The sequence below is a fragment of the Diadema setosum genome, chromosome 9, assembly GCF_964275005.1.
Source record: "Diadema setosum chromosome 9, eeDiaSeto1, whole genome shotgun sequence".
NCBI classification, from domain to species: domain Eukaryota; kingdom Metazoa; phylum Echinodermata; class Echinoidea; order Diadematoida; family Diadematidae; genus Diadema; species Diadema setosum.
In genome coordinates, this window is record NC_092693.1 from 8,214,615 (window position 1) to 8,270,022 (window position 55,408).

A 55,408-nucleotide genomic window follows, 5' to 3' on the forward strand; every position below is an offset into this window, starting at 1 on the left:
TCTTACGAGCTTCTCAGGGTATTGTGTGACTGCCCCTTGGTCATCAACAGCAGCGCTTTTGCTTTGAGAGGGCAACGAGATGTACGACGACCCTGATTCCACCTCAACATTGATCAAACTGGAATAAATTCGTTAGAAATCAATATCATTGCACTGTCAAACCTGTACTACAGAAAACATGCTTATAATAGCACATGTGTAACCATTTCCAATAGCTGATTATAGTTGAAGTGGGCAAAGACAACTTTTCAGTTGATGACGGCTTAAATCCTACAGAAAGAGCTTCTTAGTTGGCACATTTAAGCCATGAAAAACTTCTTTTCAAACAACTTCGTCAATAACTGTCATTGTGACTGGTCGGTGCAGGTGTAAGTAAGAGGAAAAGGCTATCGTCATTCATCATTACCACAGGGCTGCCAACCTTGAGTGAAAGTTTGGCGTGAGACACTGCGCGGGGAGCGGAGCGACCTCCTGGCTAGCGCCTGGCGGCCTGCTGTACGGCCGTACTACGTACACAGTCAGTGTATGTAAAGCGATGTAAAGCACACGTCATAGCCATACATGTACACGTGTACTGTAATTTGCCAAAAGTACAAGCTACGCTCACGTGGTATAGGTAGAAACCAATCGTAATCCAATAGCTCGTCTTTGCGCGCGAACCGAAAACGATTATTATTGGTTAAGCTTTACACCCGCGCGGAAAAATCTCGAAATTTTGGGCATGGGCATATCGATATTCGGAATATCAGAGAATTTAGAGACATATTTCTTTTTGTAGTCATGTACATTCCATTTTGGGGGTTTAGCGTGAGATTTCGTTTATCAGTGTGAGACAGTCAAAATTGGTTGAATTGCGTGAGTCTCACGCTCAATGCGTGAGAGTTGGCAGCCCTGTTACCAATAATTACGATGCTGTTTGTCACACCTCATTGTGCTACACCAGATAAGACAGTTCATCATAATATGATCAATCTTTATGAAAGTTTTAAAAATCATCTAAGTCAACATGTCTAGTCATTATGAAGTTTGAATACGTACAAGTATCTTGATTAAAAGGCGTAAGTTTTATAGGCACTCTTTAACAAACTACAATTGACTACTTTTTACGTATACTATATTCTATGATCTGTATATATATACATGAGTATACATATCATTATATTATTTGTTTTTGTCCAATGTATGATTAATGTGGAAATTTGTTTGTGACGTTATATTTACTCAGCGAAAATGCAGAAATAAAATCGAATCAAATCAACAGTTAAACTTTTGGTTGTAGCCGAATCCTCACTGCATGCTCCCGCATTAAAATTCAATAAATGAAAATTAAGCTTAACTACTAGTAATACATAAATAACCAAGTCCTTAAACATACTCGTAACCAAAAAGTACTACATGAGAGACTTACAGACTGTTTAATAATAATTTTCCTGGCAATCGACCATACTAACCTCGGTAAGCAGAATGAAACATGATTTTTCTAAAGCCTGGCCACGTTTTTTTTTCTTCTTAATCATTATTTGCATTCACAGTACATTATGTGCATTCAAATGATTGATGAGGGTTTGTGAAACAAGTGATGCTACTCATAACAGAAAACAGACGCATGAATAAAAAAGCATAATAATGTCACAGCCGTATTCTGAATTCTGGCGCGGCCGTTGTCAGAATAATCGAATTGAAATTTTGTTTCTGTTCATATATTTTTGAGGAAGAAGATAAAGAAAAAAGTTTTAACTTTGACATTCATGTGCAACTCGGTACGCGAAATTCATCCCTTACACATGTATTGTCTGAAAAGATTGGTTTACATTATCCTGCACAAAATTCATAGCACCGGTTAATATCACTTCTGTGTATAATATAAGTCATGAACCACTCTAGTAAATAAAACGTAGGTTTATTGTATGTTAGAAAGCTATTCTTATGCATATGAAGTATGTAACGTATGATAATGTCCCTGCTGGTTCTTGTTGTCCAGGAAACATTTAGAGAGAGTGTAACATTTACATTTGATATAACGTATGAGTAGCAAATAATACTGATTGACAGGCTGTATTAATCTGCTTTTGAATGTTTGCCTGGTTACTTTTACAGTTGACGTCAGTCTATATACATAAATACATACAAAAACTCACACTGCATTGAAAGCAGTTGTAAGACTAATTACACCATTCGCTCTCGGACTGAGCGCGGTAACAATGCTACTACGAGAAATCATATAGGTACAATTGTAGTTCATTTGCACTTTATGAGTAACCACTTTGTTCTTGCGTAGGCTTTAACTTGATTTGAAATGAAGTCTTGTTTGTTAGAAAATAACGGAAACATTACAAACAATACTTCATTGATATTAGGAAGAGTGAACTTACATAGTTTAATGATAAACTTATTTTCAATGTAAGTTGAATGAAGGGGGTGTTTCATTCTATAAAAACAAATTCGTTCAAGTCGTTGTTAAGAGATCACGTATAACGCAGATGTATACTGTGATGTGAAACTGGTAACAGAAGTATAGAGAATGCGATATAAAAACATAACTACAGGTCTTATCATGTCGATATATCTGAATATGAAATAAATCTAACATTTTATTACAATGCCTCTGAGTTTGTTCAACCAGTGATCTTACCTGAAATACTCATAGGCTAACGTTTATATACAAGTATTTATGCATATTCTTATATACAGTGTATAAATGAAATACACAACTTATACATGTCTTCTTTACAAAGCATGTAGAGATAACTGATAATCGTATTCTGAGAGCTTCAAAATTCATAGTGAGTGGACATTTCAGCGCCTGACAAAGGTTGCATATTCCCCCTATAGGAGTCGATGTGCCATGTCTCATGATCCACAAATTCACTTTCATCAAAATAATGATTCACTACACCTTTTAGCATAAACTCTGGCGCTTACATCAAATTAAATCAACTGGCAAACTTAAATTATTCATATGCGACTCGTATATCACTTAGAATTAAACAGAAATAATTCGGTAACTGTGATAGTATGGGACTGATTTCAAGACAGAGTAAAGCACGGTGTACTTGCCTCACATACATTCCTAGAATCATCTACAACACAACATGCTTCTACTCAATCTGTATTTTGAGGGCATATTCCATAAGATAGGATCTGTTAACGCGATCGAACTTTAGAATCTTGTAGAACTACGGTGAAATTACAGTGGCACCTGCCATACTGTGGACAGACATCAAACTCCACTCTCTTCTATAGGTTAATTTAGCGACCATTAATTTCTTTCTTTTTTATATTCTTTGACGATGCACTTTCCAACTTTAAAACTTGTTATCCTTTACAACTGTAAATTTCATATAAGAATTCACCTCAAGTCAACTTTTTGGATTATACGCCCTAATGCTTCTATGAAGACTCCTCATATTTCACGTTGAAATTCTGATATTTGCTTAGTTGACAATTCACTCATTCAAGTTTTTGTTATGTTTAAATGCCCTATTTGTTAAAACGTGGAATATGTAACAATATGAAACAAACAAATCAATTTGCTTTGTTACGCAGATTTCAGGCTCTGCTTCTTTAGTTCGACTTCAAGACAAAAATACAGCAGCTACCAACCAGCAAAATAACAAAACCCATAAAATCATACAGATATAAATAACTACTATAATACATTAATTCATATATACTATAACTAGAGTACCTGCAATCGTCTTCGTTTCGCTCTTTTTTTCTGAGTAGTTATGGCCGATCAAAACTTAAACATTTTACCGCACTCTTCGCCATGTATTGTATTAATGAACAATAACAATTCTGATCGACATGAAACGAAAAGCGAAAATCGTATCTGTCTCAAATCATCTCAGAAATTTGATATCGGCAGGCTTCAGTTACCCTGAAATGTGACTTTTAAAAGCCATACAGAGATAACATCTCCTGATCACAATGTAATTACAATACACATTACCAAGTACACAAATAAACAACTAATCAAAATTAGGAATATAGACTTTGGTATTACTTAGTGGCTTTCGCTATATTAGTCGTAAATATGACAATTATCTCACTCTGAATTCGTTGCATCGCATACCCGAACAAGTGCTAACCTACAGACTTTTTGAACGACACTGTAATAAGACAATACGATTTCCATAACAACAAAAGGTTTGACACCGGTTCACCTACCGTGTCTACAGATAACTTTAACATTAAATTTTATTACATTCCCTTCAGATATCTATAGAAATGGTGGTACTTGGACAAGTGAGTAATCTCAACTTTGTTTTGTAAATTTCATTACAGGCAGTGACAGGCATAAATCGTCTACAAGGATGCATGAAAAAACTATTATACTCAATCAAATGAATTCACTTCCGACAGGGAAACAATTTCGTATTGGCACATAATAACCTATTCGACTCGCCCTGTATGTGTATACTTATCTGCGCTGCACTCAGAGTGTCCTTAAAGAAGTGTCTGCCATGTATCTCATTGCTGTGGACCATTGCGATTTAATGACACACTTCGGAATACATCCTCACTTCACCAGGAATATGATAAATGTTACATACTGAAATTATTATAATTGACACACGTGATTATTGAACGTAAATTCAGATGTGGAGTTGTGTACACGGATATAAACAATAGAACAGACAACATTGTTGGTGGCCACAGCAAACAATGATATTGGTAAGTAGTTTTCACATTAATCTCACTACGCTTATTTGCCTCACAAATATGTATAATGTTCGGTACATTTCCTGACTACTCGATTTACATGCACTGTCACTCAGGAATACTGATAACGTTCCGTTAATTTCTGTAAGATGGTATGGACGTGAAGTGTCAATAAAAATTCAAAAGACCCTCTGTTTTTTCCTGTCTTGACCATGGAGCCAATCCTGACGTCTCTTCGTTCTGCGACCATGACCGTCAGCTGGACCTTCATTCGTTTGGAAAGGAGGAAAACCCTCTCTCCATCGCTCTCCGTCCCTGAAACCTCTACCCCTATGATCCTCATCAATATTTCTGCGGGTCCTTTTTGGCTCCCGCTGCCTCCTTGGATGGTGCCTTACCTCTCTGTCAAGTGACTCTGGAGCTCTGCTCCACACATCCGGGTGACTTGAAGCCACTTCTGGCGGGTTAAACAGAGGCGGCTCTTCTGGGCTGGTGAAGCCGCGGTTCCTCGGGTCTTCGTCTCTAAAAGTGATAACCCTACGATCCTCATTATTATATCTGCGAGTCTCAAATGCGAGTCTCGGATGGTGCCTTTCTTCACTTTCACACTCCTGGCAACCAAGTGACTCTTGCACGCTGCCTCTAAGGACATGCCCTTGCGGACACTGTCTCCACACATCTAGGTGACTCGAAACCACTTCTGGGGGGTTGAACAGAGGCAGGTCTCGTGGGCGGGTGCAGCCGTAGCTCCTGTACAGACTGCCCAAGGACCGCTGAGCCGAGCGGAGCTGATTTTCGGTCAGTTGCTGGTCAAGAATTAATACTGCTTTAACTTCATCCAGCTGCGAGACGAGGTTGGGTTCTCTGGCACAGATCTCTAATAGTTCAATGAGCATGGTCTGTCGCCTCAGTTCATTCTGAACGTCAAGGATCTGCTGTTCCGTCACTAGATTGATGAAATTTTTGACCACAGTGTCTTTACTGTCATTTATACTAGTATCGAGCGCGTCCATAACGCCGTCAACAAACCCCTTGTAGCTAGCTTCACTTTTCGTCTTCAGATATTTGAACTTATCCATAAATGATTTCGTCAGTGTTAAATAATCTAGCAGAGGTGTCCGGGTACATAAGGCTCTGGCGTAATCCAAGGTGACTCTCCTACCCACCCGTCTCTTGACACTTCGCTTGGTTGACTTCTCAGTGTCTTCGGAATCAGCTCTGGGGGAAAGGTCTTGTAATATTTGATGTGCTCTTTGCATCACATTCGATATGTCCGCCTGCAATATCTTGAAAACGCTTTGCTGGCTCTGACGGAATGCGAAGAGTACGGAACCATAGCGACGAGTGATCCTTATAGGTTCTCCACATGTCGGACATGATGGTACCTAGAAGTAATTGATTGAGATAAGAATCAAGAGGAATAGATACGAAATTCCGTGGTTGACGTTTCTCTCGTGTATCACAAGGATACCGACTACTCTGAGCAGGGAAGCAAGGAACAGCAAGAACATTTACCCCCCCCCCATCCATTCGCTGGCCTTTGATATGGCAATCAATTCATACACTTCAAAACTTCTTCGACAATCTGAACACATACTTTAAGCACATAAATGTATAATTACTAGTGTATACGGTCATTGGGTTTACCTTACCCTTTCCCTTTCAGACAATTCTCTGCTAACGGTCTTGCCATTTTGAGGATCTAACAGGTTTGTCGATACGGAAACCAAGGCCCATCTACAGCCTACAGTCTCCGCAAGGATCTGTGGCCATTGCGCAGGTCTTAATTATTTTTTTTTCTTGGGGAGTGGATGCATATAACGGCAGGTGGCATCCACTAAGATGCAGTTTGACTTGCTGCAATAAAAGCAAAACAGAAACTATCGTTTCATGACAGAGACAATCAGATGATGTCCAAAACACGTCATCAGATCGTGCTGATATATCAGTCTTCGGATTGCCATGCTAGCTGTGACGTCACTGTGGGATCTCATACTGAACCAACAAGCAAACAAAACAGGAAACTATAGCCTTATTGAAAACAGCCTGTTTAAACGAACATACCACTCAATTGTCATAAAGATATAGCCATGCACACAATTTCACTACTTCATCTTATCCCTATCATAAATATGTTGAAAGTCTCTCGTAAAAGTGTCAAATCTTCTTTCGTGACAACAGCTATATACTACCACCTTGCTTTGTTTGAATGTAACCAAACAAATTATGTGATTTATTATGTACATTTGAAAGAAAATACATGGATAAATACACACATAGTTTTATCACGGTTTTTTTTTTTATTTTGCCCTTAAAAATAATCAAACTAGGCTCAAGACGTCAAATGTCACAACCTAAAGATATCGAATCTGATCAGATTTCGGCGTTGAAGTTTCACTAAATTAAGATAATCTTACCACAATCTTGACAAGTTCTCTCGGTGAAGAAAGTGGTTCTTGATTCTTGGTATATCCGAGGTGGCTGTCTAGCTGTGTCACATTAAACACATGTCCACAGTCTTGAAGTTGTATGTACCTTAAGCAGGAAAGGCGCAAACAAGAATATGAATGATGAAGGTAGCGTTTACTCGCTTCGAAGCATCGGCACCTACACGATGAGCTGCAAATGACAGTTCTTTACCATTTTTGCAAGTGACCATTCTTTACCATTTTTTCATACAATATAAAAAAGCATAAAGACAATAGAAATTATGACCTACATAAAGAATATGAAATCAATCTTTCTTCTTCTTTGTTTCAAAAGCAAGTCGCGATATGAGCTTCAATCGACATTCGAAGAAAAAAAAAACAATATTCCTTGACTCCAGTTACTGAGAGTTGTTACCGTTAATGCACTCTATGTTGTTTTTTTTTTTCTAGTCTCATTGCAGTGAATCAATGATTATTTTGAAAAAGCCTTGAGCATAATAAGTTCACGCCACCCTCGATTAATTCTGGATTGTCCTTTCCCCACTCCCTGGAAAGAAAAAAAAACACAAACACACATACTTACAGTAATGTAGATAAAACGACGGGAAAATACTGCATTCTGAAGTCCAGTACATTGAGTTTACTGATAGTTCTCCTTTCACTTAGATAAACTGTACTTCCTAACGAAGATGTGAAACATTTCCATGATATTTTCTGTTTTTTCACCCGCATTGCAGGTCTGTTCCATAGTTGGCCATATGTTTACCATTTTACAAAATGACATGTAATCATCATAAAGTTTAAACGTGTATTGTTGTTTAGATGTTTCAACACTTTATTTCAAGCTTACCGTGATGTATTGCAGCGTTCGTATCCAAGTGAGATTTGCTCCAAGTCAGCCTTGTCGCAGACGCGACACATCTTTGGGCAAACCTCTCCACACAGACCAATACATGGATGTCCACATTTGTTGTTCCTCTTGGGACATGGTTCATTGCACGGGGATATGTCACACCGTTCGAAGCACAGTTTAGGGCAACGGTCGTGTGGACATTTCCAGTCACAAAGTTTTATGCATGGATCACACTTTGTACTACAAGGATGGCCGCATTTGTCATGACGACATTTTTGTTGACACCTCTGCTGACATGGAAAGCATGGTCGCCCACACTTTTGTGAACATTTGTGCCCACAAATTAGCCTCCTCTCACAAGTTTCTGTGCACGGTAAGTGGAAACGTCCTCGTTTGCATTCCCCACATGTACCCTTGCAAGAGTGCCCACATAATAGTGTTGCGTCACACTTTACGTAACATGCGCTGGGCTTGTCACAGCATTTGACGGTCACTGTGTGCTGACATGGCCAGTCATCACGGGTAATCATGTCTTCACACTTCTCAGTGCAAGGCATCCAGCATTTATCTCGGCATTTATGGCCACATGGAAGCACTTTCAGGCATTCTGAGGTGCACGGTATCTCTTCTGGATCCTTCCAACATTTAACTTTCTTCGAGTGACCACACGGAAGTTTCTTCGGTACAACTTGCTGACATTTACCAGCAGCGCAACATTCCTCTTCTAACTCGTGCCCACATGAGAGAAGCTTCCTTGTGACGAAGTAGCACTTCACATCCTGTATGTCAACATGGCATTCCAGATTGCATGTATGTCCGCAAGGGAAAGTTCTCTTCATTTTTTTCTTGCACACGATATTTACTGGATCTTTGTAGCACATCTCTTTACATATGTGCCCACACTTCAAAGTCTTCTGGACAAGTTTTGTGCATCTTCCGCGCTCACAGCATTTCTCTCTTCTGCTATGACCACATTCAAGTTGCCTCGTAACGATAACCTTACATTCCAAATGTAAATTGTCTGGATTTTGATGACAAGGGAGTATTCGTTTATGAGAACATTGAAGAGTTTTCTCAACATCCTCCTTACACACGATGTCAGAGCTGTCGCCGCAAGGTACTTTGCCGATGTGTGAACATGGCAATGTTTTTGACACAATGACAGGGCACTTAGAAGGACAGTTCTTGGAGCAAATTTTAGGGCAAGTGTGGTTATTGGAGCAGATGATCTTCGAGCAGGGCTCTCTGCAAACGTATGACTTATGTCGATCGTCAGTTGGGTGACATCTCTGTCTACAAACATGACCACAATCCAGTCGAGTGTCACATGGCTGCAGGCATCCTCCCCCTGGAACACTGTCGAAGTCCTCGGATGACTTGACGTCTGTCTGGATGTCAGGATGATTCTTACACTGCAACTTTAGTGAATTTCCGATACTGTCTGTTGATTGCAGATCCTGAAAGATATTTTTCCACAAGTCACTGTGTTTAGCAAGCATGGTGAAGTTACCAATGCAGAACATGCCTTTCTTCGCCCTTGATAAGGAGACACACAGCCGATTTGAGATTCCCAGAAAGCCAATCCTACCAACATCGTTACTCCTAACAAATGAAAGAAGTATGATTTCATTCTCTTCTCCTTGGTAATTGTCAATAGAAGTCACCTTCACCCCGAGAAACTTATCGCGCCCCATCAGTTGCTTGAACTGGAGAAGCTGACCTGTGTATGCTGTCAGAATGGTGATCTGATGTGTCTCATATCCCTGCTGAATGAGATAGTAGCAAAGAGCAACCAGGAACTTCGCTTCATGCAAATTGAAATGACTTTGAATGTCCTCAATACATTCCTCTGGCTGTGCGTGATCAATGAAGAACATATTTTTGGTTACACCTTGGATGTTCCCAAATTCCTTCACAGAGTCATGGTCATCAAGAACATCGTAGAAGTGTTTCCTCATGATGTCCGCAATCTGAGGGCGCATTCGATGTTGAAGTTGTAGCTGAGTGTACGGGAATCCGTTATTGATCAATCGTTCAAACAGGGAGATATCCAAATGATATTTCTTCGCCAGCATGTAGACGTTTGGCTTTGGTCTGAGTTGTTGATGGTCACCGATAAGAATGAGCTGTTGGCAAGAAGAATGAAGGGCAGTTATGATGTGAGCTTCAAGCACTTCAGCAGCTTCCTCAACAACCACAATCTTTGGTCTCACTCTTTGAAGCACTTGCTGATTGCTGGCAGCCGCAGTTGTGGTCATGCCAATGATAGTAGCGCCTCGGAGCACTTTTACCTTCTCTATGTCCTTGGCTTCCTCAAGTTCAAAACATAGTTGCCTGTATCGACTTTCACACCTCGGAAGGCGCATTTCAAGATCTGCTATATACCTGTTCAACCAAGTATGATACAGACCCCATCTCTGATTTGGGGACATTCGCCACACATCCCGTTTTGATAGTATGTACCTCAAATCGATCTTGTCTTTTCCTAGCATCTTTCTCTTGATGAAACGTTTCAATTTTGCATGTTTGTCATCTTCCAGCATATCGAGATGTAGAGCCAGAAAATGGGAGCCTTTAGCTGATCTAGTCTCTTTAAACTCGACACCTTCATGAATCAATCGACGTTCTTCAATCTGGTCCCTTTCACATTCAATGTCTATGGAGACACTGCTGCCACTGTATTCTCCTACCCTCTGGGTCTCACTACCATACTCTTCTGTGCCTTTTCTCTTTCGTCTATCCGTTGTACGGTCTCTTCCCTTGTTCCAATCACTGTCTTTGTAGCAGTCGCCGAGGAGCCACTCTACCATCCAGGAGGCGACTTGTTTGCGATGCTTTAGTCGTAAAAGACTTCTGTAATGCTCGCGGGATATGACATCACGTAGTTCAAACTCTGCAACGATTCCCTTTCTGGCTCGTGTGAGTCTAAGTTCGGTTTCATCAAGCTTGGTTTTGGCAGCTCGAACGTGTTTTTCAAGCGACCTCCGTGGTTCCCCACATCCGCTCCTGCCAAGGAGTTTTTTTAGGTTGAATCGCTTGAGATGTTCACTCTTGCTTCGACTGCCAACTCTTACGAGACCCTCCGAATGGAACTTTACAATACCTTCAAGAAATTGATCCAGGGCATGGTTTGTGTAACATACCAAAAGAATGGGACCAGGGTTGTCATTTGGGGACCACATACGTCTGTTTATCAGCAGGATATGCACAATCTTCAGACCAACGTAAGTCTTACCAGTTCCAGGTGGACCCTGAATAACAGAAAGTTCTGTAGTGAGAGCTTTCTTCACTGCTTCCAGCTGTGACGGGTCTAGGTTGACGTCAGTCACACGAGGCCAGGCATCATATTTCATTACTGCAATACTACGCCCGAACACAATTGATCGATTACGAGACATGCCATGAAATACTAGTAGTGGTGCTATGTCCATTTGAACAGGTATAAGCAATTCCTTGGAATCTTCCTTACTTCTTTCCTGAAGGTACATTGGGGCTTGTACCACATTGTTGAGACGAATGATGTATCTTGATAACGGCAAGGAGGAGGCTTCCATTCTCTGTAGTCCCAGGAGTACTGGACGATAAGCTTCGAAGAAGACGGTAGACTCTGCCATGACGAATGTATTGCCCTGTAAGCAGGAGATATCTTCTTGATCAACCAAGTGAATAGCTACACGCCCAGCCTCAAGTCCTTCTACATTTCTGTTAGCAACCGTTCCAAATAGAAAAGTCGCAAAGTTATCGTTGGAAATAATGACTAGTGAACCATACATGAGACGCTTGGACGTTTGCCATCTAACTCGAAGCTTTTTGAAGGACAAGAAATGAAAAACTCCAGTGGAGTCATGACTCGACGAAATGTAACGCACTCCCTCATAGATTCGGACATCTTGGAGTCTGATCCTCTTCCCGGGGTGAGCTCGTTTGAAGGCTACATATTCTGATATTCCATTGCGCAAAGGGTATACAAAATCTTCCTTAAGAAGACGAAATTGCACGTCCAAATAGTGTTCTCCATCCGCATAAACACCTCTCGTGATATGTGGCCGAAGGAATGGTCGATACCCTGCCTGAAGTTCTCTCGTTGTAGGGAGAATGGCTTGCTGGCGAAAATCATCCGGTGGAGGGTTTTTGTGAACTAACTCCATTTGACGTTTACGGTCCTTCTCCTTTTCTAGGGCTTCAATTTGTTCAGATACGGTTTTTATCATTGGTTCCAGATTCTCGGAAATGTAAACAGTCGAAGACTCCTTTTTCAGTGCTTCTACGGCATCTCTGAGAAGGGTGAAGGAAACTTGAACGTCTGTTGCTCGACTCGGTAAGCACTGTAACATTGTTTTGAACACGATGAGTACGTCCGTAAGTAGAGTTTCAACTTCACTCTTGACTTCGTTAGTCGGGTTTCTCAGTTTGATGAGATAGTGCCCGAGATGGAATGTGAGCAGTTTAGAGTCAGATACCATTGTTAGCAGTGTGGTGACCGAGTGATCAGCACTTACAACGTCACAGACTGATGCCAAACTCCTCCACAGCAGCCTCTGTCTTTCGTCATCAATCCTAGGTTCGTTGATACTGACTTGGATTTCCTCTCTGCGTGCACAAAGGTCTGCCAAAGCCAATGATGGCTCTTTCTGAAGAATATCCATTAACGATGAGGAACTGAGTGCGCGAAAAGGTCCGGTGCGCTGACATTGGGTTCTGATTGAATATCACAAAAGTCATATTTTTCCTGTAACATTTGTACAGCTCATATGCAATACGTTTGAACGTACAGTATATTAAATCTTGTCTCATCGTATGAGACAGCTGTTTACACAGGTATAAGCTGTTAAATTACGACACATATTTCTCATATTTTAAACAGTGTCCTGGACACTCTCCTGTGGCCGAAATGTTCTTATGTTGAGTGTACTGCATGGTTTTGTCTAGTTAGTTTGATTTTCCCCATAATTATAATTATTGTTTGTCGGTAGGCGGGATACGAGATATTACCATGCATGTGGATTGCATATGTAAAGGTAATAAGGAAGATGGTTGGATTTTCAATTGAAAATTCACATCATTATCACCCCAAATACTGTGGTAAATATATGCATAAAATGTACATATCAAGGCTAAAAACAAAGCTTGATAATTTTGTCTATTGTGTATAGTTTATTAAAGGGGACTTCCGGATGATTTTCAGACTTTGGCAGTTAAACATCTGTACTTTGCTTTAATATACTGGGTACAAAGTTTCGGAATATTTTGTGATAGCCATGAGGATTAAAAACGTTTTTGAAATCCCATGAACCAGGATGATGACATAGCAGCTTCACATAAAAATGCATGATTTGATGCTCAAGGCAGCAGAACAAAAGAAGAAATCACACAAAATCTAACACATGTGAAGTTGTTAAGAGAATGGTATTTATGGAATTACGTTGTTACAGTCGTACTGGAGTATGTGAGCCCCCTACAGTTGCCCTGCGTCATATCCTTGTTCAATGTACACTTAATTGTTTTGGGTTTTTCAGAGTATTGGTTTATCTACCGAAGGACCACAATGAATTTTTCAAATCTATAGGCCTACATGGTACTATGGATTTACGTATCACATGATGTAAGATTATGAAAATCAGCCTGAATTTCCCTTCGAAGTCGAACGAAAATCAAGGCATTTTTACCCAGCGTTGCCAACGACATGAACGAGATGAAATTGTGGTGTACCAAGGAGATACCTCCTTTGGGTGTACGAATGGAGAGAATATTGCATTGGCTATAATGCAAGGCAGCAACAGCTAGGATATTTCTTAGACATTATACTTCATGTGCACGAATATTTAACCCCTCCCCCACAAGAAACAACAAAACTCTTTCTCAAAAGAAAATAATGAAAAATCTTAATCTGGAATATTGATGACACTTTCATTCTTCTGATATGAGTATCACAATGTTAGACGATTAAAACAATTTTCAGACTTTTTAGAATTTAGCATATGAAAGTTTGTGGAGAGTTTATTTCAGGAAGAGTTAATTCCAAACTTGATATTTACCTGACTGATGCTGTCTCATCGCTAGTCTGATTACCAGCCGTAAGAGGGCTATGATCACTTGGGATAAACACAGATTGAACGCCCTCATCCTCCCGACAGCTGTCATCTCCAGAGTCTGTGGGAATGTATCGCCTTCCTCTCTGTACCCCTTCTTCATCCTATCCACTCTCATCACCCCAACACATTGTCCTCGTTGCGCGAACTTCATCTTCAGCGCTGGCCATAGTTGCTAGTTGGAAAATGTGGAAAATAATGATAAGAATAGGGGTGGGGAGGGCGATGGAAGGATCGTTCTAGCCCAACAACCATTAGAGGGATCCCTAAACCATTTGATAATACAAGTAATGGTACTCACTGTTGTGTATGCATTTTGGCAGCTTGAACTAATGTAGCAGCTTTTCCCATACGCCTTGTGCTCAAGGGAATATCCTCTTCATAGCTTCATTGCACATGAAACGACTAGCTAAAAGGTGACGGCTTGATATGTAAAGAGAAATAATACTGCCAACTATAAACATGGAACATTCGTACCTTGCCTATCCTATACAACATACCAAGTAAAAGACCAAGTGAAATCTGTTTTGAATTATTTTCCCATATTTTTTCTTTTGTAATCATCAAATTGTTTTGTATCCGTATGAACCACTATTTGATATCATTACAATTCACTTTTATACTTATTTACAAAGTCAATTTCACGTCATGAAGCAAAACATGAAAGACTTAACAAAAACCTATAGAACCTATAGAAGGAAATGACATTCCTCTTTAAAAAAAAAAAATCCCACATACAGACATAACTATTATTACAAAAGTTGTTGCATTCATAGGGATCCATTAACATCAATTCTGTGCATTCTTTTACTTTAACATTTTGATGAATCTTTTTATACTAATACACTCAAATAATAATGACACATATTATTATCAGAATTATATTGCCCAGCCAAAGTTCGCTTCGCAGATGAAATTGTACCGATAATTGGTTTCCCCCATGGTCATGCTGGTTTTATTTCTGTTTTTTTTTTTAAAGGAGGAAGCTTTATTCGGAGTAACGGCATACAACCGTAGTCAAAGAAATTGAAGGCCAATTCCAGACTGCCCGAAGTGTAATTAGCCGTGTTTTGTTTTGTTTCTACGGCGCGTTTTTTTTTTTTATTTTTTAGTTTGATTATTGAACTCTGTGTCGAAGAATTATTTGCATGAATGCATAAAACATTTGGTCTCAAGCTCTTTTTTAGTCGCTTCATCATCTCGAGTGACAGCTAAATAAATGACTTATAAGTCATATAGATATGACTTATAAGTCATATTTATAAATATAAATATGACTTATAAGTCATATTTAAATGCAATATAAGTCATTGACTTATATTACATATAAATATGCAACATAATATATGAATGCATATGTACACATCGTTTATGTTAAGCAAAGCAAACATTGAGTCTTGAAAGCATAAAATGGGGAGTTAATTATCCGATTAAGGGATGCTTCATTATCATATGTATTGTATTTGATGTATAAACACCCTGGTGTACACACACTTAAATATAAAATGGAGCAAAATGCATTCATTCATAGCGGAGCTCGAAGTGTGTGACTTCAGACGCATCAGTTAAGTTTTTGTTCGCTCACTGATACTAGAGATTTCACATTAGAGACTTCATCGTATAATAACTTTTAGATTCTTTGTGACCATCAACATGGATTACTTACAGAACCATGTACAAAGCGTCATGTATACAACTTGTCGTGAGCTGCGTACACAAGGTTATCTGGACTATACTGGTATGGTTACAATCAACAACAAATAGTGGCCTATATCAATGTTTATTAGACATAGAGTGTAAAACGTATTGGTTTGTTTCAAATTAGCGTGAACTATAATTATATCAAATGTACTTGTAGTAAAATCTTAATGACATCAAAATCCGTCATCAAGGATCAAAATAAGGTCTAAAGAGATGATGAAGTGCATTAAAATGTGCCAACCAGACAGGATCAGAACAATAGACTATTGTGTTTAAATCAAAACAAACACGATGGAATACTATATGGCACAACATTGAAGTTGAGGAATGGGTCAAATTGAATCAAACGAACAGAGCATTAAAACCTGATTTAGAATAAGTAGCTACACAACATGATTTATATTCAATTCAATCCAATTTCGGTTTTATTTAAAAAAAACACCAAATAAAAGTCCGAAGACAGTACTAACCATATTTGGTTTACATCAAAATTTACATCTTTACAACTTTACAGGGAGACATAAAGAAAAGAAATAAAACAAGCTGACACTTTACACAACTGCTGATTCATATTGACAACCCCCCCCCCCGAAAAAGCCAAAAATGCCACACTATAATTACATTATCATAAGAATCGATAACACCAACTTTAACAACAAAGATAAGGCATCAACAGAAGAGAAATTGCACACACCTCGCATACAATGTACATTTGATAAAATTCATCACATATAATTCACACATTAAAAATCTTTAATTATTTTCAAATTGATAGATAAGTATTGGATTAAAAAACCAGCAACTGAAAATGAACGCAGTCATACACAGATATTTGAATTAATTTCATCCAACTGCAAATAAAGTTATGGGAAAATAAAACCCAGCATAATGCGAACATCATAATATGCAATGACAAAAAAATAACCAAGGCTATCAGCATTCGAAAGAAGAGCGAGAAAAATAAACAAAGGGAAGAAACATCAAGGGAGTTGAATAGTCCTGAGATGTTAGAAAAAAATGTTCACGAATATTTACTTTAATAGATTTTCATTCCTCGTGAAATGTCGACAATTCTGTTTATTCATTTCATAAAATTATGTCAATCTCTTGCATTTTTTTTTCTTTGGGATCAGTCCAAGTCGCGATGACACTTGCTCCATGAAGAAGTTTGATTTGTATTTTCTAAGAATTTTATGACTCGGACTTTTTGAAGCCTCCTATACCTACCGAAATGACGTTGGAAACAGGAATTAATTATGCCAAAATAGTAAAAACTGATAGCAAATGAAGATAATCTGAAGTTTGCAAATTCGCGACACAAACGATGTGTATAGTTACTACAGTGTAGAAGTAATTCTTCATTATGCTTTCCTGTAAACGTCTAACGGCGAAGGCGCGGTGCCGTGGGCTATCGAAGCAGAGCTGTTCTTTGGAATCTCATCAAAATAAGTACGGTATGCCCGGTTGTACAGATGGATCAAGAGCTATTACCGACATGACTACCCTTGCGAGTAATAGTCAATATCATTAATAAAAAAAAATGTTGGTGTGCGAAAGAGTGTTAGATCTATAAGGGTGTATCAGACATACACGGACGAGTTGCATATCTTATCCTGTCATTGTAACGAAATTGCCATCACCATTCTCGCCCATAAATGTCATGAATGGAAACAAACAATAAATGCCGATAAGAATGAAAAAGAAGTGAATGAGTACGAGATTACAGACATACCTACATGATATTCCACTTCACTACCTATAGTTGTTGGCCCTCCTTTTGGCTAGGACCATCACAGATAGACGAAAACACTGGTTTAATAACTTTCGTGAACTGTTCCAGAATACACGAGTGCCGACCGGGGCATATGCAGTGAATAGAAGCCTACATTGTCGTATCGTTCTCGTATTAGTCTTTTTTCATGATAATTAGTACGGCCCGGCAAAAAACCTGTCGAGAAGGAACGCAAAGGAACAGTTAGCCGGAAAGATGACATTCAACTGTGATAAGCTGTGTGTGTCGGTGGGAGTGATAAGCATCTAATCGTATACCATCCGAGAAGGAACAAGTCGCGTAAGGAACGAATGTAACCTACAAACATGAAAAGAAATTGATGTGGTATAACCAAAGTTTCTTGACTGAGGCGCAGCACTACCCATATGACGTCATCATACGTTAATGTTATGGTGAAAAAAAAAAAACCGCCAAACGAGAAAGCCAGTATGTTGCGGACTTTCTCCGTTTGTTCTTTATGATATCCGTCCGTCCAGATTATTGGCATGAAATAATTAGTCCTACTATAAGAGGATTAGTGATCATTTCAAACACCGTCAAATTCGCAGGAGATGCATTGATCGAGAATACCGTGCGCCTAGCTGTCAATTCGAATTCATCCATGGTGATTAGCATATTGGCAAAAGATCATTTCAAAAAATCGAAAATATTGCATGAATCGAATAATTTTCTGAAGATTAAACCCATCATCACAAAAACAGTGAGTCTGTCATGTACAAATTCAACGACATTTCGATGCAGAAATCTTCAGGGGATAAAAGGGGGGGGGGGGTCAGCTTACCTTTCATAACTACACATGGGATCGCATTACTCGCTGTAGTGATTGCATGTAGGGACATCCGAAGATAGTAAAGGTCACACCTCTTTAATCCACATCACAAATAAGCACGTCCTACACTATTTTTTACATTTCTCAAATCCACCATCTGCATTCTTCTGATGCTCTTAGTGTAACCAAGAATCCATAATTTCCATAGATAGTCCATCCGAGAATAAAACGTGATCCCTCTGAAGTTCACTCTTTTGAATTTTGAATATTGATCAAAATCGATCTCGCCAAAGGCAGAAATATTAAACTCTTTCCCTGTTTACGTACTTCAGTGACAATTGAGACCGTCATGTCGCTAAGGTAACGCTGCTTGGCTGGCAACAATGTGTTGTGAAGCAACGACAAGCTGAAAGACAATGTGAGGCATCAGAGGGGATACATTCACGCATTATTGTCTTGTCGGAACAGCCATGCATATATTATGATTATCAGCAGTAGACATCATGCCACGCGAACAACGAACGGGGATTCCCAACCATTGGACCCGAGAGCCATGGGTTTAGTGCTTATGTCTGCTATACTAACATGACTAACAGGCAAATGTATTCGTGTATTCAAATTACACATGGATATTATTCCTCCAAGGACCCTGGTAACAATTAAGTTATTCCATCCACCAAGACATACACAATTCATTCCAGTACCTGAAATGCACTTTGTAGGTCATGTTGTTTCTATGTGGGGCAAGGGTAATGCCTGCCAGTCGATCTCGAGCAAGCTTCCTGGTCTTGCCAAGAAATGTTTTTAGGCATGCATAGAATTTGAATATGTTAATACGATCTGTTGAATGCGCAAATACTTCACGAGTTATTCCTACTGCATCATACAAGCCCAAGTTTCTAAACAGAGCTACGTGTTTGCTTGGCAAAAGTGAAAAATAAATATGATGGGGAATTCCACGGTCAAAATCCAGACATGTTGTTTTAAGATTAAAGGAGCATATCAACTGACGTTCAAGTTATTGTACTAACACAAATGAGACCCGAAGAATCTATCAAAAAAAAATTGATGCAAAACATTATAAAAGTCATTAAACAAAGGGAAATTATGGTAATTAAAAGTTTCACATCTTTTGCGAAACAAGATATTGGTTGAACTTATTACACAAGTTGTCTTTTTTATCACGTGTATGTGATTTGCGATGTGATATAAAATCATTGTCGTTGAGATTATCAAACTGTAAGAACTCGGCCTCTGAATAAGTTATTATTGCTGTTCCAGTACAATTACGATAATTTTTATGCAAGGATATCATTTCAGTTTGAATTTCATCTGAAAATGAAAAATAATCGGAGAAGTGTGTGAAAGTACGTGGGAGACTTTTGAGACAATGACATGATCACCTCACTTAAGGAGGAAGTATCATTATCATTACTTTAAACAGGAAGTCACCTCCTTGCTCTAAACTACAGATATCATATTTTTGTGGAAGCTGTAAAATTAAGAATCTGATGCCTTTTTTTATTAATTGTCAGATTTTATAATTGAAATCTCGTATTTATAATTAATGATAGAGTAGTAAAAAATCAAATCATTATCAATGTGATATAATATTGTTCTCTTTGTTTGATTTACTTCTACATGTCCCATCCCTTTGTCTCATTGTTTGTCCTGTCTACGTGCTTGTTTACTGTGAGCGTCTTGTTCCTGTACGTATGTGTGTGTATGCATGTTTTCGTACCTTTGCATTTATTCTATTGTAAGTTCGATGTATTGAGTGGCCCACGTATATTCCTACAAGCTTATCTTTTACGTGGGTCCCTCTTTTCTAGTAACGCGATTATTTTGAACAATTAGTTCCATAAGTATATATGGAGTTTTTTTTTTTTGGGAAATACATTGTATTGGTTTTTTTTTTATCTGTATTGGTAACAAACATGAAATAATGAATTCTAATTCATTTGAATTGAATCTATCTTGAAGTATGGTTTGAGTTTTTTTTTTTTTTTTTTTGATACTCCGTCCCACCTTTCCCCATCCCCTAACCTCCTAGGCCATCCTACCTACCTACACGAACACACACACACACACACGCACACACACACACACACACATACACGCACACAGTCTTAATTTCACAGCTCGCTCGCTCTGACCCACCCGGTACCCCTCTTCATGCGCCTATGTTTTAAGAACTGCACCAAGTGCACTTTGCTCTTCCGTGTTGTTTGGCGATACTGATAGTTTATCATGTTTATAGTGCACAATATCCAGTTCATTCATATTCTAATTTCAAGGTTTAATAGCTCCAATCGGCGAAAGATCCGTGCCATTGGCTTTCCGTTGATGCACTCCATTTCATTCTGAAGAAATTAACACCTTACAATACAGAAAGTCATCTGGCAACGTGTCTTCCATGGCATGAAGCAAGTGTAGTAAATAACTTGCATAAGGCATAAGGCAACTATTGCCATGCATACTGAAGCATACTGTTTTACATGATGGCAAACATTACACGATTACCAGTGAGATGGTAGCAATGTAGATACCAATGTCTTAATCTCCGGGTACTGCAGTGATATAGTTGTGTATCAGCAACCAATGGTCGCGCGACGTGCACGTAGCTATAACATAATAGTGGGGAATCCCCGAAAATGGTGGCGATTCCTCACCGCATTCTTCAACTGTGAAGGCAATCTCTCGTTCTGGCTATGAAATTATCAAAGAGAGTTTCTCAGGGGCAAATAATTCATATTATATATATATATTTTTTTTTTGGCTTTAATAGGGCAAACATTACATTTACACGATGATATTATATAGCGTTGAATTCAGATTTTTAAGTAAGTCGCAGTCTTACGACTGCTTACATAGACATACAATATCATACTTGTATTTGTATACATTCTACATACGTACATGTACATGAATTATATGTTTAACATATAGTAGACCTACGCGTAATATTATAACGCAATCTTATGTACATAGGTTGCTACATACACACACTGTACACGCAAAAAGTCCGGTGTTAAATAGTGAACACCGAGCTGGTGTTAAATTTTCGGTGCTCATTTATGGTGTTAAATTAACACCTACGGGTGTCATTTCCAAATTTTAAACTGTTTTTTGAAGAGTTTCTTAGTAACTGCACTTCTTGTTGATTTTTGATTTAAACAAGACGATCAAGAATTTTACATTAAAATACTAGATTTTTGAAAAAATGTGAAAATAAATTTACACCAAAGTAACACCAGTTGGTGTGGTCCCTTATTGAAGCTGGACGGGTGTTAAACCATTGATATTAACACCAGCAAATATCAAATCAACACCATGTGGTGTCATTTTTTAATTAACACCAGTACAGTGTCAAAATAACACCAGGTACAGTGTCAAATTAACACCACGAAGTGTCAGGTGAACACTTTTCAACACCATCACAGTGCATTTTTAACACCTGTGGGTGTGGTCCTTTATTGAAGTTTGATCGGTGTTAGATTTAACACCCGTGGTGTTAAATCTAACACCGATGTTTTTACAGTGTATAATACGGTGTGCATATTATAGTATTGAATTAAAACATGTTTTTGTAGCATCAACCCCCTGTGTGCTCACCGGGTTTCAGTAGATTACTCAACAGAGACTGGTAAAAGTGGCTAGATGGGGATGACCTTAAAATGTACTTTGTTCCTGCGTACAATGCAAAACGGTAGAATATAATAATACATAGCAATTTGCCTTTTAATAACAGAATAGACATTATAGTATATACATGACCATCATACAAATTTCATGCACGCCTTCTGACAATGGCTCTTCTTGACAACCTCAAAGACTGCCCATCCAGTGTCTGCCCGATGTAGCAGGCCCTATAACAACTGCCCATAATGTGTGCAAACTGGATTCCGAGTATTTGCAAGAGCCTGAACGAGATATCACGTTAAATTAACTAGTTAATACGTCAGAGATGAAGAGACAAATTTGAATAATGTTAGTAAACCGGAGTGTATTCACGGATGTTTCTCTTGATTCCTACAGCCTAGTGACGAATCATTTTTATTCACCTGCTCCTCCATGTGAATAGTTTCTTTGGTAGGAACCACTTAGCATTCACTTAGTTGTTGTTAACCCTATTAAGCCCAAGCTATTTTGTCCCCTCGCCGGCCCAAGGAGGGGGGGGGGGGGGCACATTGTGCCCCCCCCCCCTATATAACTTTTTTTTTTAATTATTTGATGTATCATCGTCATATTTGGCACATGGGTAGAGTAACTCATACTCTACACGACCGTACATTTGAATTTTCTCAAGGTCACCCATGGAGGGCGCTATTTTCCAAAATATAAAGAAATACATAAGAATATGCTAAAAACATAATTTTTCTGTATAATTTCTTTATCCCCTTTGTATATGTCTCATTATCGACCGATCATTTTCATATTTGTCACAAATGATAAGCAAGTAGAATCCTTTTATTTGTTACGGTTGAAATTTCTCAAGGTCACCACATGGGGGTGCTATTCATGTCAACATAATGATACATTATGAGACCTGAGATGAAATGTTTTGGATGGGTACATATATAGTTATGACATTTCATATTTGCATAATAGTGGAATTTCAAGATTGCAAATTGATAATATGATAAACTAATGATACTAGAGGCATAACTTGGGTGAGGGAATCAAAATAACACAAAATAGGAGGGCAATCTTTAGAAAATATTATTGTTTTAAATTATCTCTATTATATCTATTGTTTTATGTCTTTGTCACATAAAAACAAGGGAAATAATAAGAAAAAAAATTCCAGGACCATAATTACTTCAAATTTTGCTCCTTCAACAAATTTCAGCTAAGAAACACCCATTTCATCCACTGTAATGCTGTTAAATAAAATGGGAACAGAAAAAAAAAAGATGCAAAATCTGACTGACATGGTTGTCAGTTTATGGTTGCCATGGCAACCAGCAACATCAAGCATAGCTAAATTATATATCAAAATGTTTGCAATAAGATTTTAGGAAAAGTCACCAAATTTGGTTGAAATCGGGTAAAGGGCGAAGGAGTGGCAAATGAAAATCTCGTAGGGGGGGGGGCACAATGTGCCTCCCCCCCCCCCCCCCTTGGGCTTTATAGGGTTAAGGCTACGGTCACAACTCAGAGCGCTGACCGACCGATTTGTAACCTGCCCGGTAGCCGCAGAAATTTTGGCACCGCTCAGCAATTTCGGAGATGTCGAGCAGGCTGTAAAACCCCAGCGATGCCCGAGCGATGCCCGAGCGATGCCCGAGCGATGCCCGAGCGATGCCCTGTCAATTTTCCATCGATCACCGGTCGGTTTAGGGTAAATATTTGCGAAATATGGGGATATTCTCCGCGCAGAGTTCGAACAGTCACTGAGCGATGCCTCATCAGCAACTGGACGATTTCCCACCGGCCACCGGCCCATTTTTACAAATCGCTCTTGCTATCAATGACAACGTGATCATTAGATTCAAACGAAAGAGCATATAATTAAAACAATTTTTTTCAATTGACTCAAAGTATTTTGCACAATGTTGATACGAAAACCTACACAATCGTTTGAAATTCTGTAAACGAATGTCTCAAGGAAACCAGTAACTCGACGCAATGCAAAAGACAACATTGATAAAAGCATAGTAAAGTGAACTGACACAAAATATTGGTGTTATACGTTTGCCACTACACTTAAATGCCTGAATTACAAATACATTTAGCCGCCTTATAATTGATGAAACTGAAGTTATGATTATCCAATGCACTTTTGAGAATGTACACAACTTTAAGTGCCCTGGAAACATGATGTGGCGCGACTTGACCTTTTGCAATAATATGTCATCGTTCATGTATATGCAAGTTAACATCGTTTTCGGCTTCACTAAAGTGGCAAGTAGTTATACCATTATGGACATATCATCAATGTTGTCGTCACATGTCTTCACTTTGTATGTCCGATTTAAATGGAATAAATCACAACATTTTCCTTTCAACGCTAACAATATATATAGATATGCGTAATTGGTACATGCACCTAATTGCTTCCCTGGATTTGTTCTGGACTCTAAATAACTTGCAACTTACAATCGGTTGTTATCCTTGGAGTTTTTCGGTTAGTTTTTAAATCACTTTCTTATAAAATTCACATTGAGGTTGCGAAATAACGATATCAAGATACTGTATCATAGCAATGATAAGATTGTGACAACCGCAGACCTTATACACGTTATACATAAACTCATCTTACACACACTACTACTATATTTGTTTCAATAGTGATAATAATTACGATATTGATGAAATAAGAAAAAGAAAACAGAAACGAAGGTCATCTCTTTCCAATTTGTAAAGCACTGCACTGTATGGAGTGCAAACGTTTTATGCAATATTGCTTTTTATTGAAATCTAAAATAGTCACACAAAGTTGTCACATAACGGCCTTCGACATTCTGGCTTGCAAATTTGCAGTCACAATTGATATTACATGTAGGCCTACACATTATCATTAGATTGAAAGTCTAAATCTAAGCGAAGTCTGTGCTAAGTCATTGATATCGCTTTCCAACAGATTCGATAGTAATGTTGGTGCATGTCAGTACATAATGATACATGGTAAATGGTACATTTTATGGCACCACACTCTGTGCAACGCAAATATCAATCTGAAGAGTAGTAGGTATATTGTTGCTATGAAAGAGGTTCAAAAGAGTTGAACTGGACTTCCAACTAGCTACAATAAGCCCGGGTTCAACTTTGCGCATGAGCAGAAAAAGGTCATTTGGTCCACGTTTGAATCAACAGTGCATATTTTTTTTTTTTAATGCAATGAGATAAACACTGTTATTTGATGATTAATCGATTAATCATTATAAATGGTTCTTGCCAACACATCCATCTGATAGCAAAAGTGGTATAATTATTATCTGGCAAAATCAATAGAAAAAGCTATATTGATTTGCAGTCAATGCAAAATACTCGTAATGAAATTCATACTTTCCAAATGTCAAGTGAAAGACCATGCTGCATGGTCGCCTGGTCTATGCAAGTATATTCTTTGTTTAAATATGATTCGTGAATTCCACAAATTATTACGTCGGACAAGCTTATGCATTATATCGCTTTCAAAATGAGTAAAGTATTTAATAACCAAATGAGAAGAAGAAAGGTCATTTCTGCCACGTGCAAAATGAGCTAACTCCGAACTGGCTTATTATTCAAACAGCTGTAAGTTTTGTATGGATGGACAAAATAATTTCAAAGGTACGTTTGTGCCTTTAATGATGGGGATTTGAAGCCGACGTCTTCCTGAACGATCTGAAAATTCATTTTGAATCTACCATAAAATCGGATATATTTTGCTTATTTATGCATTAATCAAATTTCATTTTCTGTAATGATACATACAAAACAAAAGTCAATCCTATCCAGAAATATGTGCATAAGTGTAAATCGGAGCTGTATATATAACGTGAAAGTGTTTAAAACTGTGAAAGTGGACTCTTTTTGAACTCTTTCGCTTAATTCCAACAAGTAAAACTGATATGGCACAAAAAGATTATTTCTTTATAAATGAATATGACAGATTAGTGCCCGTACATGCTCAGTCGAGTAATTAATTGATTTTCATTTCATCAATCAATTTCTATTTACGCGTTCTCGTGTCGCTTTATACCATTACGTATAACGCCCATCTTTTGTAAGTAAGGATGGCAAAAAGAAATTAATATCACAGATACATAATATTCCCTATTGACAGAGAGTAACTGGTCATCATTATGAGGCATGAATCTATTGTTTAACTTTGACACAATCTTCAAATATTTTTGAGTGGTTGCTTCGAACATGAGATGGGTTCAAAGGGAATAAGACAATTGTGACTCCTTTAATCCAAGTTGCAAGCATGGAAGTTAACATCACTAGACTCAGCTAACAAGTTAATAAACAGATATAATTACTTCTAAATTGCGTCATTGAATAATATAGAATAATAGTCTCTGTCAAAAGGTTGTCGTAAGTCAGGCTTGTATGTGTATAAAGGCGCCAAAATCTCATTCTGAAACAGCACGATTACAAAGCATACTATACTTATATCGATTATGTCGAGAGAGCAATTTACCGGGAGCGCTCGTGCTCAACTGACAACATTGTTCAGTAATGTATACTGTGTGCGAGATATCTGTATTTACATGAAGATGCACTAAAACATGTTGTTCGTATTTGTAATACTACAATAAAGCCGGTAAAAAGCATACATGTATTACCCAGTGTTATATGTCAATCAAGTTGTCAGTCGAGAAATCTTAATGTGCACTTAAACATACTTTTTTTTACAGTTTGTTGAAGTCAATCGACACAGACCCTTTGCAAAGTTACAATTTCTCTGTACAATTCAAGATCTAAATGTAGTGAACAATCAATATTTCAACGAAATGAGAGCAGAAAGAAACTGCCACTCGATTTTGTGATGATTTTCTCCTCCCTTTCGTTGGCAAAAATGTTTGCTTATGATTGGACAAAAATATTCCCTCATTGTCTAAATCTAGACAGACCTGAAAATCATCTTTTTCGATCTTGTTCTCTGCGCTTGCTTCGTCCTCTTCCCCATCCCCCTCCCCGTTTCCGTCCCCGACCTCGGCCTTGGCGTAGACGAAGTCCTCGTTCCGGGTCTCTTTCTTCAGAAGTCCCCTCTTCACCATCATCCCCCTCCTCATCTTGCTTGCACAGCAACTGTCCTCTTTCATTGTCGCATGCTGGGCAAACGTTTGGCGTGGATTCACTGCTCCTCAGTACGTGGCCAAACTGACATTGTCTCCAGAAATCCAAGTGATTTGACAGCTGCTCCGGAAGATCATCTAGAGAATGGTTTGATAACCGAGTAAACCCATTCCTCTGGTATATCTCAGTCAGAAGCTGATCGACTGATCTCCGCTGATTCTTCCCGAAGCGGGTTTCTGATACCAAAATGGATACGAGTTGCTCCATTTGCGAAGTGCCCTTCACTCCTTTGATAAATAGCTCCAGGAACTCTGTGAGCATGATTTGCCTTTTCATTTCAGTCTTCGTGTCATGGGTCTGCTGCTCGGTTAGCTCGACGACATCTCCGGTCAGAAAACTCACAGTCTCATCCGCACTGGCTTGAAGCGCCCTCTCTAAGATACCAACGATTTTCACGTCATTCATCTCGTTGCATTTCATGTGACCTCTCAGCTTTCGAATAAATGAGAAGCTGCACAATTGTACTCGACTGACCATTTTAATTCGGAAACAGATGCCTTTTCTGTGATCTGATGTCATGTGTTGAAGGTCTTTCGCCTGCTCGAACAGATATGATTCTATAGGTAGTGGGTGACGGATCATGAGGTCGATGAGCTCTGCGTGTTCTTTTTGTGATTCCTCAATAACGCAACGTAGACTTTTCCGATAGGTGTGAAGGATTGAGCCGTATCGACGACTCACCTTTATCAGTGTACCACATCTCGGACAAGAAGGAACCTTCAAGGAAAAGATAAACTTATTTTCAATCATTTTTGTGGAGATAATGAATAACGTAATCAAATATGATATTTGATGGAAAACACTACAATTTTAAGAATATAGTCGTCAGTAATCATCCAAATGATTTATTATCAAAGTCGTGAAGGATACTCATTTAAAATTTGGCACAATATCCCTTCTTGAAAGGCATCCACAAATTCAACAGTTGGTAAGAAGAATTATATATAAATATTATACATATATATATATATCATTAATTTATACATACATACATGTATATATATATATATATATATGATAGTAAGATAAAACAAGCGGTATGGTATAACGCAAGTATCATTGTAATTTGTGTACACGTACAGTTTCTTGTAATACTCCTTATATATGTATTTGGTTTACATTTCGTAATTCCCTTCACCGAGCATCTGTGCAAATACATCAATACGTGATCTATGTCATGTTTCCCCTTGGACGAAAAATGGGAGGACTCAAAAATAGTCAAACATATCATGGAAGAAATCGATATGAATTATTACCACTGCGTCCTTGAACAATGTTGCTGTCTTTCCTGTCCGATATCCAAGGTACTTGTCAAGTCCGTTTACCTCAAAGACATGACCACAGTCCTCCAGCTGCATATATCTTTGACAATAAATTGATCAAAACAATATACCACACTATGATACAGATATTCAGACACCAACATGACGGTAAGACGGCGGTATAACCATAAACTAAACAAGGGGCCTGTTGCATAAATATTCTACCCAAGAAAACTCGGGTTACTTTTCAACAGATTCCCCCCCCCCCCCCCCACTCCCCGTGTTGCAGTCAATCCCAGAATCATATTACATTTCAGTTTTCAGGTTCAATCTCTCATAACAATTCTTTCCCTTTTTTTTTTAGGTAAAAAAGATTAATGCCACAAACAGGCGCCTGGTTACGAAAATTAAAAAAATATATATATTTATGTTGATGCTAAAATGGAGTATTTTAAAAAAAATTAATAATTATGATTATTTAAATACTTCTATAAATTCTCTGCGACAAAAGTAATGAATTTGCAGGACACATTTGGGGATAGAATGCCCATTATCCTGTACTCCCAAAGTAATCCTCCACTTGAAAAACTCACATGAACAATCAACCCACGTCTGCAAGCCGGTATCAGACCCAAATCCCGCCAGACACGTACCATCGCACATCACACGTACACCATTCTTCCCAGTATATAAAGGCCGTGTCACACCTTTCCGGGCAAGCTACGCGGGCTTGTGGCAAGGAGGCAGTTTCCAGCACGTAGAAGATTTTCCGCGGGCGAACAAGAATGTTTGCAATTTTCGCATTTGTTTCTTACCTACTAGGCGCGTGCTACTTGGCTTCTACTTGCGTGCATTCCGTGTGACCTGCGTGAGAGCCAACTCCTGCGAGGTGCTGCCGGTAAGAGTCTCCTACTGGTGTTCTGCGTGTACCTCTGCGAGCGAACCCCACGACCCACTCGGAACAAGTTTTGAGCATGCTCAAGGCCTTGTTATACCGTATCTGGGGAAGTTTTGCGGCTTGACTTGCGGGGAAACAAATTTGCTCTCTGGAACTTTCCGCATTTGGTCCGCACCTGACAGTACCTAGCGCGTATCTCGCCTGTACTTGCCCGGAGGTGCTCATGCAAGTCCGATTTAACCGCAGACAAGTTTTGAGCATGACCAAAACTTTTTCCGGGTGAGTCGCGGGGATGCCCGGAGAGGTCCACGCAGAACGCCAGTAGGAGGCCCTTAGCGGCAGCACTTCGTAGGCAACTCCCACGCAGGTACTTCGCAGTCCCCGTATGCAGCCAAGATAATGACATTCCGTGGGACTTCGGTCATTCCTTCAAAGGAATTCCTTCACTGAGTTGTCAGCCCCCACGCGACTGGATACAAAGGTCACACAGTATACCCGCAAGTAAAATTTAAGTAGAACGCTTCCAGCAAGTAAGACACATGCACTGACTCACCCTAATCCTTGTTCGCCCTCAGAAATTCCCGGTATGCCTGAAAATCCCTACACGCAATAGAATGCATAGCTTGTCCGGAAAGGTGTGACAGGGCCCAAACGTGGTTGCGGGTAAGCATATTTGCGTGCACACCTCCGGGTGACTACGGGTGAGATACGTGCTAGGTACTGTCATGTGCGGCTCATTCCGGGGACCTGCGGGTAGTAAAAATTCTTCTTTGCAAGTCGCCGCAAGGCTTGCCCGGAAAGGTGTGACACGGTCTTTACATGATTACCTTGCATCCCGCCACATAAAGCCCAAGCACATCCCGAACACAGACGTCTGTCAAGCAGGTAACTACACTCAACTTTAGTTTTACGTTTATTTATTTACAAACATATTACGGCAATCACGTTCATTTAAATTAATTTTGTTTCATATGAATTATTATTATTGTAGTCTTTATATGCTGAATTAAACAAGATTTAATACTTTGCATCGATCTCTAAGGATGTATGTTACAAATACGACACTGTTCAATTTGTGTGGAAACTTAATGAATGAAAATGAAATGAATAAAATGAAATAAAATGAAATGTATCCTAAACTGCCTAATGCTTTGTAATCGCCAAAATAGAATTTAATGTTCCGTGATGTTATGTTGAAATCATGTTCAGTCCATTACGTTTATTTCTTATCATTTCATCTTATGCTCAGTATTTCTATACAAGGCATGCACCTAGGTTTATTGTCATTTCTTTGTCGACTATGTAAATACAGACAAGCCAAAGAAGACTAAATGTCGAAAGCTTCAATCAATTCACATGGCATCCTGGTCATTCCTTGTCTTCTTATGAAACGATTGTCTATATACTAGGTGTTAAAAAACATTTCCTAGTTTTGATCCTTAATAGTTCAAAAACTATTTATCAGATAACACTGACATTGATATGGGCAATAGCTGAATAGTGTACAATTTTGTTGGAGGCAATTTTACAATGAAAGCATAATTCAGTTTCATTCAATTAAACATTTTTTTTCAGTTAGGTTTCAGATTTTGCTCTATTTTCAACCCTCTGTACAAAACTTTAACTTTCCACAGAAGTCAATTGGTGTGTATGGGAGTGTGTAGTTGATACCCAGACAATGGTTCTGAACAATGGCCAGGATTGGAATGTGCCATTATTCATTCATGAGGAATTCCACTATCACAGAGCTAGTCTTTTTTTCTCGTTCTGAAATGTGGTGCATGCAAAAACATGGAAACATGTTTTTCATGTGTATGCATTTCATCCTTTGCTATGAATTCAGACTATCAATGCACAGGGCAATCCATCATGAATTATTGATAAAGCATTCACGTGCCTTGGAGCAGAGCTCTGAACAGGCGGTATCCATGTCCATTGTTCAGGGTCATTGTAAGTACACACTCACATACACTTCATTAGTTCCTGTGTAAAGTTGAGGTTTTGTACAGAAGGTTAAAATTTGATCAAAATCTGGAAGCTTACTTTGAAATTAATCATGGATTTAATGAAAGCGATATAGGTTATCATATTCAAATTACCTTCAACTAAATTGTACACTATTCAGCTATTACTCATATCAATGACAGTTTTATCTGATATATAGTTTTCGAACTATTAAGCATCAAAAGTGGGAAATGTTTTTTGTAACACCTAGTACATATTATGATTAACTTACTTTAAATTGTTGTCAACGCTGTACTCTTTATGGTAAATTTCAGAATTCATATACACACTACAATAAATCGAATACATTTCACGGTAGTTGTGAGTGTTCTATGTTTATGATAACCATCATTTCATTCCAAGTAAAAGCATTTTAAGTCTTTATGGCTTGTCACTCGCCCAGAATGAGTGCACTTTGTTTCTAACGAATTTATTTCTTGTAAAAATGAAAATTACACGTAGATACTTACCGTGATACTCTGGGGTCTTCGGTTCCGAAGAATCGTTTTTCCAGCTCAGTCTTGTCACAGACTCTACATGTCTTTGGACAAATCTCTCCACAGAGACCGATACAGGGATGTCCACATTTTTTCTTCTTCTTACGACAGGGCTCGTCACACGGAGGTCTCTCACAGGGTTCGAAACATAACTTGGAGCAACGGAAGTGTGGACAATTCCAATTGCACCGCTTCGTACAGACCTCACAAGGTGTATTGCAAGTATGCCTGCATTGGTCATGACGGCATTTCTGTGGACACCTCTGTTGACACGACGAACATGGCATCCCACACCTTTGTGTACATTTGTGTCCACAGATCAGCATCTTCTGACAAGGTTCTGCGCAAGGCAAGTGGAAACGTCCTCGATTACACTCCCCGCATGTACCCTTACAAGAGTGCCCACACAGCAACGTTGCGTCACACTTTAAGTAACATGCGCTGGGCTTGTCACAGCACTTGACGGTCACTTTGTGCTTACATGGCCAATTATCCCGGGTTATCATCTCTTCACATTTCTCCGTGCAGGACATTCCACATTTACCTCGGCATTTGTGACCACATAGAAGTACCTTCTGGCATTCTGACGAGCAACACACATCCTTTGGATCTTGCCAACATTCAACCTCCTCATTGTGACCACAAGGAAGTTTCTTAAGTACAGGCTGCTGGCACTTGCTCTTGACACAACATTCCTCTTCCACCTCATGTCCACAGGAAAGGAGCTTCTTTGTCACTACTTTACACACGATACTCTGGATATCTCTGTGGCATTGAACAGTACACATATGTCCACATGGGAGCATTTGTTCTATTTCTTGGTGGCATTCGATTTCGCTTGGATGCTTGTGACACTCCTCAAGACACTTGTGACCACAATCTAACATTTTCTTTACAAATTCCATGCACTTGCCATGCTCACAGCACTTTTCCTCTTTTCTGTGGAAACACTGTAGCAGCCTTGTGACCATGATATCACATGACAAATGTAAATCATCAGTGCTTTCATGGCAAGGGAGGAAGCGCTTGTGATTACACTGTAGAGTCTTCTCGACATCCTTATAACACCTGATATCAGCTATGTCCCTTCCACATGGCGCTTGGCATGAGTGCCAGCATGGTAGTATCTTTTTTACAATCACAGGACAGCTAGTGGGACAACTCTCGGAGCACAAATTCGGGCAAGTGTGATTGCTCGTGCAGATAGTCTTAAGACAAGGTGCTTCACATTTGTACAAAATATGATCTTTGTCAGTAGGGTGACAAAGTTGTCTGCACACATGTCCACATTCTAGTCTAGCTTCACATGGCCTCATACAACCACCATTTGGAGCATTTTCAAAATCCTTTCCTGCTCTAACATCAGTCTGTGGGTCAGGGTGGTTTACACATCGCAACTGCAATGATTCCCCAATGCTGTTGGTCTTCTTCAGATCCTCCACAATTCCTTTCCACAAGTCACTGTTTTCAGCAAAGAGGGTGAAGTTGCCAATGCAAAACATGCCTTTCTTCGCCCTTGACAAGGAGACACACAGCCGATTTGAGATTTCGAGAAAGCCAATCTTTCCATCATCGTTACTCCTAACAAATGACACAAGTATTATATCATTCTCTTCTCCTTGGTAATTGTCAATGGAAGTCACCTTTACGCCGAGAAACTCATTCCTCCTGTCCATCAGTTTCTTGAACTGGAGAAGCTGACCGGTATATGGTGTCAGGATGGTGATCTCATGTGTCTTGTATCCCTGCTGTATGAGATACTGACATAGAGCAACCAGGAACTCTGCTTCATGCAAATTGAAATGACTTTGGTTGTCATCAAACGAGCCCTCTGGCTGTCTGTGGTCAATGAAGAACATACTTTTGGATACTCCTTTGATGTTCTCAAATTCCCTCACAGTGTCGTGATCATCTAGAACATCATAAAAGTGTTTCCTCAGAATGTCTGCAATCTGAGGGCGCATTCGGTGTTGAAGTTGTAGTTGAGTGAAAGGAAATCCATTGTTGATCAGTCGTTCAAACAGGGAAATGTCCAAGTGATATTTCTTTGCCAGCATGTAGACGTTTGGCTTTGGTCTAAGTTGTTGATGGTCACCGATAAGAATGAGCTGTTGGCAAGAAGAATGAAGAGCAGTTATGATGTGAGCCTCAAGCACTTCAGCAGCTTCCTCAACAACCACAATCTTTGGTCTCACTCTTCGAAGCACTTGCTGATTGCTGGCAGCCGCAGTTGTGGTCATGCCAATAATGGTAGCGTCTCGAAGCACTTTTACCTTCTCTATGTCTTTGGCTTCCTCCAGTTGTAAGCACAGTTGCTTGTACTTGTTCTCGTATACTGGCAGACGCGTTCGAAGATCTGCGATGTACCTGCCAAGCCATAGGTGATACAGTGCCCATCTTTGATTTGGAGACATTCGCCATACATCACGAATTTTGTTCATGGAAGCAGAATCAATGCTATCTTTTCCAAGCAACTTTCGGACAATGTAACTCCTTAGTGCGAGATCCAAACGGTTTTGAAGAAGAGAGCAATCGAGACCTAGAAAAGGGACGTCGTCCTTCTCAAATTCAGCCATTTCTGTCTCAAAGTCTTCTTCAATCATGCACTTAACCTCTGCATAGTCTCTTTCCTCCGCAATGTCTATTGGATTGTTGAGGACTTCTGTCATTTCTTCCTTCTTTTCAAGCATTTTCTCCTCTTCCAGTACTCTCTCCTCTTCTCCATTTGCAACCTGCGTTACCTGCCCTGGCTTCCAGTCAGAGTCGCTCTGATGATCACACAATAGCCATTCCACCATCCATGAATGCACCTTCTTTAATTTTGAAAGTCTGAGCAGACTGTTGTAATGCTTCCATGACATAAAGGGACCTAGTTCATACTCGTTGACGATCCCCTTTCTAGCTCCTGCCAGACGCGCCTGGGTTCGCTCCACGATAACCTTTGCATTATCATGATCTCTGAACACGCTGTTGTTACGTCTCAGTAATCTATTAAGGTTATATTGCTGGAGTACATTGCTTTTACTTCGGCTACCAACTCTTACAATATCTGCTTGATGGAACTGGAGAATGCCTTCCAGGAATTGATCAAGGGCGTGATTTGTATAGCATACCAAGAGAATGGGACCAGGGTCTGCTTGAGTACACCACAAATGCACGTTCTGAACAAGGATGTGAACGATCTTGAGACCGACATATGTCTTGCCGGTTCCTGGCGGGCCCTGAATAACGGAGAGTTCGTTAGTGAGTGCTGTCTTTACTGCCTTGAGTTGTGACGGATCAAGTTTTACATCATCAATACTCGGCCAAGCATCGTCATTTGTAACTTCAATTGTTTGCTTGAAGACTCGCTGTAATCCATGCCTTAAGCTAATACTTCGATTCTCTTCAAACAGCGGGGATATGTCCATTTTCTTGTACGCAGTTTCCTCTGGTAAATCATCAGACTCTGCCCGTAAATAGAGTGGCTTGTAAACGTTTTGACTGAGGCTAAGGATATACCTTGCTAGGGGCAGTAGAATGGATTGCATTCGCTGAAGTCCCTGCAATACCGGACGATAAGCTTCAAAGAAGATAGAAGATTCCGCCATGACGAAAGTTCTTCCTAACAGGCAGGAAGCATCCTCTAGATCGACCAAATGAACAACAACACGTCCAGCTTCCAGTTCTTTTACTTCTCTTTTGGCCACTGTTCCAAAAAAAAACGTATGGAAGTCATCGCTGGAAAGGAGAACTAGAGACCCAAATATAAGTCTCTTAGATGTTTGCCATTGAATTCTTGGGAGAGTCTTGAAGGACATACAGTACAAGACTCTTGACAAATTGCGAATAGATTGAACAAAGCGCACTTCTTCATACATTCGGATATCATGAAGTCTAGGCCTCTGGTTGGGATGTGCTCTTTTGAAGGCAAGGTATTCTGATATGCCTACACGTAAAGGATAAACGAAATCTTCCTTGAGAAGTCTAAACTGCACGTCCAAGTAGTGATCTCCATCCGCATAAACGCCTCTCGTGATATGAGGTCGAAGGAATGGTTGATACCCTGCCTTAAGTTCCCTTGCGGTAGGGAGAATGGCTTGCTGGCGAAAGTCATCTGGAGGAGGATTCTTACGAACGCTATCCATTTGACGTTTTCTGTCCTTCTCCTTTTCAAGGGCATCGATCTGGTGTGACATATCAGTCATAATGGGCCTCAGATGCTTGTTTAGGTCTGGATACGCTTCTTTGAATCCTTCCACGACATCTTCTAGTAGGATGAAGGAAACTTTGACATCTGCCACTCGACTCGGCAAACTCTGTAGCATTGTTTTGAACACGATGAAAACATCCATGAAGAGAGTTTGTACTTCATTGATAGATTCGTTTGCCAAATTTCTGAGCTTGATAAGATAGGACGGGAGATGGAGTGTAAGCAGTTTTGAGTCAGACAACAAGGTGAGCAGCATGGTGACTGTATGATCTGCACCAGTGGTTCCACAGATATATGCCAAACTCCGCCATATAAGCCTCTGCCTCTTCTTTTCAATCTTTGATTCATTGACACCGGCTTCTACGCTTCCCTTGAGCGAACTCAGCTCCACCGCTGCCTCGGAAGGACTTTTCTTGAGCAGGTCCTGCAGCAATTCAGAGCTGATTGGTTGAAAGTTTCGTCGATGCTTTTGATCCCCGCAGGAATGAGCACCAGGTCTAAATAAGTATAAGTAATTTGAACATAAGATTACGCGTAATGTTGCATTACCGTAGATTATGCGGTAAACCCTGATAGCTGCTGTCAACCATAGTGTTTTTATTAACGGCATCTGCCAATTCCTTTAACAAGTGAAAAACTGCAGTGAATACATGCATGGATTTAATTTTCATGTATAGGCGGTATATACAGTGGCGTGAGATTCGACATGCATAAGTAAAGAACCGGGTAAAAAGAAATGAAATCTAAAAAGACTATCATTATTTCAAAATCTGGACCATAATGACGTTGAAGTATAGCGATACTTTATCTAGAAACGTGACTTTATCATCAGAGCTGATGTGTTGTGTCAACAATACTGCAGAAGCCCACTATAATTGTCCAGTGCTAAATAACTCTCGATCACGGTAGAGTGTTTATGACAAGAAATGGAAATTTGAAGATAGTGATTTTACAGTGTAGGGCAGTACAGTATCTGATATAACATACACTGTCCAGTTCACTATTAGACATGCACACTATTGTATCCTACATGAATTACATTGCAGGCCATGGTCAAGGAGGGGAAGGGGACACTAATCCATGGGTAAACAAAATGAGTCATGGGCAGTGCTTGGCAGAAACTCTTTGTTCTATTGTTTCCAGACCCAAGCTACCCCATCACTGAAAATAGTTCCAAGTTTAGGAGTAGCAAGGTGCAAAATGAATATAGTCCTTTATTTGAAGAACAGATATTTAACAATATCTGAGGTCAATCCAGATCATTGGTGGTTTATACAATCATTACTTGTTGAAGGCGAGATGGTTATTATAAATATGCATGATGCACATAAGGTACGGGGAATTTTGATGCAGATTGCATGGCACCTCGATATCGACTTTGGAGTAAAGTGATAAGACTCCCAGTGTAGAAGTCTTTGTAAAAGTTATACCATGTGCTCGTTGCTGTCCTGAACTTTGGAGGAGCTGGATGCAGTTTGTGAGTGCAGGAGGAACTTTTGTAAGTTGTCAACATTTTACAACTTTCTTACTTACTGATTTGATGCAGTAACTTTTATTCACTGCACTGTTGTACACTTGTCTAACGTTTCATTGACAATTTATGTTAAAACTGATTTGTCTGGGTTGGTAATTCCTGTATTTTAGTCAGAACAGAAGTTAGAAGACAGCCCACCAAGCTATTCTTTATTACATGTAAGATGGTTCTTAGTGATCACATGTATGAATATATACGATGAGAGATATACAGAGCTGGCGATTTAATCATATAACCACACGTTATATGGTCAGCTGGAATACAAAATTTCTGACTATATTACTTAGTTATTGCTTGCATTTTGGAAGAAGAATCTGACTTGATTCTATCTGATTGTTTGATATTCCAGCTACTACAGCTAACAGATTTACTATTCTGTGTGTTAAGATTATGATTTGTTTGAATCTGTAGCAGCAATATATTCATTGGAATATATTGGATGTATGGTTTTGTGCACTTTGAGTAATTGATTTAACGATATTGCATAACCCAAATTGTGACAGGTTTTACAGATGATTGCTTGGTCAGACTGCACATTATTTTAATTTTATGTACATGACCATAGATCGTTGAGGGCGCACTAGGCATGCATGATCAAAATGGCGGCGCCCATGTGGAGAACATATACCATGAATATGAAGACAGCGTGTAACATGTATAAACTATTTAGCGGAAATGATTGTGATTTAATACGTAATTGTTTTTGGTATACAATAGGTTCCCTGGTTTTGTGTCAGTGCATTGGGTTGTATGGTTTATAAAGCATAACTGAGAGTTTATGTTGAGTTTGTTTTTCTATCACTGTAAATAGATTTACATGATTCATTTTTGGTATTTAGGACCTATGTGTATGACTAGCTTTGTATGTATTCAGTGTTTTGAAGCACGGTGCACATGTTATAATCACGCTGTATATAATTTGGAATATATGGTTATATGTTTACTATTGTTTCAATTTTATATCAGGATGTTTTCACGAGTATGGTATTCCTGCCTGACTGATGTCCACTCGTGTGATTCAGGACAGTAATCACAGACCTGGGGTACAGACATTGTTTTGTTTTTCATTGTCTTTCGTTAATTAGTGTGAATTTTGTGATATTAGTAATTCCCAACTGAATATTAACTGTTAAGAAATTGTTAGGGTATATGATTTGATAAAATAATTACAATAAGTAATTAGGTTTTAGAATTATTTGTTTAATCAATATATCCTAAAGGTGATTTGTTAGATTTATTTTGTTTAATTAGTGTTAGAATTATAAAGTATGAATTATGGTTTTGATTAGTAGACATGATAATGGAAGATGTATTTATTACGATATGGTGTTAGTGTACTATAAGTAGGGTAAATTTATTTAGTATAGTATGTTAGAGATTTAACTTGTATGTTTATTTATGAGAAAACATAATCTGTGTCAAGTTGTGAGACATACAGTATTACATTTGTGTGTATAATCATGTTCATGTGATTTGAGTGCCGCGATTGTTGTAAAGCAAGAATTTATTTTGATTGCTTAACAACACTTTTTGGATGTTTCATTTTGTGTTAACTACATGTTTATTATGTTTTCTTGTTTGCTTGCTTTTTGCAGGGTTGTTGTTTGGGTATGACATCAGTGATGTCAGAATAAAGTTAGCAATAACAACGTTCTGAGTGCTGATACTCATTCATTTGAGTCCGAACCCAAAGATTGTTACACAATCTACACACCGGTGACCAACATCACCTCACGACATTTAATATTCCCCTGCCGAACTGTGGACTAAACGTTTTTCGTCCACTCTATAATCATGACAATATATCGTGATTCCATGTCTTACGTTTCTGAGTAACTTCTCTTGTGAATTCTCTACTCCGGGAAGCATACACCAAACCACCAATCTTGAACTTGCTGAGTGTCATATCACAACTATGGAAACATTTTTCCTTTCTTTCATGACGACGCAATTCGACTTCCTTTCCAAAAGATGCTACATCTGCTTTTGACTTTAGGGAGAACAGCTTTGATTTTTATCTCACATACTTCGATGTGTATTCACACAATGACTCCATGTCCCATAATCCTAATGGGATAAAATGCGCCTCTGAAAAAAAAAAAAAAATCCATCCCGCTAATCCGCAAAGTTTTTGTCATGTATGTAGTACTCGGATATCTATTTTTTTTTCCTTTCGCAAGTAAGTTTCACTTATAAAAACACCATTACCTAAACTGCACATCCAATCCTTGTAGCCATTTCAATGTTTAAACGTACGATACACTTTGGGTTAGGATTAACGCTAGGATTAGTAATCAACATAAGAAGTTACCTGACAGAGTCCTGTATCCTCTCAAAACCTCGACGACCTCGGATCGAACATACTACCCCTATCCTGGAGCCATCTGCACCCTTATGCTTCACTTCTGTGTTCGGAACTCCTGAATGAAATGCATTTGGATGTCGTCTTGATCCTCCTCTCTCTTCACTGACCCTCACACCATCTACTCTCCATCCATCACTTCCCCTATCGTAGTTGGCGTTGCGTGGACTTGCCATTACTGGATGAGGAAATTCAGACATAAATGTAATTATTGAAAGCTTCACATGACACAATTAACGAGCTCATCATCACAATGTTTACGATAAAAAAAGATCCTAGAGATTGGCCGTACTCCTATGCAAACTAGCGACAATCATTGCTAATACTGATAATAAGTTTCATCAGGATAATGTGAAATTGCAGTTCAAACCGCCTGAGAATTTGCAAGTCATCAATTAGCCGCCTTATTGATGAATGGTGCTTTTTCACGGTATAATTTGTAGACCCGTTTAGCGACAATGCATTGCATGGTGTGGTGAATCATCTTCCTATCACATGAGGATACCACCGAACTTTTTTTTGTTTAAAACCTCCGAAAATTTAGTCCAGTTCTTTTGAATGTAAGCCAAGAGGTCAAACAAACAAACAAACAAAAACACTCGTAAAACCATATGCTTGTGTGTATGTGTGTGTTTCTTTGTTTTAGTCAGGGGATGTTTATCAGTTTTACTCCAACGAAAACAATCGCAAACACCATGGCGAAGGGTTCATAATCTCTACAGTTCGAATCTTCTGCTCTTAATTGTCCGATCACCTCTGTTTGGTGAAAAAGTCCAGCCATCTCCTCAGATGGAAATGAAACAAACAAACAAGAACGAGCATAGCATCATCCGATGTATAAGACATTCGATTCTACTGTAGAACACGGTTGCTTGAAGTACTGATGAACAAAAGTTCAGAGTGTATATTATGGGGGGGGGGGGGGAAGGGCACCTTACGGTTATACAACTGATCCTCTGTTGAACCTTTCAAATTTTGCATGGAAACATACTTGTCCAATATCGCATTTTAGCTTTCCAACATACATGGAGTTAGCACATTTTATGATATGTTATTATTATCATTATCATTGTTCTTTACCAGAGTCCTCTGTCATGTCTGTTGCCGGAGTTGCTGATCGAATTTACCCTACAAAAACAAAAACAAACAAAAATCAAACAAGCAAGCAAACGCATATCTTCCTTACTATTTGGAGTCGATCCCTTGCACTGCAGATCATACGTAGAAGGAAATGCGAGAGGTGACACTCATTTGAACGAACCGACATTGGCGACTTCGAACGAACCGAAAACATGACTGCTTTTGATATCCTAAATGATGAATGAAATGCCTCGCCAACCAATTTCCAAGTTCGGGCTCAGACCATTTTGACCGTCAGGATCAGCAATGATGGCCACCCGGCTGTGTCTATACGTGAATGAAGGATTAGAATGAAAAATCATCGATTTCGCCACACAGCACATAGCAGCGTCTAATCAGCACACTCGTCGTGATTGCTGGGGAATCCCACTCGCGTTAAAATAGCAGAGTTTGACATTAGTCACAAAATTGTCAAGAGAGCACTTAAGAAAGAAACAATTGAAAACCTGTCATGCGATCAGGCGAAGGTGAGAATGATTACGGGTATCATGGTTGTAGTTCGCAAACATTTAATAACTCATTGATCCATTGCATTAGCGCCTACAAGTTTTATAGTGCTGGAAAACAGTGATAACGTCTTAAGCGTTTCAATTCATTTAATCCTTTGGTGCTTAAATAAATTCCATCTGATTTCAGCGTATATTATTCTGTTTATTTGATTTCACCCTATATATTTGCTGAAGTCAACTTGGATACGGCTACTGATGGAATGGGATCGCACTGTAATGTGGAATAAAGCAGCGCAGAGGGTTCTGTTTGGTATGACCATCAGTAAAATACTGTGTCATTCATACATGGGCAATATAGACCTATACCTTTGACAGTTAAATGCAATCGCAATTAATCATCATTTTAAGTCAGCCACATTTTCCGTAATGCGACCACTTACCCCCCCTTATTTTTTCTTCCTTTTATGAGAGCCCGAAAAAGAGGCCACGTCAACAAATTTCGGCAAAATTTGGCAATGTATCTTACTAAATTACCTTACCTGAATTACCTATGATGACGCCCAGTAAGTCAAAAGGCTTGTAAAGGGCCGTACAACAAGTCAAAATCCTGAGCAAGAAACGACAAAGAAAACAGCTGGATCAAAATCTTCCATATCATGCTATATTTTGAATATATTTGAATCATATCTGCACCTTTAAGTCTGTACTCGAGGGATGGAATTCCCAAAGGCTTGAGTCTGTCAGAATGCAATGCTCTAATTTCAGATACCAACTTGGTCGCTCCTCTGAACCGATTCAAGCTCTTTTTTATCACTCTTTGTAAGCTCATTCCATGCAGAAGAACAATAATCTAAGAGCCCTCTCAGGCGCGGTGGAGCACCCCAATTATCTCGCAGAAATCCATCGGCAGCCGAGCCTTATTTGCATAAAGTAAACAACATGTACTCGCGTAGTTGAGAAAAAGTAAACAACTTCTCAAGCTAATAACAATTTACGGAAACCTATTTTCGGATTAAAATTGAGTTAGTTTGAATTTGAAAACATGTCCGAATATGCACATATAACATATTAAAGGATTTGACAATGATAAAATGTGAAATTTTAGCGAAAACCTGGCGAGCAAAATTACCAAAAATATGCCTCGAAAATCATCCTAAAATTCACGAAGTGTGATTGTGGAACCAAAGCGCCATTCGAACAAAGTACACCGAAATTTATTTATCTGCTTGCATTTTAAATGTCATACCGTAATATTCCCGGCCATGGTTGTGTCGGAAAAAAACAGAAGATGATGTCAAAAATGACACGAACGCAAAGCATACAGGTCGGTCCCATGTATATATAATCGCGTGACTGTAGCGTTGCATGTCACAGCACACACAACGCTTTGCTGCATGCAGCGTGCGCGGCAGCAGCTCAGCAGTCACCGCCGTGCGACACTCAGCAAAATTGACTGCGTCACATGCAAACCAACAATGAGCACGAAATCCTGAATCTCACGTACCATGCATGCCCAATATTACGGGAAAAGAAATGACGTCATTTTCAATTGTTCCGCTGACTACAATTTTTTATTCCAAACCCTGTAGAAACAAGTTGATTTCTCAAAAAATGCAGGTGGAACCAAGCGAAAACTTTCACCATATATGGATTCAGGCCTGATAAACTTATGTTGCCAATTTCGGACACATTGGAGCCCGGCCATAGTCCAGTCGGAAAAAAAACAGAGAGCATGTTTTGCGAGAGGTGATTTTCAAAACGCTTTAATATCTCAAGTTCTAGTGCTGCAAATTTCATAATTTTTTCATCAAAAGGAAGGTTTTTAAAAACTTAGATAGTGTGGGAAGTTTGAGTTTACTAGCGGCACGCATAGCGGCACAAGGAGAAGGTAAAAATTTGACTTTTTCAATCACACAGTTTCGGGCAGCCGTGGATGCCCGTTAGAAATTCAAATAGAACGGGGCGATAATGAGATGCAAATTGGGGTGCTCCACCGCGCCTGCTCTGACTAGGGTTTTTATTAGTAAGACTAGCACCTTTAGAGTGAAATTGGAGTGAATTTCAAGTGAAAATGTTCATTTTCACTCGTTTTGGAGTGACCTCAGGGATCAATCGAAGATTTTTGAGTGATCCCTGAAGTCACTCTAAAACGAGTGAAAATGAACATTTTCACTTAAAATTTACTCCAGTTTCACTCTAAATTCACTCTTTTATGTATTCACTTCTTCAAGAGTGAATATTTTCACTCGATTTTTTTTTTTTTTTTTGAGAGAGAGAGAGAGTAAGCCTGGGCTCGGCCTGGGCTTGGCTCAGCCCTGCACTGTAAACGGGGTCTAGGTGTCAGCATTTTATAGCCTTTACGTGATAGACAACTCAACCTTATTTCCAGACCCCTTTTTCACAGGAATAGTAGACGCATCAAACTCTGATTCAGAATTGACAAGATTAGACTGGTGACTAGACTGCCTATTGCATATGAAATTAACGCATTTACAATGTTGGAGGCATAAATACAAGATTGAACGCATTTACAATGTTGGAGGCATAAATACAAGATTGAACGCATTTACAAACTTGATGGGGCCAATGTGTTTTGCCCCCTGTCCCTTGTCGGTAAATAATAAATAATATGGGGCTCAGGCGTAATTCAAAGGTGGGGCAGGTAGCAGATAAGGCACCAGTCTGCTGACTCTGAGGTGGAAGTTCTGCAGCTCGATCACCTGCCTGCTGCCTTGCATGTGGAGTAGCAGCAGATGGCTCTCGAGAATTAAACTGTGCATGTCGAGGTGTAGTGTTCCTTCCAGGAGGTTAATTGTCGGTTACTCCAACCTTCAGTATGCTGCACACGCTGCTTGAGCTTTCCACTTCCTGACATTTTCTCTTTGTTGTTCCCTTTCAAGAGGAGTCATGTCCTTTCGAATCGCAATGTGCCGAGTCGCCTCTGATTCCTTGAGTTTCCCAGCTTCAGTATGCTTCAGCACTCCTACCTTCAGTATGCTGCACACGCTTGAGCTTTCCACTTCCTGACATTTTCTCTTTGTTGTTCCCTTTCAAGAGGAGTCATGTCCTTTCGAATCGCAATGTGCCGAGTCGCCTCTGATTCCTTGAGTTTCCCAGCTTTTTTCAGTATGTTATTCTGTTGCTGTTGAGAAGCAACAGACACACACGAGGGGTCTCCTTGCTGGCAACAGCATCGTCGTCACTCTCATTGATAAGATTCTACTTCCTTTATTCCTATAATAGCACTCCCATCTCAGCAACAGAGGAAGATGTCACAGCTACTATACAGGGTGGCCCAAAAAGAACGGAACATCTAAGATCTTTAATTTGAGTTATATTGTTGCTAATATGTCACTATTTTGCATACTATTGGAAAGGCCATTCCTTTTCCAATATAATGATACCAAGTTCTTTAATTTTGGTTAATGCGTTATGATTTTAAAACCATTTTTGTCAACCTTTACAATTTTCAAAATGTGATCATTTTTGTACTCTCAGAGATACCGAAACCAGCGAGAATTCGGCTTGCCATAGAACCAGCAGCGTTCACAATGTGCGGAATGTGGGGCGGACGGTGTTATTGTCGTCAGGTCGTCTCATTCACAATAGTAACGGACAATGACAACCACATTCCACACATTGTGAACGTAACTGGTTCTATGGCAAGCCGAATTCTCGCTGGTTTCGGTATCTCTCAGAGTGCAAAATGATTACATTTTGAAAATTCCAAGGGGTTAACAAAAATGGTCCTAAAATCATAACGCATTCACCAAAATTAAAGAGCTTGGTCTCATTCTATTTGAAAAAAAAAGTGGCCTTTCCAATAGCATGCAAAATAATGACATTTCTGCAACAATGTTGCTGAAATTAAAGATCTTAGGTGTACCGTTCTTTCTGGGCCACCCTGTATAGCTTCCGTCATTTGTGTTTGCATCTTTTAATTAGTCATTTCTTTTTCAGCGACAAAACACATGTGGTACTACATTATGATGAAAACTGACACATCAACATTACTTGCACATTAAATCAACACACACACACACGCACGCACACATACACAAACACACACAACACACATACCTGTTCTGACGCCGTGGCGTATCCAGGTGGGGGCTCACCTGTCGCGCCCCTCCCCCTTTATTTTTTGTTAAAACATAAGAAATAAAAAGGAAAAAAAAAAGGGAGCCCCCTTTTATTTTGTAAAGGTTCCCCCTTTACGGAATTCCTGGATCCGCCCCTGTGACGCATGCATTTACATTGATCAGCCACATTCACATCGAGTACCATTAGGCTTTCTACCTACATCTGACCATACAGATTACACAGAGAGCTGGAATGAGGGCCATATTCACTTTTTCCTTGTAGGATTCCATCTTCTCTGTCCCCTTAACACAGTAACTGAGTAATGAAATGTAAAGTTGTTGTGCCAATGTGAGTAAAACAAATAAGTGGGAGCTAGCCTATAGACGTAAACATGTGGTGATCGAAATGGACCAAAAGAGGGAATTATTTGGAAACATGATCAGTGACAGATTTGGCTTTCCGTGTGTGTAGTTTCTCCAATGAAATACACATTTTTTTCATAAAACTTGTGTACGTGAAATCAGCACGTTGTAATACAGTAGTATCTTCTTGAAAGTGCTAAAATTGCACTGCTTTATAAATAGTGGCTTGGGCTCCTTGTTTCGAATCCTCAGGCTGCAAATATCTTTCGACAAGATGTTCTACCTACCAATCCCCCCCCCCCTCTCTCTCTCTCTCTTCATGCAAAGTGTTACGGGGCCTACTATCATTGCCATAAAATCCTGCATACCTGTATTTTCTTGTCACGAAGAGGTACTTTTATGCTGGTCTTCGCAATATCGTCTCGCTCCCGGCCTGTTTTCACATTGAGTGAATTTCGCAACATGTCCAGCAGAATCGGGGGGGGGGGGGGAGGGATTTCGGTAGAATGTGACGGGAGGTGTTTTTTTTTTTTTCTTCTTTTGCTTCAAAGGTACTGTTCACTATTGGGAGCAGTGGTATATCGAAAATTCGATTTGATGATATTGCAAATGTTTTCAATAAATATTTTATAACTATTGGAGAAGATATTGCTCAAGAAATTCCCAATACTGATAAACATTTTACTGATTTTTTGAATCAGCATAATACACATTCTATATTTTTTACTCCTACCACTAGGTATGAGGTTATTGATATTGTTTCTGGTTTGAAAAATAAAAAAAGTGCAGGTTATGATGATATAAGGAATATGATTTTAAAAGGAGCTATATATTGTGGATCCTTTGGTGTATATTTTCAATTTATCAATGTCAAATGGTCAGTTTCCGGAACAAATGAAAATAGCCAAAGTTATTCCTATATCTAAGAATGGAGATAACTTAGATATTAGTAATTACAGACCTATTTCTTTATCATCTTGTTTATCAAAAATCTTAGAAAAAATTACATATAAAAGAACAATGAATTTTTGAAGACGCATTGTGTTCTAACAAACTCCCAGTTTGGTTTCCGAGAAAAGCATAGCACTTCTCATGCATTTTTTCATTTCATTGACAAAGTAGCACATGCTTTAGATAATCACTCTCATTTGATCGGTATCTTCCTGGACTTCTCCAAGGCCTTCGACACTATTAATCATAATATATTGCTTTATAAGTTGTCCCACTATGGTATACGTGGGAAGGCCTTGGAGTGGTTCAGGAGTTATCTAACTGATCGTAAACAGTATGTTTCAATAAACAATTATAACTCTGATATGAGAGAATTAATTTGTGGCGTGCCACTGGCGTGCAACAAGGTAGAATATTGGGGCCGTTGTTGCTTATTGTTTATATTAATGATTTTTGTGCTTCCTCCCAAGTGTTATCATTCATACTTTTCGCCGATGACTCTGAGGCTGCAAATATCTTTCAACAAGATGTTCTACCTACCAATCCCCCCCCCCCCCGCCCTCTCTTCATGCTAAGTGTTATGGGGCCTACTATCATTGCCATACAATCCTGCATACCTGTATTTTCTTGTCACCAAGAGGCACTTTCATGCTGCTCTTCGCAATACCGTCTCGCTTCCTGTTTTCACATTGAGTGAATTTCGCAACATGTCCAGCAGAATCGGGGGGGGGGGGGAGGGATTTCGGTAAAATATGACGGGAAGTGGATTTTTCTTCTTTTGCTTCAAAGGTACTGCTTACTATTGGTAGCAGTGGTTTGAGTGTTATGTTCGAGTTATTATATTTGATGCATATGTGTAGGTCAGTTGTATAACAAAACATCTTACTATATAAAAAAAAAAATCGCAATAAAGCCCAAACTATTAGAAGATATCACTATTTTTCTCAGTGAGCCATAACTGTAGACGATTTATTGTAGAAACAATCTTATTATAACTGATATTCACATTTTGCATGTTCAACAATACATACAACATTTATTATTCTGATTACTGGTAACATTTTACATTGGTTGTTTCTTTCCGTAACTCACATCTTACAACTATTTTTAAGCACTAAACCTGGGATTTTGTTTCATTTGCAAACAAATAGTAAATAATACCTTAAAGATTCGTATGGTTGGCTTGCAACATTAAAGGGGATGGCTAGTAACTGATCAATGGGAATCAGTGGGAATGCTGGGGGATGATTGTTCCAATCGTTGTGGGATTTATTTAAGAGTACATTATCTATTTTTGTGTGAAAATTGTTTGTTTCAGAATGGTCTCACATTCAAGTAATGTGCAGTTTAATGTATCCAGGTTAGCATGCCTGTACAGTGACTGGGCATTAAACTGCACAATACTTGAATGTGAGACCGTTCTGAAGCAAATAATTTTCACACAACAATAGTAATATAATGTACTCGTAAATGAATCCCACAAGAATTGGAACAATCATCCCCCAGCATTCCCATTGATTCCCACTGATCAGTTACTAGCCATCCCCTTTAACATTACCAGGTTTCGAGTACATGTACTTTCATCTTCTGAGCGTGTGAGTTGCGGCATGCACCATTTCGTTGAAACACCGTTAGTAAAATGCGTATACAGTGATGCAGTCGTTGACAAAATAGATTTAGAATTTTTCGCCTTTTCTTTCTTCACTTTTTCTATTTTTTCGTATTTTCCTTTTTTCACATTTAGCGAATATTGCAATATTTCTGACTCACCGAACGGGCGTATTGCGCAAGACAGAGAGTATTACACAGAGCGAGAACATAATAGGAAGTGAGCAATGTTTCACCTTCGGACTCTTTAGTTCTATTTGTATCAGAGCAATGATCTGACGAGCTTCAGACACGCAACAATGACATATATATATTATGTATATATGTAGGCCCTATATGTATGTATATATATATATATATATATATATATATATACATATACACATAATATGCATGTTATAAAGACACAGATATATGTATACACCTATAAAGAGCTTGCTTCCAACAGGCGCTAAATCCATCATTTTTAAATGGGTTTAGCGATGGATCGTCACTCTAATGAATTTCATTTTCCCTTAACTAGTAATATTTCCACACTGTCTGTATTCACATTTGCTGGTCCCAAAAAATGGAATAATCTTTTTGATAGTTTAAAGGACTAGTATAATATTGGTGGAGATGGGGATTTGGCTTTTTTACTTCTTGCGAGATATCAAGAAACCACTTGTGAAATGGTACAGAATTCAAGCTTATTTGACGAAAATCAGTTTTAGAATGGCCGAGACATAAAAAAAAAACAGAGTAAAACAAAGCAATCGTAATAAAAAGGTGGGTCCCATCTTTTACATGTTTTTTTTTTTTTATGATGGCTCTGTTTTGGGTATCTCAGCCATAAAAAAGATAATAAAATTGGCCATTCCAACAACCGAAAAGTTAGAAACCTGAGGTTAGGTCTCAACCAAAACTGTATGATTCCTTTAAAGGCGGCCCCAAATTCAAGTTTGTTTTTTCATAATCAATTCGAAAAAAAGTGTTATTATCTATAGAGATTTATCTGAGTTCCGTCATTAAATTCAAGATTTTTTGAATAACAACTATGAAGTCATAGAATTTTGCTTATTCTTTAATGGTTGCAAATAAACAGTAACATTAAACTTCATTTTTTTTTTCTAATCAAGCAATTGCTCAGCGGCCCCAACCACCCCTTAATTCTTGTTACATTATAGTCACCTACCTTTCAATGTTCACACCAAGTGACTAGTTTCTCTTGGCCAAAGATTGAGATATTGAAGGTTACGATCTTAAACTTCGCGATCTTAGCTAGTGGAACCGCGACTTTCTCTTCCTTCTGTACTGCATGACAGCGACTAAGTAGGCGCGGTCACACGGGCAACAGATCGGGAAGTTTGGAGGTTGAGGAAATATCCGTTGGAGTGGGAAGTTTCGCGAGAAGTTTGCGGTCACAGTGGCAAAACTTCGAAATCTTAAAGATCGCGATTTTAAACTTTCCGATATTTTGCCAGTGTGATCGCGGCTACTGTGGGTACTTTGTCTAGAGTGTTTGTTCAAGATTAGTTAGTTCTCCTTGTTTGTTTGTTTCGTATTTCCTCTTTTTATATATAATATTAGCTTAATTATGTGACTTGTTGTATTACGTGGGGATGCACCCTACAAGCATTGCTTTTTAGCATTTCTCCTCGTTCACAGCGTTATCGTATACTTTCAATATTTCACAAACGTATACAGTCATTTTGTTCATTTGATTGAACCTATTTATTCATGTATTCAATTTCCGCAAATTATTGTTGTGTTTTTGTTGGAAATGGAAAAATAAATAAGGTAACAGAGCAATAATGTCTTCATTCACTGGGTTCTTAGCTTCAGAGAATGACAATTGTTCAAGTAAATTAAGAAAATATACCAAGAATGATAAAAAAACGGCGTTACCACGAAAAAAAAAACACTCATCAATAATGCTCCCCTTATCCATCGGTTTCAATAGGGCCAAAACATTCACATCACATGGAAATTATATGGAATCGTGAAATTATTTTTACAACCTTTGATAAACAGTGGTGATACTTTCAGCAACTGTCAGACTCTACATACAGAGGACAGACATGTTTTCATAAAAGTACATAATCTTCACCTGTAATCCAGTTTAAATTCTCTAGAAACTAACTAAAATTCCAAATAAACTGGATTCTCTCTCATTTCTGTGAACAAATCCCCGCTATGGTGCTTGCAATGAACTGTAGAAAGAACCTGATCAAACATTTACTTTCTGAACTTGGTCAATGTAAGTGAATATATCTTTATCTGTTTTTATTTTGTTGTGATTTGTTTTTTTTTTCTTTGTTAATCTTGTCACCAAACAAAAGTTTGGCAATGGGTTTGATAATGGGCGATCTAGGGTTCAGCAGACTAGGAGGCGAAATCAAAGAATTCAAGACAAAATCAAGAAAACAAGAAAGATAAAAATCAACACATATTAAAGGAAATCAAACAGTGAAGCATCAAATACATTGATCTATTTTCTCCGCTAGTTTATTGCTTTTCAACATAGAGCATAAAATCATAACATTCATGGTGAAACCATACCATCTTTTTGTTTTCACCTATATTCAAGCTGAACCACGTAGATTGTGATTGGACCAACATTGAGCGACTATCTATACTTGAAAGAGCTTATAACCAGTGACCTGGTAGCTTCCGTCTCTTTGTGGCGTTCTGTTCAACCAAAAATCTGATATGCTTTCCACTGCTCTATCATGGGAGCCTTAAATTGCAAAGCTTTAAAATGACACTTATAGGTAGAACTCGATGCACACAAAGAAACTAAATCAGCTTTTCAACGGTATATACGATCTTAACCGTTTTATAGTCTTTATTTTGCTGGTGTTCATTGTACTTTCAAGTGCATTATAAACATTGTATTTCATTATACTGTACGTAAGATATTAGTACTGCGTACATAATCATTGTACTTAACTTTGATGAAGTCAAAAACAAATGATTTTTTTTTTTCATTTTTACTATTTCAGTATAGTACAAATAATCAATTATGACCACTTTCTGAAATATACACATTGTTCATAATAATTCATGGCTGATTTTGCACATGAAAGGAAAGCAAATCATTGTTACAGAGAACGGAGACATAATTTTTAAAAAAGTCAAGATATCATATACCATACTGGAGGATCCCCAGTGAGCGGAGCTAAATATTGGGGCCTCGTGCACAAAGAAATAAATAAACAGTTTTAACCAACTATCGACTTACCTAACTTCAACAACAAAAACAAATTATTTCACACAACAAAACATACACGGTCACGTATACACAGGTGATGCTAAGAAAGAAAAACAAAGAAGGGGATAACAATAATGAAAGTTGGTGAGAAAGAACAGGAGAGAAAGAAATAGACTCCTCGTTCTCTGTACAATAATACATTGTACAAATACAACACTATTGCAAGTGCATTCACCCTGTTGCCAGGTAACGGCTGGGTGAGCAACTGAAGTCCTCTGTTGTATAAATGGCTCTTCTCTAAATCAAGGCTTAAACATTTTACAACTGTAATATAAGTTTGAAAAGTACATAATTATGAAAATACGCAAAAATTAATCATATTCATACCAATCTTCTCACAAATTTCTCGATAAAATTTGCAAAACAAATTACTGACTAAAAATAGAAATAATAGTTACCTCTCATCGGTAGCATGTCCTTCATGTCAGTGATGTCATTGTACTCACAAAGAATAGATACCAGTAAAGAACAGCGTTTACAGGAGAAAAACAAACATCGCTTGTCAGTCGTTACTTTTAGCACTTCATATGCACGCTAATGTCTTCTGCTTTAGTAGCTAGCAAATAAACCGTATGCATTACTAACCTTCACACACCACGACCAACTTGTATTCAATTTCACAGCAAACGTGTAATAATCTATGGGTACCAAATCTACAGAGGCACAGTTAAGGATAAGGGGACATTCCGGACGATTTTCATAATTTCACATCATGTAGTACATAAATCGACAGCTCCACATATAGATTCGTGGAATTTATTTTGGTTATTGAGCAGAGAAACCAAAAAAATTGAAAATCTTAAACAAATTACACTGAACAGTTTTGATGACATCAGAGCCTCATATATTTCAGAAATGTAGCAGTGTAATTCCATTACAATACCGCTTGCTCAACAAGTTAACCTGTGAAAAGTCTATGCATGTCTTCTTCTTTTGTTCTGCTTCCTCTAGCCCCAATTCATGCGTTCTTATTGTGAGGCTGTCATGTCATCATCCTGGCTTGTTCATTACAATTTGTTATAAATTTTGAAAACATTCTCATTCCTTATCCCAATCACTATAAATTCTGAAACTCTGTACTCAGTTTGGCTAATTTATAGTTGTTCAAATGTAAATGTCTGAAAATCATACGGAGGTCCCCTTAAAGACCTTCACCGCATGGGGCAAAGGATGTGGAAAAAATAGATAAGTAGATTTTCTATGCACCTTTTTTTTTAACTCTCATTCTCATTTTTTTTTTTTTCATTCAAGTGACCAAGTGGCCAAGTATGCATATTATTTGTTGCTTATCAGCCACAAATGATAATCATACTTGGCCATTTGAGCGGTTATTCTATCTAGCTGGCAAGAAAAACTTCAGCAACAACGACAACAACAGCAACAACAATGACACACAGCTATTAAAGGTACATACAACAGATGAAACAGAGGCTTATGTTGCTCGCAGACAAAGTAAATGAAGTGAAAGCTCCTCTGGATCTTTCGTCGTGTCCGTGGTTACAGAATTTTAGTAGCAAATTTTCACTGTTGTAACATAAACACAGTCTGTAACTTCGACAATGTGACATATGGGGAAAACACACTGAAATCATTAAAGTGATAGTCACTTGCACTCTGCAATCATTGTTGTAAATTCTTGAAACTTTAGAGTTAGTGGACTACTTGAGTTTTGGGGTAGGCATAATGCGTCGGTTCACTGTTTCAACCAGTATAGATTATAACAACATCAAAGCATCTCGTTTTTAAGCTCTTTGTCACGCTTATGGTAATAGATACAATGTTTACAATAATTTTACCTCGGTATTTTGACAAAGTCTCACTAATATAAGTCAAGATCTAAACATGTTCAACATAAAAAAATATATCTTCAGATAGTGTATGCATTTATATCATACATAGTATACATGCACCAAATACACTATCCGTATATACAGTATTTTGGACAACTCCTGGATCATGGAACAGAAATGAGTGATGTGCAAAGTACATGACGAGAGAGAGTCAGGGTATCCATCTGAGACAACGATGAGTAGTCTAGTGGTTCACATCAGTTTCATTAGTCATTATTTTAGGCTCTACAAATTTTAAACATCCGCGTAAAAATCTCCTATTATTTAGTCGTGTTCAGCAACTTCCGTTACTGCGTTACCTCCCGGCAGAAGGGCTCTAAAAGCTTGTACGACATAAACTTGCCAGGGTCCTTCTGCCGGCCAAGCGACAAATTTCCTCAATATGATATCGCACATTACTTTCCTACAATATCTTTGAACAAAATCATTGGATCGAGAGATATATCCATATTTCATATCTATCATGGTACAAAGTGAACACATCCAAGTTTAGAACATTAGAGCTTATATGAATAGTACAGTCAATATAATTCAAAACAGGACACTCCATCATATTTGTAATGGAGTACCAGCTGTAAAGTAATTGTATGCAAAGTAGTGGATATAGTTTGACTATTGCCTGACATTGATATGACATGAGGAAGGGAGAAACATTAGGCAATGTGTCAATTATGTCGAATAAGATTTGATAATTTTTCCGGTCCCCTAGGAATGAAAGACAGAGCCGGCAAGTAAAAAAAAAAAATATGAGTGAGATTTTCATGACTCGGCGCGCGCACATGCGAGCGGGGAGGGTGTGGGAGGGGGATGTTCCCCCTCCCCTCCCACGGTGGATAGCTTTTTCAGTTTTTAGCTCTTAATTTGATTTGATTTTTTTCAAATACATCAACTTACTGCAATTTCATTAACAAAGTACAAAATAACGGTAGTATACTTTCAACAATTATCATCATTTTCATCAATTATAGAATACATCTGTAATATGATTCCATGAGTAACGTCTTAATAATTTGCATACAGAACAATTGTCAAGAATAAGCATAAAGCTTGACTGTTTGGCAACTGATAACAAATAACATCGTAATGAAGAAAACCTAGAGGGTCCAACATGATGCTCGCGGAATAAGGGTTAGAGAGAGAGAGAGAGAGAGAAGAAAGGAAGGGGAGGAGATGATAAAAACCTCCCAATACTAGTCTCGCCAGATCAACTCGACATACCTATATACCTTGACACATACATACATGCACATATTTATATTAATAAGTTACAGTGATGTGTTCACATAATAAGTGTTGCTTTTGTCATGTATAAGTTACATTCAATGAGAAAGAGAGAGTAGGAGAAGAAGACGAAAAGCAACCATCTACACAGCATAAATTTCTATGTGCCCTTTCAGGGCATGACGTTATAGTGAACCATGATTTGCCCGACATGACATGAATAATGAACAACAGAAAAGGAATGAATCCCAGTGGATCAGAGGAGCACATTATACTGAAGGTGCATCCGCACGCGCAGAGACCGAGAAAGAAATACACATAATAGATACAACAATTAACAAAGAATTAGTCGTTTAGTGTTTCTACAGAAAGTACCACTGACACTGTTAATGGCGCAATCTGTTGCATACTAAAGTGACTATTTTTTACTTATTTTGGAAGACAAAAGGGAAATATACCTTTAATTGCAGCTATCACTTTAATACTTGAGCTATGGTCCCGATGCATGAGAAAAATGGGTGCCATGCGTGTGATCGTGAGACGGACCATAAATGCGTGAGTCTCACGCAGAATGCGTGAGACTTGGTAGCTCTGGAAAGAACTTAGAGAAGAGACGGGGAAATGTGGAGAAGGAGAAGCATGATGCACATA

The 55,408-nt window shown here is 38.7% G+C and overlaps 2 protein-coding genes across 2 annotated transcripts; both read right to left on the minus strand.

The window, feature by feature from the left end:
• Positions 1 to 4,844: 4,844 nt before the first annotated feature.
• Positions 4,845 to 14,139, minus strand: LOC140232805 (NFX1-type zinc finger-containing protein 1-like). Its single transcript, XM_072312922.1, has 4 exons — positions 13,988 to 14,139; positions 7,945 to 12,645; positions 7,083 to 7,200; positions 4,845 to 6,050 (listed from the first exon to the last, which is right to left on the minus strand). The coding sequence occupies exons 1-4, from the start codon at positions 14,137 to 14,139 to the stop codon at positions 4,845 to 4,847; spliced, it is 6,177 nt and encodes a 2,058-aa protein (XP_072169023.1).
• A 12,733-nt stretch (positions 14,140 to 26,872) lies between these two features.
• LOC140232806 (NFX1-type zinc finger-containing protein 1-like) lies at positions 26,873 to 40,016 on the minus strand. The gene is made up of 4 exons (XM_072312923.1): positions 39,790 to 40,016; positions 31,726 to 36,441; positions 28,348 to 28,453; positions 26,873 to 27,808 (listed from the first exon to the last, which is right to left on the minus strand). Exons 1-4 carry the CDS (start codon positions 40,014 to 40,016, stop codon positions 26,873 to 26,875), a joined length of 5,985 nt encoding a protein of 1,994 aa, XP_072169024.1.
• Positions 40,017 to 55,408: the final 15,392 nt, after the last annotated feature.

Coding starts and splice junctions, on each gene's coding strand:
- LOC140232805 (XM_072312922.1), bottom strand. CDS start 14,139: ATGAAGAAGGGGTACAGAGAGGAAGGCGATACATTCCCACAGACTCTG. Junction 12,646..13,987: donor CTAGCGATGAGACAGCATCA/GTCAGGTAAATA, acceptor ATATTCAATCAG/AACCCAATGTCAGCGCACCG. Junction 7,201..7,944: donor GAACGCTGCAATACATCACG/GTAAGCTTGAAA, acceptor TTCCTGCTTAAG/GTACATACAACTTCAAGACT.
- LOC140232806 (XM_072312923.1), bottom strand. CDS start 40,016: ATGGCAAGTCCACGCAACGCCAACTACGATAGGGGAAGTGATGGATGG. Junction 28,454..31,725: donor GAAGACCCCAGAGTATCACG/GTAAGTATCTAC, acceptor TTATTGTCAAAG/ATATATGCAGCTGGAGGACT. Junction 27,809..28,347: donor CATTGTTCAAGGACGCAGTG/GTAATAATTCAT, acceptor TTTTCCTTGAAG/GTTCCTTCTTGTCCGAGATG.